Consider the following 71,523-nt stretch of genomic DNA (forward strand, 5'->3'; position numbering starts at 1 on the left):
TTCCCGCTGCAGCGGCACACTGTAAAGTGCGCGCTATCTTGACGTTGCCTTCCGGGCTCTCTATTCTGAGCGCAGTAGCGCTCGCTCTCCATCCGAATATGTGGCGTGGGCCCGCTCCCGGCGTGTGCTCCGCACCTCCTCTCGCCTAGCGCTGCCCGCCTCGCCTCGCCGCGCGTCCGCCATGGCCGCCGCCCCTACTCGAGCTCGCCGTCGCCCGCGCACGGAGGAGCAGGGGAGCAGGGACGCCGGCGCCGCTTGGATCTAGCCGGCGGCGCCTGGATCCGCGCCAGTCGTCCCCCGCCCCGCCACGACGCCACATGCCGCGGGGCGCCCCGGCCGCGCCGCCGCACACCGCAGGCCGCTGCAGCTCGGCCGCGAGCTGGCGCGGCGAGGTGGTCGCCATGGCCCCGCGAGGAAGGGAGGGAGGCGTCGTGGAGAGGAGGGACGCCGCGCGGCAGGGGAGCAGGGCCGCGAGGACAGCCGCCGCCGCAGCCCGCAGCCATGGGTCGCGCCGGGGCCGGATTTGGCCGCTGCTGCAGGGGAGGGGCCGTGGCCGACGAGGGGAAAGAAAAGAAGGGGAGAATAAAAGAGAGAAAAAAAGAAAAGGAAAAGAAAATGAAATGTTAGGTGAAGATGGTTGAATAAAATATGTGATAATTGAGATAGAGTAGAAATATAGAGAATGAACGAGCGCAGCGAAACTAAATATAAAAAGAAGAATTTCGATGACCAAACAGAAATATTTTTTTAGAGTGAATTTACACAGTGACGAGTGTGGAGGACCTAGCCCCGCCTCAACGGACCAAGGCACGGCTGCACGCCTGCACCTAGACGGCGCACCCTATCATCCGCCCTCCCCCTTCTCCATCGCGCAAAGAAAATAAATTAGAGGGGCCTTCACTTCTCTCCCATGGCCCATAGGAATATCGTTAGAGCGATGCGCAGTGGCAGCGGAATGAATTAACAGCAGGATTTCTTGGGAGATATGCGTCAGAGGTGAAGAACAGTCTGCTTCGCCTGCTCTCTCCCCAGGACGCCAGAAAGAAGTGATCTTTCCGTTCTCCCCTCTTCTTCTCCTACACCGAGGAGAGAGAGAGAGAGGACTATTTCAGGTTTGCCCACTTCTCTCCCTGGACGCGTTTGTGTTTGATGTTGTTAATCGTAGCATCTGCTGTTCTGAATCGTCTTCCTTCGGCGATGCTTGACGGTTTGGGGTGGTTCATCGCTGAATCTGTTGGTTTCATCGTTTCAGGCACTTTCCCCACCCCATCGCCGCCGGATTTCGCTGTTATGCGGTGAATCCCTTCGAGTCGATGGGCGCATCGGCTGCCGGATGAACTAAAGATTTGCATTCTGATGGGATAGGGGGCGCTCCTGGTCGCGTTTCTTGGGAACCCATCCATGGTGGCCGGTGACATGTCGAGCTTACCTTTCCCCTACTAGCTCTTGACCGGGGAGTGTTTCTTGGTAGGGGGTCCCCTTGAGTTGTTGTTCGTTTGGGGGAAACCTGTGCGGCAGCTTAAGGTTTCCTGATTCGTGGTTTCCATGGCGTCGGTGGGGGGTGTTGTCGACATCAGCTCCGATGAGGAGGACTTTCACATCGGCGATGCCCCCGCACCCCTTAACCCCCACGGATGGACAGCAGACCTTTTCGATGTGGTTGATAATGCAACCGGGGGGGATTTCGATGACCTCGTGATTATGAGTGAGATATCGGCTCCAGTAGTACAGCATCAGACAGCCAAACCTGATGACCTCGTGGTTATGAGTGAGTTATCCTCCCCCCCTGTGCTGCAGAAGAAGGGCAATGCTGATGGTGGTTGTGACGAGGATGATGATGACTGCGTGGTCCTAGATGGTGACCCTGATAAGGCGGTTACTGTTGCCGATGAGGAGGGAAGCGTGGGAGATGGATGCTCGGATGAATTGCAGATAGTTGCGGAGAAAGGCCCGGTATGTGATTCCTTCATTTTTTATCAATAGCAGTAGCACTGCATTTTATACATTCCATAAAAGACCTTTTTATATTTTAGAGCATGTGTAGATTGTTGAATCATTGAGTTGCATTCATGTATTAGTAGACTAGGTGAGTGCCCGTGCGTTGCTACAGGAAAAATTCTTTTTTCATGAATATATACACATCAACGACCGAGACAACTACAAGTGCTCAAAATTAATTCACACGCAATAAACAGATTATTGATTAGAGATTAAAATATGAGTGCTAGAACATAGTGTTATCGGGACTGTCGTCAAAACAGCTGTGTCCCGATTGTTGGTCAGATATAGACCCACAAAAGCAAAATAATAACACATGAATGTTCAAACCACATACTTTATTGAAGGAGCATCAAAGTGATTAAGCTTCACACACAAGTTATATTAAAATTCACGGCATAACCTAAGCAATGGTAATGGTTCATAGACTCCAAACGACTAAACAACCCTGTGGATACATTTTAACAGTCTTGGCATGCAAAAGACCACACCTTCACTTTACATAGGTCTAGACAATACCGTGAGCCGCAAGATGATGGCTGAATTTGGGGTTGGTGCATATGTACTCCCTCCACAAGCGCACGGTGACTCCCCCTCACCCTGAAAGGGCGATTCACAGAACGAGCATACCCTTCAGCATGGCTTATATTAGAAGCTGGCTGATGTTCCACTTGTTGATCTTCTTGCCGCTGCAAAAGAAACAACTCCAGATCGAATGGTCCAGCGGTAATGAAGGGAAGGCTTCTCCTTGTTCAGCAGGGCCATTGCTTGTTCCTTCTCCTCATCTATCTCACCCTCATTTGGATCTTCATCATCGTCGTTGTCGCTTTTCATCATGTTGTGCAGCACTTACAGCTAGCCATCGCCGGGCCATGAACAAAACCTTGAACATCCAAGAGCTTCCTTTTTGTCCTTCGGATGTTCTATTACATGCCAGCTGTTGACAAGAAAGAAACAACACATACCTGGTGCTCAAAAGGGCAGATCATAGTACACATATGTCTCACTGCAATAAATATCATGCAACTCGATCATTATCATGATCAAACAGGAAGCAAAGGCAAAGAAATTTGAACAAGCAGCTAACACAGAAACATTGCACGGTTACCCTTGTAGATTTCATTGGTGTGGTAATACTAAAAACGTGAAATTGCAAAGCTCGTGTGCCACTATTGACACTGTAGGGCACACTTCATTTGGTTGTCATATCCAGAATACTGCTTATTTCTAGATTGTGCATGTGAGGTCACAAAGACATTGTGAACCTGGACCTCTCTTCCTATAACTGTAGAACACTGCATTAGCTAATCTTAGCAACTGACATATGACAAAATAGATACAACAACAACAACAACAACAACATAGCCTTTTTTCCCAAGCAAGTTGGGGTAGGCTAGAGATGAAACCCGAAAGAAATAAGTTCAAGGTTCAGGCACATTGATAGCTAGTCTCCAAGCGCTCCTATCCAAAGCTATCTCTTTAGAGATATTCCAATCCTTAAGGTCTCTCTTAACCGACTCATCCCACGTCAGTTTAGGTCTACCTCTACCCCTCTTTACATTGTCGACCCGCTCAAGAACCCCATTACGCACCGGCGCCTCAGGAGGCCTTCGTTGGACATGTCCAAACCATCTCAGCCGATGCTGGGTAAGTTTCTCCTCAATTGGTGCCACTCCGACCCTATCCCGAATAACTTCGTTCCGGACTCTATCCCTCCTTGTGTGCCCGCAAAACCACCGCAACATCCGCATCTCTGCTACACTCAGTTGCTGGACATGTCGTCTTTTTGTAGGCCAACATTCAGCACCGTATAGCATCGCCGGACGAATTGATGTCCTATAGAATTTGCCTTTTAGCTTTTGTGGCACCCTCTTGTCACAAAGGATGCCAGAAGCTTGCCGCCATTTCAACCAGCCAGCTGAAATTCTATGCCTAACATCTTCATCAATGTCGCCATCCTTTTGTAGCACCGATCCTAAATACCGAAAAGTATCCTTCTGGATCACCACTTGTCCATCTAGACTAACGTCTCCCCCCTCATGCCTAGTCGCGCTGAAATCGCACATCATGTACTCGGTCTTGGTCCTACTAAGTCTGAAACCTTTCGACTCTAACATGCGTCTCCACAGCTCTAACTTCCTATTAACCCCTGCCCTACTCTCGTCAACTAGCACCACATCATCAGCAAAGAGCATACACCAAGGGATCTCACCTTGTATATCCCTTGTGACCTCATCCATCACTAAAGCAAATAAATAAGGGCTCAATGCTGACCCCTGGTGTAGGCCTATGTTAATAGGAAAGTCAGTGGTGTTGCCATCACATGTCCGGACAAACGTCGTCGCATCATTGTACATATCCTTAATGAGGGTAATGTACTTAGTTGGGACTTTGTGCTTCTCCAAGGCCCACCACATGACATTTCTCGGTACTTTGTCATATGCCATCTCAAGGTCAATGAAGACCATGTGCAAGTCCTTTTTCTGTTCCCTATATCTCTCCATCAATTGTCGTATTAAGAAAATCGCATCCATGGTTGACCTTTCAGGCATGAACCCAAATTGGTTTTGGGTCACACTAGTCACTCTTCTTAGGCGATGCTCGATAACCCTCTCCCAAAGCTTCATCGTATGGCTCATCAGCTTAATCCCACGGTAGTTAGTACAACTTTGAACATCACCCTTGTTTTTGAAGATAGATACTAATATACTTCTCCTCCATTCTTCCGGCATCTTGTTTGACCGAAAAATGAGATTAAAAAGCTTAGTTAACCATACTATTGCTCTATCTCCTAGGCATCTCCACACCTCAATGGGGATACCATCAGGGCCCATCGATTTACCTCCCTTCATCCTCTTCAAAGCCTCCCCGATCTCTACCTCCTGAATTCTCCTCACAAAACGTCTGTTGGTATCGTCAAAAGAGTCATCTAACTCAAGGGTAGGGCCCTCACTCTCCCCATTAAACAACTTGTCGAAGTACTCTCTCCATCTATCCATGATCTCCTCATCCTTCACTAGCAGTCGATCTGTCCCATTCTTAATGCATTTGATTTGGTTGATGTCCCTTGTCTTCCGCTCGCGGATCCTAGCCATCCTATAAATGTCATTCTCCCCTTCTTTCGTGCCTAGCCGCTGATACAGGTCATCATACGCCTTACCATTTGCTACATTCACAGCTCGCTTTGCAACCCTCTTCGCTAATTTATAGCCCTCGATGTCGGCTGCACTCTTGTCAAGGTGGAGACGCTTGAAACACTCTTTCTTCTCCTTAATAGCCCTTTGCACCTCGTCATTCCACCACCAGGTGTCTTTCCCCTTCTGTTTGCCTCCCCTACTCACGCCAAACACCTCTAAGGCCACCTTCCGGACACATGTTGCCATCTTTAGCCACATGTCATCTGCGTCTGCTCCTTCTTCCCAAGGCCCCTCACCTAGCATCCTTTCCTTAAACGCTTGTGCCGCTTCCCCTCTAAGCTTCCACCACTTTGTTCTCGCAATCTTAGCACGTTTGTCCCGGTGGACACGTACCCGAAGACGAAAGTCCGCCACCACAAGCTTGTGTTGAGGGACAACACACTCCCCAGGTATCACCTTACAATCTAAGCAATCACGTCTATCCTCCCTCCTAGCAAGGATAAAGTCGATCTGGCTCGAGTGTTGTCCACTACGAAACGATATGACAAAATAGATACTTACCACTAAATCTTCTAAGTACAGCTTAGCAGAAAATCTGCTCTGTGTAACCGTAACAGCAAAAACAACAAACTTAGTCTAAACATTCATCCCTGTACATTGTACCCAAACTGTAAAACATAGCACAAAAGAGAGCTGACCCCATATCTAATTTGTTCACAGCCCACGAAAAAATAGAGGTTGCACATTACTACATAACCAATACCTTGAATTGTGAAAAGGACCAACTTTGTTCGCGTACAGAAGGACATGATCCCCTTCCTTGTACTTATGGTCAGAGCCATCAGCTCTGGTTCCCAGTGCACAAGCCAAAACCACCAAGGCAAGAACAACAAATGCACCTCTGTCCTTGCCATCTCCCCATCTCCCTGGGCACCTGTTCAAGAGCACCGACAAAAACAAAATTAAGAGACAGTCCTCTTAAGTTGATTTGTGTGATTACTATTTCTTCAGTCAAAATAAATTTAGATTGCGGCCTACCCTCTATTCTACTGCAGGATCACATAAGACAGTCCTCTTAAGCAGTTGTGTTTATGATGATCGCTTCGTACTTGGACAGATCCAAACCAGGACTCAATATTTTAGGTTCTTATCTTTGTTTTCTACTAAATTATTGGCATCTAAAGTAATGAAGTGCAGCTCATACAAAGATCAAGGTCCAATACAGCCTATGGGAGTGTTCGGATTGATGCTGGAGCTTGCTAGAAATAAAAGCTTTCACCGTGCTTCCCCTATGTATTTGGAAACTATTTGCTAGAAGAAAGCACCATCATCACCACCTGCACCGGTGACGACCGGGGTGTGCCGAACGGCCGCGGCCGCGAAGACCGCCGGCACTGCTGGGACACGCCATTGAAGGACGACTACTGTCTAGCGGCACCTGAAAAATAGATAGGAACAAGGTGTGAGTTGATCCATCATCAGATTGGCAGTAATGTTAGGTTAACTTCAGGAGGGAGTAGAAATTGATCCTCATGGCAACATTAAGCATGGAAGCAGAAAGTACAATCCTATGTTTAAGACAACGTAGCCAGAGAACTAAAATGGCCTCAAGCCGCATATCTAGCAAATAATATAAACTGAAACAGAGTTAGACATGCAACTGAATGACTTTTTTTTTTTTTGAAAAAAATACTGAATGTATGTATTTCTTCTTACTCCTTCGACAGTTACAAATGCATGCAAAACTCCTCCTGAAATCAAGAACTTTCTGCATGAACACAAAAACACATTGAATCTGCATTTTTTGGATCAGTTTGATCCATCCGCAGTTGCAGGAAGGGGAAGACAACGAGTTTACCTATCCAAACCTGATAGGGGGAATGAGATTGGTCGATCTGCACTTGGTGGCGGGGGCAGCGGGATTCATGCGGTCGCGCGGCGGGAGAGGGCACCTGCGGCGGCTCGTCTGGCCCTTTTTGCGGCGAGCGCCAGGGGATACAGCAGATGAGGAGGCCGAAGGCGGGCGTACCTTGGAGCAGGTGGACAGGGTGAGGAGCTCGGAGAAGCTGAAGAGGGCTGGTTGCGAGGTGGCCCTGAGCACCTCGTGAATCTGCCTGCCCGTGGAGTAGCGGCGGCGCGGACGGCGTGGTGGCCAGGGATGGAGGAACGGCGGCATAGATGACGGCGGGGACAACGCGGCGGTGGGGACAGAGCGGCGGCAGGGATGGCGAGAGGGACGGAGCGGCGAGCAGGGGAGAGGGGCGAGCTCGCTCGCGAGTGCACGAGTGGGGGATAGGATGGGGTGCGATTCTGTGGCGGCCGGACCCGCGGCTGCGCGATCGACCCGCGGCGGCGCGAGCGACCCGCGACGACGCGAGGGCCGTCGTCGAGGGCTGCAATGCGGTGGCGAGGGTCGGCGAGGAGACGTGGGGAAGTAGGCGGGGGTAGGAGCGTGCGGGGGGAGGGGACGAACAAAACGAAGGCTGTGGGTGGGAGGGACGGACGGACGAACGAATCTGGGAGGAATATTCGGATGACGAACCAAAAAAAGTCACCCTTTCTTTTTAGTAGTAGATAGAAGAAGCTGTGCATAAAAGGCTAATGATTTGCTATATTTTAAGCTGTGTGTGTAGTAGCCTTCTTGTTATGTCTATGTGTGGCTGAGAAGGTGATTAGTTTCTGGCAATGTGTGGTACATTGATTTCATATTTTAATGCTGTGGGATGTATCCTGAGGTCCATATAGGCATATACTATGAAAGTGCTTGAATATGCATTGCTCTAATGTGGAATGATCTACTTAAGTGCGTATATTTCTGTCTGTATGGTTCATATTGATATTGCCGAGTGTTTGTTCATGTGAAACCTTTTTGTAGAAACTATAATCTATCTTCACTAGTATTCTTTTATCATTTGATTTTAGCAATTGTTCTACTCTTTTGTAGATAGCATGCAGGGACTTCCCTCATTCACGCCATTTATGTTCAAACTTGCCCTTCAGCACTACTTCTCACGTGAAGCATTGTGTCATGGTCAGTAACATACATTTTCACTCCCAGATATCGCTGGCACACATTTAATCAAACATGCTAGAAGACTAACCAATAAAATGTTATTGATGCGATTGTACTGTTGTTTTTCCAAATGCAGTGCCACTGTTTTGTATGTGACGCTCCAGCTCCGTGCAAATATTGGGGTAGCAGTATGACAGATAATGATCATTGTCATGCTACTGATAAGGAGCCAAAATGGAAACTAATGAGGCAAGTATTCAGGGCATGCCTGCCAGCATCTGGTCCAGAAAAACTCCAGAATGACTTGTACTCAGCAACAGTGTCGCCGAGACAGCAACCTATGCAGTGTCATGTTGCAGTCCCTCGAGCACCTCGGTCTTCAGTATTATATGTTGGTTACCCTTCTCGTGCCATCCAAAGTCCTCTTGTTAATGAAGGGAGCCATAACCAACAAAGGCATCACTCAGTAAGAGTCTCACTGAGTGTAGGGGGAACAGTCAGTTCACCAAGAGCTGGAAGAGGTAATAGCAATGCCCATATTGCTCAAAATACTCATTCACGTGCAATTTTCAAAAGAGCAGGGGCTGTTTCTCCAGACTTTACAACTCGAAATGCTACCCAATTTGGTTCTGCTGGTCCAGATAATTCCCTGATGCACCAGGTATTGCCACATGTATCTCAGCCAGTTCAAGTTGCACCTGCAACCAATGCTATCACTGAAACTGCTCAGAACAATCATTTCCAGAGATCTTTCAGCGCACCAGTAGCATATCAGGTGCAACAAGATCAGCCAGCAGCATATAATCAGGTTGCCACAAATGGGATGGATGTCATAGGGCCACAACTTTCACGGTGCACCTCGCTGATAACTGAGAGAACACAATGCCTGCCCGAACCAGTAACAGATGTTTGCGCAAAAAGTTGGGAAGACATACTTGCTACTGTGGCATCTGATCTGGGGGTGGCAGATTATGATATCAACACTGAAGAGTCTCCACATGTAATGACTGACTCTCAGCCTGAGCATTCCACAGCAAACCAGGGTTTCGGTCTTCAGCATGAGTCTGTTGCAGCAATGGAGAACTTGACGTTTTCTCATATGCATGATTTATCCGGTCACACAACAGGCGGCAATGTTCAGGCAGATCATCCTCTGGAAACAGCAGAGAATTGGGATCATCTGATTGGCGGGAATGATTTTGTGAGTGCCCCTGCTGATGTGTTATCAGTAGATGAAGCTACTCATCAGCTTGCAGTGTCTAGGCTGGAGTCTGCAGACATACAGTTTGAGCTCGACTGGAGTTAAGCCGTGCCTGGCTGCCCGTGCATTTCAAGGGCACAATGAACAATAAAATCGACATGCCTCTCTCTAGGTTTCCTTCGGAGGAAACAGAGTAGATGTTCCTTGTACAGTATGTAGAACCTGTGGTAGAAGTGTCTTGCTACCAATGCTGTTGTTGTTAGCATGTCGGCATGCCAGTCGAACTTTTGTCTTAGCCTCGTAGGGCTTACATAGTCATGCCTCTTAGGGCTTAGTCTTAGATAATAACAGCTACCCCCCCCCCTGGAAGTTGGTGTGGGGCCCCCAGAATTTCAATCCCCGTACTGCTGGTGGATATCTCAATGGTTCATATCTGTTACCAAAATGCGTGTTCGAGGTTGTACCCTCGCCCATAGGTCTACCTGCTTACAATCTGAACTTTTCAGGTACCAATGGTTGAGATGGATAATTGGATATCAATTCCTTGGCTGCTGGATGATGTATCCATGGTTCACAGTACAATGTATACAGATAGTGAGTTGGTTATGCAGGGCACAGGAGCTGGAATTAGACGTAATGCTTGGTTTTGCTGATCCGTCATCTGCAGCACTTGTTCTGTTCTTCAGTTGACAGCTTTCCACATTTGAATCAGTGTGCCAAGAGGAGAGTCTTCGACTTCCTCCTGTCAGGATGGATCGAAGGCGTAGTGCATGTCGACGGCGGAGACGATGTGCCAGGTGCACCGCGTCCCCCTGGCGACGACGACGCGGTCGCCGGCGCCGAACTGGATACCGGCGGCGAGCCCTCCACGGTGGCGCTCACCATCCCTCTCACGACGTAGCACGTCTGCCGCGCGCCGTGGCTCAGCGCGTACCTCCCCGTAGGGCCGCTGCCGCGCGCCGTGGCTCAGCGCGTACCTCCCCGTAGGGCCGCCCCACCTACAACACAATGTGTTCCCAACGGCAGCAGGTGACGTCACGTGTTTCGCTTTCGCAGAAGATGGACACGTGTACAAATGATAGCGTGCGTGCTCGTCGTCGACTCACTTGGGCCAGGACCTGACGCCGAGCTCCGACAGGCGAGCCGCCGCCGGCCTCCGCTCGACGGTGATCGCCACCGTGGCAGCGGGCGGCGGCGCGTCGACGGCGTCCGCGCCCGACGCCGCCGAGCCGGAGCTCGAAGCCATCGACAGTTCGACACTGCAGAGGAACAATCCGACGAGGCAGGAACGAAGCCGTCTGCTGCAGCCTGCAGCGCTGCGATTCGGTTCAGATTTCGGGTTGGTTTATATATATCAACACAGGACGCGAAGGGGAAGTTGCAAGCTGATTTGGAGTTGGGCTTCTCCCCCAGCCCAACGCACATGGACGGAAACCTTTGCGACTACCCGCCGCCGTGGTGCACCGCACCTCGACATGTCGGCGGCGGGGTCTCTCGTCTGCCTGCTGAGTGTGGCCGGTGGCGCCTGGTCAGACGCGTTGACTCTGCGCCCGGTCCGTGACGTGGCGACATGAGATTGGGCCTAGCAATACAACCCCAAGGGTTGACCACTTTACAAGTTCACAATTCGGAGGCTGCTAGGGTCTCCCCTTTTGCAACTACCGTCCTTGATGGTGACCACTTCTGAATTTATAAATTGCAGTTCAACTCACACATTCCACCTGCTCTGCCACCCTCCAAAGTTCAGAGGCTTTGCAATTGCCCCGGTCTATCTTATTCAGCCAACAGAATTTCTAGAAGCACAGATTCATCAAGTGGCCAAAAATCAAATTAAAAAAGAGGGAGGAACTTTCAATTCCTTGTGCCGAATGATACTCTAGCTCGCCATGTACGAATCTGTGGACTTCTGAACAACGCAGCCGTTCTTTTTATTCCGGGTCCTTTGTTTTGTAACTGAACACAAATGGCACGATCCTGACGGCACCTACCTAGCAAACTAGCAAACGAACTTGGGCGGCGTGGATGAGACAGCCAAGTAGACCAGCCAGCCAGTGCGCCGAATCTCACGGGGCACTATGCCAGCCTGAAACATGAACAGCAGGCACGGCATGACATGAACAGCAGAAACGGTAAGCTCACAAAGGGGGGAAACGGTAAGCTCACAAACGGCTTATAAGGTGATAAGGTCGTAACTGAATGTTGAATATATATGCGCAGAAATGATAAATCATGTAGGCGACACATAATCCCAATATCAATCAAACCCAGTTCCAGCAAAAGCATAACAGTTTTGGTAAATTTTAAGAGGAATTGGATAGACATTATGCAGAAAAGGTTTAAAATAGACAGGCATTCTTCAGGGAGCTATAATCGTGAAGTACTGCTCCTTGCATCCCCACAACCTGTGGTATCAACAAGCTCTGAAATCTGCGAGCGTGATCACAAAAACAATATGAGACAGAGAAGAAGGCAGAAGAATATTCAGAAATTTCAAAAACTGGATATATTGAGCCAAAAGCTCGAAATCCTTTTTCACATCTCCTTGAACACAAGAACAAATCATGCACTCTTCTAAATCCTTTTTCACAGGAAGATGTAACCATCTACGCCTATTCCCTCCTTGCCACTGAAAAAATATAATTCATCCCTTTTGTGCCACTGGATGGCATATAGGGGATTTTTTTGTGTTTATGACATGTGTGATCAATGGCATGTAAGGGGTGAGTATAATTTCCAATGGCATAGAGGGAATTGGTAATAGTGAAAGCCATCATCCAAGTCCGAAGTAAATTCAGAAATTTCACAAACTGGATATGTTGAGCCAGAAGCTCTACAAGTTCATCCTTGAACATCAGAACAAAGATGCTCAAGCTCAGCTCTTACTGTAACATGAGATATATGCACTCCCAGCTTCACTGAGCTCGGAAAGAACGGATTCCCCAAATTCATTGTCTTGGCCACCTGAAGAAACCACATAGGCTGGGTGAAATGCATACCAGTGGAAGATGACTGGGTATATTCTACCCAGTGACTGAATGATCCAGTGAAGTCTATTGGGTTGGGTGATGGAAGCAGAAGGGTTGCCTTGGATACGAGCCTCGTGTTGAAGCCGAGACGATCCGCGCTCGCCGCCGTAAATCTTTACAGGTGCTTGGCCAGCCGTTGATCGGAGCGCCACGGCAGGCCGGCCCGCGCGCCGACCGCTCGGCATTTGATGCCTGCCTGCAGCAACGCGAACACATCTCGATCAGAATCAGGATCAGCCGAGGAGTAGAATTCAAAACATCATCTTCTGCTGCATTTCCAATTTTTTCCAAACAACAAAGGAAATTTGGCTTACCACTTGGGAAGCAAAACGGGAGCAGCTTCTCGGGCGGCATCTCTGATGACAGTGCTGCGCAGGACAAGCAAGAGAGGCACGGTTACAGCATGGTTAATAGTAGAGCTAAGTGCTTAGCTACAAGTCATGTGCTAAGAGACAAGTCATATAATAGTTGCCTCATAGTTGTGTCTTATAAAATTTTATATTATTATGTGGTACTTTTCTCTATTTTACTCTTCCTCACATAGTCACATACACTTTTATTTAGGCCCACAAATACTTATACTTTCGTGCCAAGCTTGGTGCTAGAATAAGAGCCAAGCTCTCTTCTCTCCTCCACATCAGCAAAACTGCTGACTGGGTTAGTTGCAACTTACATTGCATGTAGGGTGAATAGGACGGGCGGTATCATGTCAGATTACAGGCACTGTATGAAGAACGGAGACAAATCTGGTTTTCACTCACTGCGACGGTACAAGGAGCACGAGAATTCTTGATCCGTGTAGGGGTTCGAGCTACCGTGTACCGAGTTTTCCGTGGATTTCTTAAGTGTCACCTTGCGTCATGATTTTAGGATTCGCATAGAAGATATTATAGAATGAGGTTAAATGAGAGAAACAAATGTGTAAAAAAGAGTTTTATTTACCTCCCTAAATTATGGGGCGAGTTTTCATTTTCATTTTGAACTCGAAAATCAAATATGTCCACGGAGGTAAATAGAATTTTTTTTCTAAAAAATTGTTACAGTGGAACCACTAGTGGGCTACATTATACGGCCCAACACGAACCGGACAACCATGCGGTTTTTTTATTTTTTTTATTTTTTATTTTTGTTTTTTACAAAAATATATTTTCGTTTTCGAAATTTACAGAAATATACCCCGGCCGCCCCGCTGCGGGGCGGCAGGGGCTTTTGTGCAAATTTTTTTGAGAAAATATTTGCGCGCAGGTCCCTGGGGCCGGTCGGCAGCGGGGCGGCCGGCCCTGGCCGCTCGGCTGCAGGGCGACCGACTCTTCCACCCTTATATAAGGGTTGGCTGGTCCCCACACCCCTCATTTGTATCACTAAAATTCCAGAAACCAAGAAAAAAGAGGGAGGGAGAGAGGCGAAGCCCTACCGGATTTTCGAGCTGGCGACTGCAGGTAACCAAAATTTTTCTATGCTTTACTAATAGATTATGTTGTAATTATTTTTGTTGAAACAGTAGATTAGCAATCAATTTAATATCATGATTGTGAGTCCAGATATATCGAGCAAGCTTCGTTTTCAAATTCATTATGATGACTACTATATTTCTCATGATGCGTATGGATTAGATCTATCAGCTTTTGAACGAAGAGAGTGCGGAATAGATAAACCCTTAGAGAAGAGTTTTAGTTCCATACGCAAATGGCTTTACGAGATATTCAATGTGAATTCAAAGACTCATTTCCTAACCGTTCAGACTGTGACGAATTGGGGAACTGAAGCGGATTTCTGAGAGTTGATGCTTATAGCAAACACCGAAGAATGTCGGACTTACATGCAAGCAGCTTTTAACCACGGGTGGCCTCTTGCAATGCTAATTCAGATTCACCAGAAGGCAGCCTATTTCGGTGAAGGGTCAACAAGTACATCATCTCATATGAACCAAGCAGTGGAACAAGAAAATGAAGATCAGAACATGCATGTCACAGAACCTGAGCCGTAAGATATAGCTGATCAGGTAGGAGAAAAAGAAGATCAGAACGTACATGTCATTCAACCTGAGTCGCAAGATTTAGCTGATGAGGGGGAGCAGATACCTGGAATAATGGAAGCTGTACAGAATGAAGACCAAGAGACTCGAATGATGGAAGAATGTGGGGACTCATCAGACGATGAGGACTACCCGTTGCTAGGTGAATGGCGAGACAAGGGTTTTGGAAATCTAGTGATACGGGATATTAGGAGTAATGAGTACGAATGCAGAGAGAATGAGGTTTTGCAGGGGGCAAAGTATTCTAGCATTGAAGCTGTGAAAGATGCTGTGAAGCTTTAGGCTATATCGTTGAGGAAGAAATTCAGAGTTGTGAAGTCTGGCAGCAAGGAATATGAGGTGAAGTGTGTCAATGGCGATTGTACATGGTGAGTACATGCATAAAAGGGAAAGTACAAGACACACTGGGAGTGTTCAATTGTTACACCACATACATGTAGATTAACTGCTGTTGCGCAAACTGACCGTAACACCACATCCATTTTCGTGGCCAAGAAGATGTATGTGGTGATTCTGGACAAAATTGATTATGATCCAAAATTGATAATTAGGGACATCGACGACCGTTTTCAATACAAAATCAGCTATGAAAAGGTTTGGTGGGCAAAACAAAAGGTGTTTGAGATGAGATTCGGCACATATGAGGCATCATATGATAACCTGCCTCACATGCTGTTAGCAATTGTGCAGAGAAATTCTGGAAGCGCGACTGATACCTACATTTTACCGAGTTTATATGGGGGACCTGGGTTTCTGCTTCGTGCTTTCTTCTGCCTTGGTGCATGTGTGAGGGCATTTATGTATTGTCTTCCTGTTCTATGTATTGACGGCACATTCTTTACAGAAAGATATAAGGGGACAATACTGACAGCGATTGTAGTTGATTGCAACAAGCAGGTGGTTCCCATCGCCTTTGTTTTTGTTGAGAATGAGAACACAGAGAGCTGGTACTAGTTCCTTGAATGTGTGAAGATTCACGTTGTTGCTGGAAGGTCTGATATTTGCCTCATCAGTGACAGATATGCAGGTTTTTTAGCAGCAATAAGGCAACTACATGAAGGAAGTCGAGGACAACCTACTCTATGGCCAGATGTTGTGAGTAGGTGGTGCATAAGGCATATGAGTGCTAACTTTTATGAGCGCTTCATGAATAAGGAACTTATGAATTTGTTCAAGAAGTTGTGCACTCAGAATTAGCAGCGGAAGTTTGATGCATTGTGGCAGGTGCTAGATAACATGTGCGCCGAGCTGCTAAAGGAACAGGCCTCAACCTCCAGCCGGAGATGTTCCGGCGACGGACCTTTCACACAGTGGATTAAGGATGCACCTAAGGAGAAGTGGTCAATTCTATACGACACTGGTGGTCGTCGATATGGGATCGAGACAACCAACCACGCAGAGTGTTACAATATGGTAATGCGTCATATTCGTGGATTTCCTCTTGTTGGCATAGTTGAGTTCATCATGTACGGATGCACAAGGTACTTCAGAGAGCGGTACCAGGCAGCTGCTGTCTAACTTAATGATTCAGGAGTGATTTTTTTTAATAGGGTCACTAACTACATGAAAGAAAAGATTGAAAATGCTCAATATCACAGATGCAACCTGTGTGGAGCAGATGTTAGGAGAGGGGTATGTCGACGCAGACACTTTGTATCAGTAACAGAATGGATGAGTCTGAGGCAGGAAAGAAGAAAAAACGATGCAACCTGTGTGTAGCAGATGGTCACACTTAATATTATCTTTCAATTTTTAAGATTTTCTAATACTTCTCTAACAATTTTCTAGTACTTTCTAATACTTAATCTAACACTAAATGTACTGTATCAACGCTAATCATTACAAGTAACTGCACCTAAATGTACCACTAATCACTCCTAACAATAATTAAATTGATTGCTAATATACTGTTTCAACAAAAATAATTACAACATAATCTATTAGTAAAGCATAGAAAAATTTTGGTTACCTGCTGTCGCCAGCTCGAAAATCCGGCAGGGCTTCGCCTCTCTCCCTCCCTCCCTTTTTTTCTTGGTTTCTGGAATTTTTGTGATGCAAATGAGATGTGGAGGACCAGCCAACCCTTATATAAGGGTGGGAGAGCCGGTCGCCCTGCAGCCAGGCGGCCAGGGCCGGCCGCCCCGCTGCCGGGCGACCGGGCCCCAAGGACCTGCATGCAAATATTTTCGCAAAATTTTTTACAAAAAACCCCTACCGCGACTAGGTCCCGGCCGCCGGCAGCGAGGCGGCCGGGATATATTCCTGTATATTTCGAAAATAAAAATATATTTTTATAAAAAACGAAAATAAAAAATATAAAAATAAAAAAACCGCGGACAACCATGCAACCATGCCCAGGAAGCCCACTCAAAAGAGCCCAACCCAGCACCAGAATCTCCAGCTCACCTATAAAACCGTCACCAGTCACCACCCTCAAACCCTCGCTAACCCTAGCCCCCGCCTCCCACCTGCTCCCCGCCGCCGCCGCAAGTAGTACCAGCCAGGATGCCGGCCGGCCACGGGCTGCGCTCGCGGACGCGCGACCTCTTCGCGCGTCCCTTCCGCAAGAAGGGGTACATCCCGCTCACCACCTACCTCCGCACCTTCAAGATCGGCGACTACGTCGACGTCAAGGTGAACGGCGCCGTCCACAAGGGGATGCCGCACAAGTTCTACCACGGCCGCACCGGCCGCGTGTGGAACGTCACTAAGCGCGCCATCGGCGTTGAGATCAACAAGCAGGTATAGAACGCCGATCCCCCATTTTCTCCCCCTCGCTGCCGAGATGCTGCGCGCAGCTGCTCAACTGGTTATATTGGGTGTTTGTCTTGGCGCGCTGGAGAGTCTTTGTGGGTCTTACTTTAGGAATCGGGACGGTTTGTGTGATTTAGGTTGGCGAGCAAGGTTACGGTGTTATGTTGCGGACTTGGTACATTTGTAGAATTTGTGCGGCTTATTGATTGTTTCAGTGCGAGATTAGGTTTTGTAGTTGCAGGAATGGGCAGCTGTATCCATTTCTTTCGAAGGCTGAACTCAGATCTTGTTGATCAAGTCTTGCTCTGTATTGTCTTTTAGTTGTATTATGTGGTAATGCGCTTCTTTGTGTAGGTTGGATTATGTTAACTCTGCCGGTGTAGCATGATTCTAGTTAGCATAAATTTATGTGGCTTTGGCTGGGATGTTTAATGAGTATACTAATTGTAGTTTTGTTATAGGTGTTAGGTTCTCTATTGTTGTGCTTGAAGACATTTTTTCATGTGCTACACACTGTTAGGCGCAGCAATGTTAACAATTTGCCAGTCGTTTACTCTGCATGGCTAGTTTTCTTTTGCTTCTACTTTGGAACAGATCAAAATGTTAGTGGTGTTAATCTGTGTTTCGAATTCATCTGTGCTGGTAAAATTTGTGTGAAATCTTTAATGTTTACTATCTGAAGTAGTGGTGGTTGAGACAATCAGTTCATCAGATAAAATACAATCTAGGATTAAAGGTCTTAATGGCTGCTTTGTGTCAAGCTTAGTTATGCTGCACATATGCTCTGTGAAATGGCGATGTTAGACTGTTAGTGATAAGGTTGAATCGATGTATACATTCTGATTTCTGATAAATTGATTTATTTTCAGGTTAATGGCCGCATCATCAGGAAGCGTATCCATGTCCGTGTGGAGCATGTGCAGCAGTCCCGCTGCACTGAGGAGTTCCGCCAGAGGAAGGCAAAGAATGACCAGCTGAAAGCAGATGCCAAGGCACGCGGTGAGGTCATCAGCACCAAGAGGCAGCCGTTGGGTCCCAAGCCTGGCTTCATGGTTGAAGGTGCTACCATCGAGACCGTCACCCCCATCCCATATGATGTTGTCAACGATCTCAAGGGCGGTTACTAGGTTGCTCGGTCTATCTAGCGGCACTACCAGTTCTATATCTGTATTACTCTAGTGGGTACAATTTTGCTCTGTCCGAGCAGTAGTCTGGACCTATTCTGTGTGTTTCTGTTGAAAGATTTTCCATTCTAGGTGCAAACCTGAGTTCGGCAGAACGCTCGATACTGTTATGTTTGCTTCTGTGAACGAAGATGTGCTTTTTTTTAACCTGCTATGATACCCAAAGATTTGTAAGGTGCCACCCCTGCTTCTGATCTTGGATAGATGGTCTTTTTACGGCCGTCAGCTTGTAGTTGCATCAATACGTTGCCATCTGATCTCTATTACGTTGGGGGTCAAACATCTCTTTCTGTTGTTTGCACGCATAGACTTGGCATGGTTGTTTGGACGAGCTATTTTGATTCCTTGGCCGTGTTTTTTTCGCGCACGTTTCCTGAAAAGAGAATCTCATGCATGGAGTACTAAATGAGGTCTATTTTGCAAAACCTTTTTAGGAATGAGTGTAACTTTTCGAGACTAATCTAATGACGGTAATTGATCGATGATTTGTTACAGTGATGCTATAGTAACCATCCTCTAATCAAGCGGTCAAAGATCGCATTAGATTCGTCTCACGATTTACACGGAGGGTTGTGGAGGTGATTTTGTAATTAAACTTCGTTTACTACCCCTAATTAGTGGTTAAAGGGGCAAAAAGATTCCATAAAAAATTTTACACCCCCAACCAAACACGACCCTTGTTATCTAGGACTTGCCCTATTTGTTTGTTTCTAAGATTGATTGATTGATTGATATGCTAACAGATTGTCCACATGATTGGTCTTTGTTCTATCGATGTACTCTGGCCGTGTATCTGATTATGGTTTGTGTTAGTGACTGAACCTGTCGAACTTCTCAAGCAAATTCGTGCACGCATCATGCTTGCGCACGCAAATGGTCTTCATGATGTGACATGATTGTTGTCTTCCAAGCATAAGAGGTGTTTAGCTTGCGCATGGAATCGATGTGCGATCCAAGCAGCATTTCGTGTTGGGAAAATCATATAGGTAGGTTCTGTGCAACTGTGGACAATCTCAGATAGTATTTCGTGTTAGAAACATGTTAGGCAGGTTTAGAGATGGGGTATCTGTAGAGAATAATGGTTTGTATTCTTCCAAATCCTAGAAGAGTGGGATTATAGATTTTATACATGAGCCTTTAGATGGACCTCTATACATTGGCTCACATATACACCAACACCCATCGTAGTCTGAACTACCGGCGCAGCAGTGTTCAAGACTGGACAAGAAGAGAGTACAAATAGAATACAAATGGCAAATACCCCGCAGGCACAACTAGCCACCGGCTACGTTGAGGTTGGAGTGAAACTCGGAGAAGGTCAAGGAGGGCAGTCCCTTGGTAAAGATGTCAGCAAACTGGGAGTTAGTCGGGACATGGAATATCCAAACATCGCCGATGGCGACTCTGTCGCCCATGAAGTGTATGTCGATCTCCACATGCTTCGTCCGCTGATGTTGGACGGGATTGGTGGAGAGATACACGGCGCTGACGTTGTCGCAGTAGACGAGCATGCTCTTGACGAGCTGGCTGTGGAGCTCCGCCAAGAGCTGTCGTAGTCAGGACGCCTCCGCGACGCCGTTAGCGACAGCTCGGTACTCCGCCTCAGCATTGGAGCGGGAGACAACCGGCTGCCGCTTGGACGACCAGGAGACCAGGTTGCCGCCCAGGAAGACGGCGTAGCCGGAAGTGCAGCGACGAGTGTCCGGGCAGCCAGTCTAGTCAGCGTCGGTGTAGACCACCAGCTCAGCAGAGGACGAGCGGTGAAGCACCAGGCCGAGGTCCACAGTGCCACGGATGTAGCGGAGGAGACGCTTCAGCGCAGCAAGGTGTGACTCCCGGGGATCATGCATATGGAGACAGACCTGCTGAACAGCGTAGGTGAGGTCCGGCCTGGTGAAGGTGGGGTACTGCAAAGCGACAGCCAGACTCCGGTAGGCAGTAGGGTCAGCCACCGGATCACCCAGATCAGCAGACAGCTTCGCCTGAGTGTCGACATGAGTGGAGCAGGGCTTGCAATCAGTCATTTCAGCTCGCTCCAGAATATCGAGTGCGTACTGCCGCTGGTGAAGGAGAAGACCAGTCGAGCGAGGCTCAACAGTGACGCCCAAGAAGTGGTGGAGCTGACCCAGATCCTTCATAGCAAATTCCTGCTGCAGAGAGGAGATGATACTCTGAAGCAACTGCTGACTGGAGGCTGTGAGCACAATGTCATCGACATAGAGCAGCAGATATGCAGTCTCATCCCCACGGCGGTAGATGAAGAGAGACATGTCAGACTTGACCTCGGTGAACCCCAATGTCAGCAAGAACGTGGCGAACCGAGAGTACCAAGCCCGAGGAGCCTGCTTCAGACCATAGAGAGACTTGTTGAGTCGGCAGACCATATCCGGACGACTCGAGTCCACAAATCCGGCTGAGAGGAGTAGACAATCTCTGACAAAGTGCCGTGAAGAAACATATTCTTCACGTCCAGCTGGTGCACAGGCCAGGAGCGCGAGAGCGCAAGCGAGAGGACCGTGCGCACAGTAGCAGGCTTCACCACCGGGCTGAAGGTTTCATCATAGTCCACACCAGGTCGCTGAGTGAACCCCCGGAGAACCCAGCGAGCCTTGTAGCGCTCCAGTGTGCCATCAGCCCGACGCTTATGCGTCCAGATCCATTTGCCAGTCACCACATTGCAAACAGATGGACACGACACGAGGTCCCACGTCTGGTTGGCAAGAAGAGTGGCGTACTCCTCTTCCATCGCGCGACGCTAGTGAGGATCCGCCAAGGCGTCGCGGACTGAGGAGGGTACCGGAGAGACCCTCGGCTCTCCCTCGGTGGCGGAGAGAGTCGCGGCCTGAGACGCCATCCGCCGAGTCACCATGGGATGGATATGCCGAGGATCCCGATGGATGACGGGCGGGTGGTACACCGCCGGCTTGGCTCGAGAGGGAGCCGGTGGAGGCGGCGGCGGCGACGGCGACGGCTCCGGTGGAGGCGTCGCAGGAGCCTCCGGAGCAGGAGGCGGCGTCGGTGTCGGCACCTAACGACGCCGGTACACCTGCACCGGCTCAGCGTACCGCGGCGGCGCCGGTGTCGGCGCCGAACGACGCCGGTACACCTGCACCGGCTGAGCGTACCGCGCAGGTGCAGGGGAAGGCACTGAGGCTGCGCGTGGCGCAGCAGGAGACACCGGGTCCGCGCGCGGCACGATCGGAGGTCCGGGGGCCGCGCGTGGCGCGACTGCGGGCACCGGGGCCGCGCTCGGCGCAGCAGGGATCACCGGGAACGATGCCGGTGTATCGGGAAAACCTGTAGGGAAAGGACAGACAGAAAAAGGTGGCTGAACCACCGGGTCATTCGGAAACAGAGACTCCAGCTCAGGGTCAGGAGAAGGTGTGGAGGAGGTGGAGTAGGGGAAATCCGACTCGTCAAAGACGACGTGTCAGGAGATCAGGATGCGGCGAGAGGTGAAGTCAAAGCATCGGTACCCCAGGCCGAACTGAGTGGACACTCAGGCAAAGAAGTGGAGGAGGGTGGGGAAGGTCTCAGACTTGGCGCGCAAAGGAAACGTCCAAGAGTAGTGCGAAAAATCATCGACCACCACCAGATAGTTCTTATAGCCAGAAAGGCTAAGAACAGGAGAGGTCCACAGGTCATAGTGAACAAGATCAAATGCATGCGTCGCATGCGAAGAAGAAGGAGAAAAAAGGAGCCAAACATGACGATCGAGCTGGCACGCATGGCAGAGGGGCTCAGCAGGAGCCCCAGTACCAGGAACATCGGTACTACGACTGAGCTGAGCCAGAACGTCGCGGCCAGGGTGACCAAGACGGCAGTGCCAGGTGGTAGAAGACGGCGTCGCGGCAAATGCAGCAGACCAAGACGGCGCGGCGGCGAGGGAGGCGGCAAAGGGTCCCTAGGCGCGACGGCCTGCACGGCGGCGAGGGAGGCGGCAGCCCACGCGGCCTGCGCGGCGGGCGCGACGGCCTGAGGAGGGATGGCCGCGCCAGTCGCGCCCTCGTGGGCGGCAGTGGCTCTCGCAGCGGCGGCGGCGGCCTGGAAGGGCCACGCGCGCGCAGAGGCTGTGGCCAGAGGAGGGAGGACCGCGCCAGCCGCACTCGCGGGGGCAGCAGCGGTAGTGGCGCTAGGCATGCCCGCGCTCGCGCCCAGGGGAGCGGTGGTAGGGGCGGCGGCGTGTAGGGGTGGCCACACATGTGCGCGTGGGTTGCCCGCGAACAGGGGAGGGCCGCCCGCGGCGGCGACCAGCGTGGCGGCGGCGGTGGGGGGCGGCGGCGGCCTGAAGCTCCGCGCGCTGCGCCCGTGGAGCAAAGGCGTCGGAGAAGCGGGGCGCCCCTTGAACAGAGGACCCTGTGCCCGCTCGAGCAACAACGGGGTCGCGCACAGGCGGCAGCAGCAGCAGGCCGTCCAGGACGGGCTGCAGGTGGGCGCCCGCGGCGACAGGCATGGCGGCCGGAGCGCGCCAGACCGCGGGGCGGGCGGCAAGGCGGCGGCAGCACCTCCCGCCGTGGGCCCCTGCTGCTGCGCCTGCGGGACGGGCGGCAGGGCGGCGGCTCCACCTCCCGCGCCCGCGGCCTCGAGGGGGCAGCACGACCAAGACCGCGGCGGCGGGATCCGGCGCCGGCTTGGTCCAGGCAGGGGCGATGGGATCCGGCGGCTGCCTGCTCCAGGCAGTAGCGGCAGCCGGAACAGGGGAGGTGAGGGAAGGAAGGGGATGGATGGAGGAATGGGAGAGAAGGGGCGGTGTCGGCGGCCGGCGGCCAACCATGGCTGCCGGCGGCGGCTGGGGTAGGGAGGAGAGGGAAGAGAGAAAAATCTAGGCTGATACCATGTAGGAGAGAATAATGGTTTGTATTCCTCCAAACCCTATAAGAGTGAGATATATAGATCCTATACATGGGTCTCTAGATGAGCCTCTATACATGAGCTCACATATACACCAACGGTATCCAGCGATTAATGCAAGTGATATAATTTACTTCAAAGTAGATTCAGACTTTAATAAAATTAAAAGGCAATTACATAGGGGTATTTTCCCGAAATAACCATCGCGTTCACTGATACTTGCAATTTTATCTCATGCATCATGTAGGCAGCGAAACACCATCTTTTCTCACCTACAACAGATGAGTAGTGAGCTTGGCACACATTGGAAGCGAAAATGGAGCTTGATCCCTGATGCAAGAAGTGCGCAAACTTGATCCCTGTTCGGCTTGTTTTCTTTCAGCTTATTTTAGTTTATTCTGGTTTATTTTTTCTCACATAACACTGTTGGATCTGGTAAAATCAGCCGGTGTTAAGAGTACCAAAATTGCGAAGTGAGCCAATGTTGCCACAGCTACTCTTCCTTCCGCATCTACAATCAAAGGTTCAGCTCTTGCACTTATAACACGGCCTAAATAGATTAACTCTCTCGACGAACATATAGCTTAATTTAACTTTCTCGATGACATTTCGGTCCTTGTGCGAAAGGGTGCCTAGCCGGATTGGTTAGGTGGCCTCGGTAGCACTTAGGTCCTGGGTTCGACTCTCGGTGGAAGCGAATTTCAGGTTGAAGTTAAAAAAATTCCCTCACCTGCCTACACGACAAAGCACACATGGGTTACGACGCCCCTGTGTAAGGGTGGAGTAGGAGTTCGAGAATTTTCTCGACCTGTGTGAGAAGTCTTCTTTTTCTTACAATAATGCCTAGGGGCAGCTTGCCCCCTCGCAAGTTGAGTTTTTCTCTTTTTTTTTGACATTTCGGTCTTTGTTTTTTAAGCCAATCCTTCTTTCTTTTGAGAGTTCTTCTTACATTAAGGTGGGGGAGGGGGGCTCGCAGGTCGAGTTTTTTTTGACATTTCGGTCCTTTGTTTTTATTTTTCTACAAGAAGAAGAAGAGCCAAGCCTTCTTTTTTTTTTAGGCTTTTCGTGGATGCCGCGGTTGGATCTTCCCTTTCGAAACTTCTCCAATGAAACTGGTTGCCATTGCTGTATGAAGAAACATATCATCATCGCATCCTCAGGCCTTGTATCTTCATGGACAATTCTACTAGTATGCACAGAACTATTGGAGACTCCATTGGAATGAATGCAATTTCCCTTTTCTATTGAAGTAGTGATTTACAGACATCCAAAAGAAAGTTGCGGCCGGCTCAAACACAGGCCGTCGACCCCCTAGCAGCCTATCGTCCGGCCAAGCAACAGCGCGCAGCAGAGCAGAGCAGATGAGAGGAGAGACGAGACTGTTTGAAGCAGCACCGAATCAGCCAGTTTCGTGCAAGAACACAGCGGTTTCTACGGATTTCTGCAGGCGATGGTCAAATTCCCCCAACAAGCTCCGGCCATCGTCGGAGCCTGTAACGTGACAAAAAAAAACATCTTTTTTGTCATCCCCTCCCGGCCTCGTCACAATCTCGTCGTCTACGCGTAACCTGCTCTCGAGATCGCCCGCTCTCGAGATCCGAGCGCGTTTTCCCTCCCAAGGAAAGCCAAAACGAAAAATCCCGAGCTCCCTCCCAACCCCAACCCCTAGACAACGCGGCGGCGATCGGATCATTCGGTCGCGGTCAGCTCCGCAGCGCGACGGCGGCCTCGCGCACCAGCGAGCCGGTGGCCTGCGCAACGCCGCGCGCCTCCCGGCACGACCCGGCGCCGCTCATGCGGCGCACGAAGGCGGCGAACCGGTGCCAGTTGTCCGGGTGGAAGAGGTCGGCGCCCATGCGCAGGTAGGTGAAGGCCACCATCCGGTCCCCGGCGGCGCGCTCGGCGGCCGAGGCCACCACCTGGTCGTGCGCCGCGGCGTCGTACCGGGGCAGCGCGTTCTCGCCGGCCAGCCCCACGCCGGCGGCGCGCGCCGCGGCGGCCACCTGCCGCACCAGCGCCTCGGGCATGCACTGCGCCTCCCGCGGCTGCTCTTGGTCCCGCATCTCCACGCAGGTGAAGTTGAGCACGGCGCCGTGGCGCGCCAGGAGGCGCGCGATCGGGAGGTACCCGTCGCGGCGCCGCGTGTTGTAGTACCCCGCCGTGAGCTCCGGCGCGTGCGACCGGGTGCCGTAGTGCCAGTGGATGCCGGCCACCTTCACGGAGATGGCGACGGGCGAGGCGGAGAACACGGACGCCGCGCCGGCGAGGACGCGGTCGCCGTGCTCCAGGAGCATCCGTGAGTACCACGACAGGAAAAAGTCGCCGTACTCGGTGCTCCACCCGCCGTTCTCGCGGCGGAAGAAGATGGTGTCCTCCGGCCAGCTGTTGTAGCTGCCGGCGTCGGTCGGCCCGCCGTGGCCCCACTCCGGCTTGCCGGCCGCGGCCGCCGCCTCCTTCAGGCTGCTAAGCATGTACTGCATGCAGATCATTCCAAACAATCATGCTTGTCAGAAGTTTCTTCATTTTTTTGGCCGAATCTATCCGATGGCCGATCGATGGGTCATTTATCTCAACCGTCAATCCTCTCAAACCATACCCTGTCGTTGCATTGGAAGGCACCGATGCCGGGGAACCTCCAGGTACCGTTGCTCTCCGGGTAGGACGGGTAGCGCAGCTCGCCGGCGGGGCCCATGCCGACTTGGATTTCCTGCAAATATTTTCACGAAGATCCGGTAAGCACTAAGCAGAGTAATCGTTTGAACTCAAGAGCCAGCAGGGCAGCAGGTAATGGCGAGTTAGTAGAACACGACGTACGACGATGGTGTTGCCGAGGTAGTCGGCGAAGTGGTCGCGGAAGGCGCGCATGAAGTCGGTGTAGCACTCGACGGGGGTGCGGCCCTTGAGGACGGGCATGGCGTCGCAGCCGAGGGAGACGTACTCGTAGTTTCGGCGGCCCCACTGGTCGGTGTAGCAGAGGTCCCGGTCCTTCTCCATCTCCTCCAGGGCCCAGCGCGGCAGCGGGATGGTGACGGAGTCGCCGACGTTGCCGCCGCACTGGTGGAAGGACATGACGGCCTGGACCTTGAGCCCCGTCTTGCGCGCCATCTCCATGAGCTCCGTGTACCCGGCGAAGTTGTACCTCCCGGGGCCGTCGCTCTCGGCGATGCCCCACCACACGTCCACCATGACGCCCTCGACGCCCGCGCTCTTGAGCGCCGCCAGGCTCGCCTGCACGGCCCTCCGGCGGTTCAGCGCGGTGCCGCACTTCTTGACGGTGTCCAGCGGCATCATGACGAACACCGGCACCCCCGCGCTCCTCGTCGAGGCGCGCTCGGCCGCCGCACTCCCCGCCGCCGCCGCCGCTGCGGCCCGGCACGCCACCGGACGCGCCGGCTCCACCGGCGGCTGCCGCTGCAGCCTGAGGCAGCCCGACGGCGCGCCGCCGGCCTTCCTCACGGTCACGGAGACGGACGCGGGCGCTAGTGCCGGCGCCGGCGCGTGCCGAGGGGTGCCGGGCGCGACGGACGCCGCGGCGGCGGCGCTCTGAGCCACGCTGAAGGCCATCGTGTCCTTCCGGTCTGGGTGATTGGCCAACGGCGATCGAACTGAACTGGGATGGTGTTGGGTTCTTTCTCTGTTCTTGTGGGATCGGATTGGGATCGAACTGAACTGGGTTTCTGTTTTGGTTTGGCGGGAGTGATCGACCAGATTGTTGTTGGGACGAGGAGGAGGGGAATTGGGGGAGTATATCCCAACAGGAATCTTTATTGCTAAAATAAAATCCAATGGGTGGAGGTCGATGAAGGGCGGCGTCGCCGGGGGTGCGCTGTTTAAATAGGCGGCGGCGGTGGCGCCGCGGCGGGGAAGGAGGAGAGGGAGCTGGTCACGAGCGCGGCGCGTGAGCGAGGGGCCGCGCGACACGTGGGTGGTGGAGGGGGGATGTGTGGTCGGGACGGGGTCACAGGACGGACGGCCGCGATCGTCGGGGACGCGTGGTAAACTCTTGGGGCGTGTGGGCCCGGGTCGTCGGGCAATCCAGCGGGCCACGTGGATTCGGAGGAACGGGATGGGAGGGAGAAAGGGTTGATGATGAGGAGGTAAAGCCAGCTAGTTCTATCGGATAATAATAGGATATACCATGTCCCGTTACGGGAGTGCTTAATTTGGGCAAATGAACTAACGTGCTCGTGCTTGGTTAAAAAAAAAGGAGTTTTATCTGAATGACACTAAAAGAGTGTGTTTTTTCTATGACAATCGTATGTACCATGTGCAATGGGATGACCGGATGATAGGATAAGAGCGCTTAATTTAGACAAAGAAATAAAAGTTATCCTGCATGTTAGAAAAAAGATAAAAAGTATTTGTTTTTTTAGATTTACACAGTATAACTTAGACGTATACTCACACCCATATGAACACACGTACGCAAACCATGTCCCTATGGGCATCTTCGAAGACTGAGCCGGCAAATCTTCGAGATTGACGAAGTCACCATAGGTGGCTCGCTGTCGACGGGAATTTCGCCTACTACTTAATGCATAACGCCATTAAATCCCAAAATATTCGCTCCCACGAGGAGTCGAACCAGAGTGAATTTTTCCGTACACATTGTATAGATATTGAATCATTTGGACATCTTACAGCGTCCGTACGTAGAGTTTGGACAAACCTAAATGTAATGATATTTCAGAGCTGATTGGTTACCTTCCTGCCAAAATCAAGCATGCTTATAAAATTTAGCCATCACTTAGTTCGTATTTCAACGTTTGCATTTTAATATTTGTGACTAAAACGGTAAGTTGCTAGAAATTTTTAAACCTTACGAGAAAGGAAACTACAGTAAGTTACTAAAATGAAATGGAATACCAAACACTTTTTACCCACACTTTGGCATGCTCTAGTTTTGATAAATTAAACCTTGGACCTGCTCGTTGCAGCTGCAACTGCGGCTGGCGTAGCAGCCACTCGGCTCCCGTACCTGCCAGCAACTGCTCAAGTGCAGTTGTGCGGTTTAGCGCAGTCTCAGTGGGAATTTCATAGACACAGATATCTAGACTGTGAACTAGGTAATCTTACCAAATAAGTTTTATGGTGATGAAACTCTTCTCATATCTCATGAAACTCCATCCTTCACTCTCCTTGTCACGTCAGCAAAATTGATGATATTTAATGTCATAAAACTCTCTATGAAACCTCCACTAAGACTAGCCTTAGGTCTCCCTCAATTGTTGCATAGGAGTATGAGCCAATTTTCTCATATTTTAATGAAAAAGAGAAGAGCTATCTTTTAATCAAGAGATAGTCTCATACATACATTTCAAAATTAAGTGGGGATAGCGTGCGTGATCATTCATATTATGAGCTATGTGCGTTCTAAAAATCTGATTTGGAAGGGTTGTCTCGTCACATGCTTACTGGCTCGTATCATTGGAGGAGGGCAGGAGGCCTTGCAGTTTACACGTCACTACGTCAGACGCGACCACGCACGCTACTGCCAATCCTCCGTTTCATTCTATACTAACCTCCTTAATTATCAGATTCGAGCCGTGTCCACGGTAGGTGGCGCCTTGGTTCGAGAAGCATCAAAGGAACGCCGACAGGAGAAAGGCAGGATGCTCTGTGGGCGGCCGAGCAGTGGCCCGGGCAGGCAGGACCACTGGAGCTCCGAGGAGGAAGAAGACGACGACGGGATCTCGTCTCGGATCTCGGCTCCCCATCCGATCGAAAGCGACAGACCCAAACATAGGGCGAGCCGGATGATTGCGATCAGCTTAATTTCCCGCTTACACGTTGCAGGCCTCGGAGCCATGGGATCGATTCCCTTGCGGGCTGCAGGCCTCGGAGTAGGTTGGAAGCTTGTCAGCCGTGGCGGCCGGCGAGAGGGCGGCCGCGCCACGCGCGCGGCGAGTGCAGACGGTTCTGGAAGCCGGGGATCCTGTGCGCTGCGCAATCTTTCGCTGTGACCAGCCGAGCGAGGCCGCGGCGTGCAGGGCTGCAAGCAGGCAGACCAGAGGTTTCTTTGCGTGACGGGGTGGTGCGGAGGCGTAACTGGCCTGGCGGCGGCCGCTTGATCATTGCTGCACGGCTGCCCGAGCAGGAGGGTGATCGAGTTCCCCGGAACCGGCCGACTGCCCGAGCGAGGCCGCGTCTTCCAGGCAGAGTTTTCTTTGCGTGGCGGTATGGTGTGGGGTGCGTGACTAGTCTTGCCGCCGCCGGCCCTCCTGATGATCATTGCTGCACGATTCTGCCCAGCAGCAGCCGGGCGAAGCCGACGGCTCCGGGAGCGATGCCCCGTGCCCGAGTCAGAGAAGCAAGCAAGTGCGTGCCTGCGTGGCGTGCCGTCCGTGCGGTGCGTCGCCGGGCCCGGTGCGTGGCAAACTGGCAATGCCTTCGTTCTTCTCGGCGTCCCGGGGATGATCGTCCCTGGCCTCAATACGCGCCACAATTCATGCCAATTTACTGAATATCCTTTTGTCTCTTTACTCTCTTAAACCAGTCTCAGTGGAGGGTTTCATCGCACAGTTACCAAAACTGCCATATCAGCTTGACATTCGAATGAAACCACCACTATCAGTGTACAGTTTCATGGCACAATTTCGTAGACAGATAACAACATTAAATTGTGCAATGGTAGTATGATCAAATGTGCCATGGGAACTATGTAGCCATTTGTAAACAACATATACTCGGATAACATATACTAGAATATAGTTCATTTAACTTCAATATTCATACAATATTAAATACTAATATATATATATATATGAAAATGATTACATATAATATATTCAAACTATAGAAATATTTCGACGAAGCTCGTTCTTGTTCCAAATATGCTCCACCAAGTCCCTTTTAAGCTTTACATGAGCCGATCGATCTTGAATTTCATCATCTTTCTCAAGAACTCTCTGAAACGGAACATTTTGAGGACGATCTGTGCCAACATCTTCATCATGTCACGAAACAAACAATTATCGAGCCAAGATCAGAAATACAGCATGAAGGTGCAGGCGTACCTTAACAACCTATTCATGCAGATGTTCCAGAGAGAGAGAGAGAGAGAGATAACAGGAGGCATATATAGAGTACTGAGGAGATAGAGAGACGAAAAGGCATTGCAGCATACAGCATTCACGCAGATGCAACATGTATCAGTTTCACATTGCTAGTATGGCTCAGTTTCACATTACAAGCCACGAGCATTCACACAGATGCAACATGGATCAGTTTCACAGTGCTAGTGTGGCTCAGTTTCACATTATAAGCCACCAGCATTAACACATACATGGATCAGTTTCACATTGCCCTACAAGCAAACATAGATAAATGATCAAGGCAGCAATATTTAATTCATAAGTCAAAATAGTATCAATTTCACATGCCAAGGCATCAACGTTAACACTTAAATGATCAAACCAACAAAACATGGATCGGTTTCTCCACCCTGATAAAGGCAGCAAAGCCAACATCTTCCTCTCTCCAGCCACATTCCCTGACAAAACATATCATCAATTATTGATGTTCACAAGAAAACAGCACGCACAGAATTATTATGCCAATGCTAACCTCATGTTTAATCATCTGTACCAAATAGCTTCTTCTCCATCTTCTGCAATGTCTTCTCATGGCTAGTCTTTGCTTCTTCAGACATATGGCTTGTGTCTCAAACCAGCAAATTATTGTAGGCTTCGATCAACTTTGCTTCCTTTTGTGTCTGTGCAGCCTGCAGGTTAAGTCTTGAGACCTCAAGCTGCGCCTCTGTTACCTTTTCACGCTCCTTCTTACGCTCTTCCGTAACTTCAACAATTTTGTTGATGTTATCTCCAAGGAGGACAATGCCATCCATAACTTGTTCCGCCTTCCGCTTCCCTTTGCACTCTGTCTTTGACGATTCTCTCCCGGTAGGACGTTCTTCCTTGTCATCAACAGAATCAACATGTATGTTCTTGTTTTTCTCTTTTTCAGACTGACCAACATGTGCACGCCATTTTGGTTCATTTTTTAGTATCTTCCACCAATGAACCAATGTGAAAGGCTTTCCATTCTTTTTTTCAAACCGCTGTTGTGCTTCATCCATTAGTTGGTCATCAGAGTATCCACTCTTATTCATATTAGACACTGTGGTCCAAAAGCCGTTGAATTCATTTATTGTTTTGCTAAGGCGTGACCAGTGTATCTTCAGTTGGTTGGTATCCCTAATACGATCTGGTAGGCACTTCTTGTTAAATTCTTCTGTGACTTGACCCCAAAATGAATCACCTTTCTTGTCATTACCATGTATAGGGTCCTTAGAAGTGTTTAGCCAAGCACTTGCCTGCAAAAGAGAATTTATGAAATAAACATCTGCTTGCAAAATCATATGGAAACTATGGCAGTCGTGTCTTTACCAATATCTTTTCTTGACAGGCCTACTTGCTGCAACACCACCACCATCATCATTAATTTCAATGCTGTTCTTCTCTGTCTGAATCCCTGTTTCATTTGGTGGAGGTGCTGGAGCAGGTGGGTGCATGCTGGCGCGGGAACCGGGAAGCAGCGGAGGCGAGCGCGAGCGCGAGCGCGACGCAAGCGCGGGGAGGAGGACGGCCGCGGGGAGCGGGAGGTCTGGAGGGGAGCAGCGGATCCTCCCATGAAACGAATCGGCCTCAATGGGAGTTTCATCTCGTGTCGTCAGACTAGGTATCCGTGCTGGTACTGTGTCGTGGTGATGAAACGCTTCTTCCTCTCTCCTCTTTAATTACACTACCATATCACCAAATTTGTTGATGTGTCACAGATTTAATGTCCTTGAAACTCGGATGAAATCCTTATTGAGCCTGGCCTTACACCCACCTAAAAACTTTTGGCCAAAAACATCACATCAAATGTTTAGGTACATGCATAGAGTATTAAATATGGACAAAAACAAAAACCAATTGCACAGTTTCCGTGTAGATTGCGAGACAAATCTTTTGAACTTAATTGCGTCATGATTTGATAATATGGTGCTACAGTAAATATTTGCTAATGATAGATTAACTAGACTTAATAAATTTATCTCATAATTTACCCTTAATCTCCTAGGACTTTACGTCCTAAACTCTTCCTTAATAATCTAACTCATTTTGCAAACATTATATTTTGAAGTCAAATTTTAAGGGTTTCTAGTTTAGAAAACTTTATCACATTCTCTGGTAAGATGCTTCATTCGGCTTTGATGCCAGCTATGGCAGAATCACCCGAAAAACACTAACTTGGGTGCGCTAATCACTGTTGCAAAGCAATGCTGATCCAACTCGCAAAGCCTTGGTAGTTCCTCGAGTAAAGTCTTGATCAAAGCCACGAAAAATCGGGATCGAATAAGCTATAACTCACATGAATGCGAGCCCAGAGAGTACAACAACAGGCATTCCATACATCACAGTGTCTTGTAGTGGAATTTAAATTATTACAAACTAGTTCTGAAATTAAGACAGTACTACAAAAGTTCCAACTACAACAGTTCATTAAAGTTCATTATTCAGTGGAAGGTAAAAACACGACTGCTAATAATAACATAACATCTCGATAAAGTCCGTACGAGATATCACTCGGGAGTAGTGTCAGCACCAGCTGAGGATACATCACACTCAACAGACCAACCTGGAGGTAAGGAACGCGGCAAGTCAAAGCAGCAATCATTTAGACCAACCCATAAACAAGGAACCCGTAAGCATTATGATTCAGTTAGAACCTATTATCTCGCGAATAGCCGAAAACTACTCGACTTATACCGGTCCTAATTAGTAGAGCATCCAGTCGAGTCAAACTAGTGGTAAATAGTAGATGAGTACCTAGGATCATGTATCTAAGGTTACAACCAACTCCTGAAAACGTAAATGCACAGATAAATAAATTAGAACATAGATATCATGAATTTGAAAAATAATAGACATTCAAATGCACCGGGGCTTGCCTTCTTGGGCACTGTTAGCCTTGGACTCTTCCGGACGTTGGTCCGGATCTTGGATCAGTTAAAGAGAGTTCACTTCGCACTGGCGAATTCGTTCTCGAGCATTGGCACCAACTCGTATGTACCGTCAACAAGATAGGATGCTTCTATATGAATGCAAATACGTTTGTGTTACAACATGATACAATTTACATTTCTTTTCTTCACTATAAAATTGTAATCCAACAAAACAAGTTACTTTGTAGACGTGATCTTGGTTAACTTTATTTACTGGGCAATCATTAATCGAGTAGTTCTTAACTCCACTTGACTTCATAAAGTGAATGGGTGGCGATTTTAATTTTCAAGTTAGAATGCATGAAGACATTTGTCAATTTCATTCCACGAGTTCAGAACAGTTTCTGGTACTACAAATTTAACATAGTGCACCACACCTAATCAGGAACTTGTAGTAAAAATTTCAGCTAAAGACAGGAAAGCATGTGGGCATGAAAAATACTGAAAACAGAGCATTCTAATATCAAAATGATTTTCTATAGAACAAACTACAACAGTGATGAAGCTCAAATATTTACAGAGTGTTCTAAACATGACTCTTAACCTACTGTAAATTTATCAGAATTTTTCTAAGCATGTATCAGGAACAATAAATTCGACAAGCTTAATTCACATATAACAAGACTAAAATCTACATAGAGTTCTAGAGTATTTCTGTGTCTCACAATTTTACCAGAGTCTACTCTAAGCAAGCGCATGCTTCAGTCAAAATATCAGCATTTATGTCCTGGTATATCTCCAGTTTGGAATTTAATCATCTAAACACATGCAAATTCATTCGAGCTATATTCTGTTAATTAATAAATCCTAAACTTTTTGTGCAGCATCTACACATCTAGAAAGTGATTATGTGCAACTTTCATATACAAACATGCAGTATAATGATCAGGAGAAAATAAACAAACTAGCAATAGTAACAACTTGAGTTAAATGTATTTCTGGTTCTACACAGTAGGATTCCCTTGGTGCTCTAGCTCTGTAGCCCAGGGGATGTTTGCTTTCTACAGTAATGTTATAAATCCCATCACATCGCATATTTAAACACCAATTAGAAGTACTAAATTTAGACTTATTACAAAACTAATTCCATAAGTCGTTATCGTATTACGAGACGACTATTAAGCCTAATTAATACATAATTTGATCACTAATTGTTACAGCAAACATTCACTAATTGTTAATTAATTATACCTAATAGATTCGTCTAAAAAACTAATTGCAACTTATGCAATTAGTTTTTATATAAATTGACATCCAAACATTCGATTTGATAACCGAACGTTCGATGTGACAGTTACTTGTGGAAACCAAACATCCCCTCACATGCATGGCAGTCCTCTGACTTGCAATCACTACAACAGCTGCCCTTTTGCTCAGCTTTGCGTAGTAAGTTCACTTCACCATATATCACTTTTGTTTTAGCTCCTGGAACAGTACTTATACAAAATCAAAAGATTTCAATCCTCCAAAATGGCTAATTGACACAACAACCAGGACTCAGAAATTTTTCTAAGTATCCAAGATTTGACTTGTTTCATTGCTTGAACCATCAATTCAAATGGCTTTTGCTTCAAACTTGTCCATGAGTTCTTCCATTAGTTCAAACACATCCAAATCTCAAACTTTCAAATTTGGCCAAAATCTATCATATTCAAATTTCAAACTTGAATTTGCTTCTATTTTGACCAATTCAAACGCAGGGGCATTACACATACAAAGTTTTATGGTATTAAATTTAATGTTGCATCAGCAAATTAGTTGACTTGGCAATGCAATTAAGATGGAATTTCATGAGACGAGAGAGGAGTTCTGTTCCCATGATGAAATTCACCTAGTATAATTATCTAATTTTCAATCTTAACAACTTTTGGTTGAAACTGTACACTAAAACTGGCCTAATAACGCTCTGTACAATTGTGATACTGCCCCAAAATCTGCCGTAGCAACATCCCATTCCCGGAGCTGTAACGATTGAATCCCGCATCTCCTCATGGCCTCGTACGTTTCTCCTCCCCGACTGACAATCGCCGCCGTCGCAGCCGCCCATCTGCCTTCAGTTCCAAATCGCGATCCCTGCGTGCCGACCAAACTGGCCCCGTCGAGGCGTCGACTCGTTGTCCTGAAAGCGGCGCCGCCATAGGGGCCACCTGCTCCGACTTCCACCGTCGTCCAAGATGATACGTGAAAGTGACCGGTGCTCTAACTTAATAGGGGGATGGGTGAATTAGTCACTAATAAAAACTTAGACCTATGGCTCCAACTAGTTTGCACAAAACTTAAACTAAAATATGCTATCTAGATGTGCAACTAGGTTGTTCTAGTGTGAAACCACTATCCCAAAAGAGTTTAGCCACCTATAGCCTTTCCTATCAAGAAACTATTCTAGGAAAGTAAATGTCACACAAATTGCTAGTATGAAATGCGGAAGCTTAAAGAGCGGGATAGGGGATAGCAAACTCTTGACGCGGGTGTTTATCCCGTGGTTCGGTTAGCCACAAAGGTACACCTACATCCACGTTGTTGTAGCACTCACTAAGAGTATTGCTACTCGGCCACCAAATCTTTTCCGTGAACACAATCACGGTCACCTTGGCACCGAGTTCCACTAAGGAGCTTCTCCACAAAGGATGGGGTCTCCACGTCCCCCGCACAAAGTATCGTCGCCGCTCCACACCAAGTCGGAGGGTCGATGACGTTGCCGGCGAGCTTCACGCTCCAAGGTGCCGGCGCACCAAGCTCTTGTTTTGGTTCACTAGAGAACCACAGCACAAAGGTTCAAGGCCTTGCAATCACACTCACTAAGAGTTAATCTAGCACTCACAATTTACAAAGCTAGTGCTATAAACTAAGGATACGATCAATGAGCTCTTGTATTGCTTGGAGATGTTCTTGGATGTGTATGAGGTGCCTTGGGACTCCAGCAATCTTCAAATGGCCGGGGTGAGGCGTATATATAGGCCACCAAGTCTTGTAGCCGTTGCTCCAATGGTCAGCAAAATTCTGCGTACCACCGGATGAACCGATGCCTCTGGCAGGGGTAGCGTCGGTTCATCCGGTCACTCATAAACCGAAGTAGCCGTTGAACCCCTGACAGCTGACACAGTGATCATCGGTTGAACCGATGCTATTTCCGATGCATCACCGGTTCATCCGGTGCTTAAGGATCTTCTCCTGACAGCTGACGTCATTACACCGATGGTATGCACCGATGCTTCACCGGTTCAACCGGTGATGAAGAATCTTCTCCTGAGCTCTTGACATCGTCTCTGGAACATAGGACGCCCAATGCACCGATGCCCCTTTTTGACCCGTCGGTTCATCCGGTGCCCATAAGCTGACTTGGCTTTGATTCCCTTCCGCCATGGCGTCGGTTATTTCGACAACCATCGGATGCACCGATGCTTTATGCGTCGGTTCTTCCGGTGCTTCCGACCGAAGAACCCCCGTAGGGGCGGGCCTTCGGGCCTTGCTACGCCTATCTTTTCTTTCTCTTTGTCATCGCTTGAACCTAAAAACCTGAGAATGGTTATCTTAACAATCATATTAGTCCAAGTGTTGTGTTGTCATTTAATCACCAAAATCACTCAAAATGACATAAATGATGCCATGTTTCTTGCAATATGACCGGCGGCGGAATGTACAGCGAGGGCAAGCCAGCGGCACGCAGTGGCCTATTCCATTTCCATCCAGTGATCTTTCCTTTCGGGAGAACAACATGTGCTGCCCTTGGCGGTGCACGAACGTGTACGGGAGCTATGACCTTTAATTTGCTCGCTCTCCATCTGTCCTGTCGTAAATAAAAGCGTAGGCGTGCCAGGTGGTGCACTCGTGAGCGACGGATGTTAGAAGATCGTGCCCGTTTACGCCCTCGGTGGTGGGCGGCAACGCGCGAGCGGTTCCTCGTGATCGACTAGCGAAGCCAACGGCCGTCCGGTCCATCAGCAGTTTGGCTCTGGTGCCTGTTTGGTTTTACATTTGGGGCTGACTCGGATTACCTTCGCGTTGATAGGCATGTCATCCTCCTTCGGCCGTTCCGTTGCATGACAAATAGTGTAGTAAAAATTGTTTTTTAAAAAAATCTAAGCATGCTATTATTACATACCTAGGTGATGATAAATCAAGTACATAAGAACAATCGTGACTTCACACAGGTGCATGCCTCAATCCCCATCAAATTGAACAAAAACATAAAGGTAGCAGGAACCAAACATTAACTCAAAACAAAAAAGGCAGACAACTAACATTGCATCTAGGGGTGGTAAAGGGCCCAAAATTTTGAACTAGAAAATATAAGGCCCGGGTCCTAAAAGGGCCGGGCTGTAATTTTATATAATTTTGAGCTAAAAAATTTAAGAGCCTTGTTGGGTTGTGAAGAGGCCCCTAGGGTCATGACCCATTACTTGCATCTCTAAAATTCAGTAGTTGGAATATGAGTATCAGTTTATTTTATTGTGAGCTCTAAAAGACTCAGTGCAGATGCTCAATTTAGAAGGTCACCAGAGAGTTACTTCAACTACCATTTCTGTCAGGGGCACTACCATGACGACTATTGACTAACATGTAGATCTTAAAGCTCGAGCAAAGTCGCCGTCAAGCACCCACTACTAGAAAAAGTGACATAGGCACCGGTTGAGATTGCACTTTGGTACCGGGTAAAATAACCGGTACTTAAGGCCTCCAAAATGAAACAAAATATTCTTTCGCTGGGATTTGAACCCACGGCCTCTAGCCTCGTACGCTGCCCCTTTACCATCTCAACTACACAACAGTTCTGATTGAGAATGAGATATTTTCCTTTTAAAATAACTCATGGATGAGCCTTAGGTACCGGTTGGTAACACCAACCGGTACCTAAGGCTCTTAAGGTACCGGTTGGTGTTACCAACCGGTACCTAAGGCTCATTCATAGGCACCGGTTGGTGGTAACACCCGGTACTAATGTAAAAGTTATCACCCGGTACCTATGGAGAGCCTTGGATACCGGTTGATGTTACCAACCGGTACCTAAGGCTCATCCATAGGTCACATCCACCCCAAAAGTACCGGTACCAATACTTGGTACCAGTTCATCTTTATTCTAGTACTTTTGGGGTGGACCTTTGGCGTGTTTTCTACTAGTGACCAAAGAAATCAAGTCTTGCAGACCATAGATCAGGAACTACAAAAACAAAGAGAAACGTCTGTTAGGAAAAGAAAAACAATACATTCATACACATTGTTAAGAAACTAAACAAGGACTTGCTAAAAGCACTACAAAAGTTTCATCAATGAGGGAAGGGCCAAATGAAATCAGTGTTGTACCAGCACCTGCCAAAAGGATGATGGAAACAGGTTGCCTCACTGAAAACAAGGATTCCACTCGACCACTAAAAGACAACTATGCTTTAACTTGCAAAATCATCACTTAACCTCTAAAATATAGACTAGTTATGTTCGAGCGGGAGCAATAGAATGGGAAAACAGCTATCTTGAACCCATTTTCTACAAAATTGGCAAAGCTGAATACATACAGTACCTGCTGAGAACTTCAGGGCGTCTCTATACTGTTCCAGTATTTCCTCGAGTCTGCAGAAAAAAAAATACATACACGTAATCAATGCAGCTCTCAGGCTCATCATATGCAGCCTCACCATGCCCGGTACGGAAATTATCCATATTATATGTTATAAGCTTTCTAAGACAGCTGGCAGCACAATCTCAAAGACTTATGCATTAAGCAAGTCTATCTCAGACAGTTGTTGCAACTGCTGCCTGCCCATGTCGTCCTTGAAATGAAAATATTTTTTTATTAAAATTCTATATAACAGCAGTTAATTAAGATGCAAATAACAGAAGCTAATCTTATGTTACACTATAGCAAATTAGGCCACCAGCTACTGTTTAACACTTAACATGGAGCCTTCTGCACCATGGTGACGAACATGGCGCAAAAATATCAACCCCCCTTATGTAGTGCCAGACAAGGGTTGCTTTTTTGAGTCAGTGGATGTCTGCTCATCACCTCCTTCAATGATTTCAGTTGTTTCAACATTGCCATCAACATTTACTATTTTGGATCCATTTCCATCCCTTTCCGTCCTTTTGTTTTTGTTTTTCCTTGTGCTGCTTATTATAAACAACCTTATGAATTGGAGCTGCACGAGATTTAGATTCCTCCTCATCATCTTGCTCATCGAATGCCAGTCTCCAGTCACTAACTAGTGGCACTGAATTCAATATCCACTGAAGCAGTCTCTTCACAATCCTTGTCAGCGACTGATGAGCAGAATAGATGTCATCAATCACAGCTAATCTAGTAAGGGATGGCTTCACAGGATGTGCTTCAATAAACTTATGAAACTTCTGCAACATATCTGCACCATAACTTAAATGGTCGATATAGCTTCTTAGGGACTGCTCCAGACTCCTAAAATATCCAGGCATCTTGCCATCAACCCTATACTCTGGGAGTAAATCATTAGCAAGTCTAACAAAATCAAGTTGCTCTGATGTACGTCCCGGATTTTCACAAAATTGTGCAGCAATGTCAACATCCAGCTTATCATTAACCAATATTTGATCCAATGTATACTGACCATTGAAACTCCTGCCTTGGCTATGATTCCTTGAAAGTTTTATAAGAGCTTTTGTGAGAATGATTCTGCCTACTTGGGTAGTGCGCGCTATTGTCATGGAAGATTCCCCACAGTGAATAGTATGGGCCTTAGCTGGTTCATTACCATAGTATGGACCGTAATAGTATGGGCCTTAGCTGCATAACATTTATCATTAACTATATAAAAAAAGAAGACGACCAATCTATTACGGTCAATCAAGTTTAATTGGACTCAAGCCCTACCGCTCTGGTTGAGGCATCTCAAGTATGCGAACAACTGGATTTTCACAATGAAAATCCGGTATGTTTAAGCCCTGAATGAATGTTCGGGCTTCATAGTTCAGGTTATTACGAATCCTGCAGCAAACATAGGAATTAATACATAGTCACTAACAAATATGGAGGTGCTACAACTACAAAGGAAGGGATTTGAACAGTGTCATAAATTGAATTATGAGCCATATTTCAAAACTCATAGGGGTTGAGGCAGGGTGATCTGCTCTCGCCTTTGCTTTTTAACATGGCAGCAGATGCACTTGCCAACATCTCGGACACAGCAAATAAAATAGGCTACATTGAAGGGTTGAGCCGTATCTATTTCCAAAGGGGTTAATATTTTCACTATCCGGATGATACTGTTGTTAAGATAACATGTGATGACAAAACCATAACTCGTAATATGAAATTCCTGCTGTTCTGGTGATAGAAATGTTGAGGGTGAAAGCCTTTGAGGGCATCTGGGGGAAGATGAGAAACAGGCTGTAACCGTGGAAAGGAAATAACTTAGCTACAAACTGGAGCTGTGCTAAAGAAGAAAAATGGAAAGGAGATCACTTTGTTTGTGTTGACACAGAATCGCGCCATCACACTCGAATGTGCTAGAACGCGCAGAAGATCGTCAAAACGATCTGAACCAGTGATGCCCTGGCGGACCGGTCTGACCGGTTCCGCAGACCGGTCTGACCGGTGTGGAGCAGAGAACCGCGAAGACCTAGAAACGCGAGCTCGGGAAGGACCCCGTCGGAGCTTGCGCGGCTAAGGTTGCTCTGAGGTCGGCAGACCACTCAGAACGTCTTCAAACGTCGTCGAGACGAAAGAAAAAAGCAATCTAGGGTTGGAAAAGATTAGGATTTGAGAGATAAAAAGTAATGCGATATTTTGATTGATTCGATTGGGAATACCTCAATCGGCCTTAGCCTTTATATTTATAGGCCGGGGAAGTCGTACCCCTTTCCAAATCGGTTTATACAAGAATTTCCAAAATAAAATGAAGCCTACTCGGATTACAACTGGACAGACCGGTCTGACCGGTCGGCCTCTGAACTGCCAGAATTGACTGTCAACATATGCCCCCCTGCTTTTTGGTGAGTTTCACAAGTCAAAACACAAGAACTATCCTGATGTACATGTTCTATACAGAGCATAGAAGTCTAAAAAATAAAACTAAAGGCGATATCCAATACCGGCCATCTTCGTCCTCATGCACTTTACCATTCACTAGGATAGAACTTCTTCAAGTACCTCCCATTGATAGCCCTTGGTAGATGCTCACCTTGCACCGTCTCCACCATATACAAATTACCAGAGATAACTTTGATAATCTTGTATGGACCCTCCCAACTTGGCAACCATTTGCCAAACTTGTTGCTTTTCATCCCAAGAGGCAAAATTGTCTTCCAAACCAGATCCCCAACCTGAAAAGATTTAAGTTTTAACTTTTTGTTGTAAGCTCTAGCCACCCGAAGCTTATCTTTCTCAATCTCCTTCAAAGCCTTCAAATGCTTGTCGGTCACCTCATCAATATTATCCATCATCAAATCATGGTAATCAACAGCGGAGAGGTCATTTTGCTTTGCCAATCTATATGCATCCAGATTTACCTCAACGGGTAAAACAGCCTCTTGACCATACACAAGCTTAAAAGGAGTAATCTTAGTAGCACCATGTCTAGATATACGATGAGCCCACAATGCTTCGGATAACACTTCATGCCACCTCTTAGGATTTTCTTCTATCTTCTTCTTGACAAGTTTGATCAAAATCTTATTACTAGACTCGGCCTGCCCATTGGCCTGAGCATAGTATGGAGATGAATTGAGCAACTTAATCTTGTAAGATTCGGCAAAGGCACGCACCTCTTTTGATATAAATGAAGAACTTTGATCCGTTGTCAAAGTTTGTGGAATGCCGAATCTATGATTAATATGCTCAGTAATAAACTCAATTATCTCCTTATGTGTCATATTCTTCAAAGGAACCGCTTCGGTCCATTTAGTGAAATAATCCATACCAACCAACACGAAGCGATGCCCCTTTGAAGATGGAGGATTAATTTGTCCAATGAAATCCAACCCCCAATCTCGGAACGGCCATGGTTTAATAATAGGATGCATCAGCGCAGCAGGCACCAATTGCAAATCACCAAACAACTGACATTCTTCACATCCTTTATAGTACTTGAAACAATCGGATAGCATAGTGGGCCAATAGAAACCGGCTCTTCTAAGTAACCACTTCATCTTGGGAGCCGATTGATGAGTACCACAAATACCTTCATGAACCTCACCCATAGCAACGCGGGTCTGATCCGAGTCTAAACACTTGAGAAGCAAATCTTCGGCAGTTCGATGATAAAGTTCATCGTCAATTAAAACGTACTTGAAAGCCAAACACCGAATATTTCTCTCTGCACCATGACCAGGATCTCTCAAATACGATATAAGAGGAACCCTCCAATCTTGGACTTCGGCCGAGACAATTGAATCATCTTTTTTGGCCGAATCAGAACCAGCAGCTGCATCACCGGTCAGACCGGTCTGGGCGGTCAGACCGGTTTCGCTGACCGGTCGGACCGGTGCGTCCAGAACCAGACACTCGGCTTTCGTTTGCATCGGCTTGCGAATGTTCAAATATTTTTTCGTAACATTATAGCCAGATGGTTGCTGAGCCAGAGTATTTGCCTTTCCATTCTCTTCCCTCGGAATATATTTGATAATAAATTCATCGAAAGAAGAAATAACATCGAGGCATTTATCAAGATATGCATTTAGAGAACCATTATAGCACTGGCATACCTTAGATACTTGCTGCACCACCAGAAGAGAATCTCCAAAGGCTTCAACATGCTTCACGCCCATGGATTGCAAGAATTCCAAGCCAAATAGAAGAGCCTCATATTCAACTTGGTTATTTGTGCACCCTTCCTCCAATCGGTTTGAAAATTCAAAAACAGCACCATTCGAAGAAATAAGAACAGCACCAACCCCTTGACCATCATCACAAACCGATCCATCAAAGTACAACTTCCATGGTGTGCAAGTAATATAGCCAACTTCTTGATCATGCTTGTCATTAATCCAATGCTCAACAATAAAATCCGCTACAATTTGGCCTCATAGATTTTAAAGGTTCACAAGCCAAATCATATTCAACCAAAGCATAAGCCCACTTGCCGATTCTACCACTCAAAATCGGTTTTTGTAACATATGTTTGATCACATCGGTTTGACATACTACTATGCAAGTACTAGATAGTAGATAATGCCTTAATTTGATACAAGCATAATAAAGAGACAAACACAACTTCTCAATAAATGTATACCTCGTCTCCGCATCAATAAGTCGTCGGCTTAAATATGTAATGTTATACTCCTTCCCTTCGGTTTCTTGAGTCAAAGCAGCCCCAATAACCTTGTCTTCAGCAGCCACATAAAGTCTGAAAGGTACTCCTCTCCTAGGTGCTTTGAGTACGGGTGGCGAAGACAAATAAATCTTGATCTTCTTAAACGCTTCTTGCTGTTTTGCCTCCCAAGTAAATTCGGTTTCATCTTTTAACCAAAGAATAGGAGTAAAAGCATCGATCTTCTTGGACAAGTTAGATATAAACCTTCTCAAGAAATTTACCTTGCCCAATAACTTCTGTAAATCTTTCTTGCATGTAGGGGCTTCAACCTTCCTCATGGCTTCAATTTTTATAGGATCAACCTCTATTCCCTTCTCATGAATAATGAAGCCAAGAAACTTTCCAGCCGATACACCAAAAGCACATTTGAGTGGATTCATCTTCAAACCATACCGGCGCATCCTCTTAAGAGCAAGTCTCAAATCGGCTAAATGATGATCCAAACCGGCCGATTTATTGACAATATCATCAATGTACACCTCCAAGATGACACCAAGCAAATCATGGAAGATTAAATTCATAGCTCTTTGATAAGTAGCACCCGCATTTTTCAAACCAAAAGTCATAACAACCCACTCAAATAAATCGACAAATCCTGGACATCTAAAGGCCGTTTTAGATATATCTTCTTCGACCATGTATATTTGATTGTAACCGGCGTTACCATCAAGAAAACTAATGACACGATGTTCGGAAGCCTCATTGATCAACATATCGGCTATAGGTATAGGATATTCATCCTTGAGAGTAGCTTTATTAAGATCTCTAAAATCAATGCACACTCTAATTTTCCCCGAATCCTTTTTCTCAACGGGCACAATATTAGAGATCCAATCAGCATAACGACAAGACCGAATAAATCCAGCATCAAGTAAACGATTAATTTTAGTCTTAATTCGGTCATAAATAATTGGATTGAGATGCCTAACCGGTTGTTTATAAGGTCTAAAACCGACTTTAATCGGTAAACGATGCTCAACAAGATCACGACTTAAACCGGGCATTTCATGATACTCCCAAGCAAAGCAATGAACATATTCCTTCAATAAATTAACCAAATCGGCTTTATATTCAGCCGATAAATTTTTGTTTACAAAGGTCGGCCTAGGGATAGTTCTATCACCAATGTCTACCTTTTCTAAAGGATCGGCCGATGCAAACCCTTGGCCCAGCTTGTCTAGATCATCAGAATCTTCAATGGCTTCACACGTATCGTTCGTACGTGCCCGATACTGATCTATCCTCTGCTGTAACCACTCTGAGTTGGACCGGTCTGACCAGTCGGGGTGTCTGGTCTGACCGGTCGGCTCTGTGCACCGAACGGGACTGGATTGGTCTGACCGGTCGGCACAAGCGGTCTGACCGGTCGCTTCTGGAGCTTCTGTTGTACTCATCTGATTTACATTAAATGATTTAGCTGATTATCCATCGGCTTTAGTACAGAAAAAACAAAACCATCCTTAGTGCAACTAATCAAATCATAATCGGACAGATCCATGCCCGATAAACACTTGACGTTGTCGTGTGCACTAATAGAATCCGAATCGGCTAAAGCAACAAAGGATGAAGTGTCCCCATGGACAATCTCAACCTCATCGCCGATCCACTGAACAAGAAACTAATGCAAGGTAGTAGGAACGCACTGATTTGCATGAATCCAATCCCTCTCAAGAATCAAATTGTAGTTACCTTGCACCTCCGAGACGAAGAAAGCCGTAGCAAGCGTCTTGCTCCCAATGGTGAGCTCCATGGAAGCAACTCCCTTGGCGCTAAGGGGCTCGCTCCCTCCAACACCACTGACCATCATGTTTGTCTTGATCAAGTCCTCGTCTTGGCCACCGAGCTTCTTGTACAGCGAGCAGGGCATAAGATTTACAATGGCCCCACCATCCACTAGCATGCGAGTCACCGGCTTCCCGTTGATGTGTCCCCTCACGTAAAGAGCCTTCAGATGGTTGTCCTTCTCGCTTGGCTTCTGGAACACAGCTTCACGGGGCCCAAACTGAAGATGAGCCAAATCCTCTTCCGGAACCACGAAGTAATCTGAAGACAAGTGCACCACATTAATCTCCAAGTTGGTGCGCTCCGGAGACGCTTCATAATCCACCAATTCCTCATCTTCTGCTATTAGAGGAACTGTTGGGGCTTCGTCTATAGAAGTAACCGAAATGGGCGGTGCCGATTCGCTGCTGGCTCTACAGTAGGCTCTACCCGTCTGACCGGTTGGTCAAAGCGGTCTGACCGGTCGGCTACGGCGATCCGACCGGTCTGGCTAGCTGATCAGCTGTCTTGACCTTCCAAACCTTGCTCTGAGGGAACATGGGCCTGTATCTGTTGAAGTCCTCATCCCTCATCTTCTCTTTCTCCTGCTCCTTCTTTTCTTTGTTGCGAAGGCGCTACATTTTCCTCTTCTGTGTATGAGTTAAACCTGAAGGGCACCACCTAGGCTGATGGTACTTGTCCGCTTTGCTCTTGCTGCTACCGGCCTCATGATCATTGGCCATGACCGGCTTTTGTGAAGGAACCTCAACCGATTTCTCTATGTCCATTGACTTTTTGCCCGTATCCTTTATGGGCACCTTGACTTCACCGATTTGAACAACATCGGTTTTAGGCTTCTCTAGATCAGCAACAAGCTTCTGCTCCTCTTTTTCTTCCTTGATGCGATACTTGAATCTTGGAGCAGGAACCTGGCTCGGCCTCTGGTGAGACCGGTCTGACCGGTGTAGCCTACTGCACTGGACCAGATTGGCGTGGTCCCAATCGGCCGTGCACGGGCACCCTGGAGCTTTCCCCTTGATAATGTGGAGGATAAGGCATCGGGAAACACTGCATCCATATCCCTTCATGCTCCCATGCCGGATTTGTTGCACTTGACGCCGGTGGCACCCATGGCATGGTAGCATACATCTTCTGGGGAGGATACAATGTGACAACATCACCTCTGCGCCTGCTGGATTCCCTCCTTGGAGACACTGGACGATCTTGGCACGATGGCGATCGCGGTCTCTTTTTTAGCAGCCGATCTTTTTGAACGGCCTTTGTGTACTTGTTCAACAACTGGTCGAAGGTGGGCTTCTGATTAGCAGCCCTTCCCTGCACCTTCACCTCGTTGGTCTTCCAAGTACCCACTTCCTGACGCTTTGGCTTGAAAGTCTGGGGACGGTCACCAGAGCGGTCTGACCGACTGGAGGAACCGGTCGGACTGGTCTGACCGGTCGTGCTTGATCAGCAGACCGATTTTCTGGTGGAGAGCTTCCTTGCCCCCGAGTCTGGTATTTCTGACTATGATCTTTAGAGTATCCTTGCCATCATCAGTCTTCTCCTTGATGACTTCCCGGGCAAGGATTTTGTCACTTGTATCCATCGGTCTTGGATCACCGATGACAATATTCTTCCCCTTAGCTCTTTCGGCTTGTTCCGGCCGAATGAGCACCTTTGGATTGTTCAATTCCAGCATATGAACAGGGAAATGAGCTTTGTCAATTTGCATCTCAGAAAGTACCAATCGTTCTTCATTAATGGCCGATTGTACCTGTCGACGGAAAATATTACAATCATTAGTAGCATGAGATGTAGAGTTATGCCACTTACAATATGCATGTCGTTTGAGCTCATCGGGAGATGGAATAGCATGTGACAATCGGATGTTACTGTTTTAAGTAATTCATCAAAAATCCGATCACACTTAGAAACATCAAAAGAAAATTTCAGCTCCTCTTGCCGATTCTTTTGAATCGGCTTGAGAGACGGAACTGAACCGAGTTTGGCCTTTGATGGCCAAACAAACTCAGCAGCATATATGTTGACGCTCCTTAGAGCCCTCAATTACGTACCGCAAGCGCACGGATCGTGTGTAGATTTTCCCTTAGAGTATTCCATCCAAGGTTTATCAATCCACGGATCGGCAATGAACGACCTAGGGTTTTCCATCTAATCTAACGGATCTATCCTAACATGAAGCATGAATTGCATATAAAGAGTAAACCTATATAAGATGTGAGTGATGTGTATAGGTTGATCTCATCCATGAACAAAGACACAACCAGAGCATAACCAAAGGGGTGACTAAGCCTATTATCTTCTAGTTGCAACTCCGGCCAAAGCGATAACCTAATCTATCTCGTACCATGATAAAGAGTCATCCTACTCAACATTACACGTTCATCCGGCCTTTTGCCTCCCGCATGCTGTCACCACACGAGGATAATACGACCGGCTTCTCATGCACCACAATGATGAATCTGCAAGACAAAGACTAATCACCACGATTAGATCTATTCCTACTAAGAACATATGCTAGCTATCATATGAACGAGAAAGCATGCATCGAAGTGGATCAGAGTAGAGACAAGATTAGATTAACATCACCATTCAATGTACATATGCCTTGATGGCATGGCTCCGGAACTCCGCCTTGGCACAACCACGCAGGGAGGCCATGGCGGCTAGGGGCAGCCTAAGCCATCTCCTAGGCAACGTCGAGGACTTGCGGCAGCCGTCGTCTCCCTCCGGTCTTTGCCCTAGGTTTTCGTCGGGTTCTCGGTGGATGGATGCTTCGAGTTGAATAAGGTGCGAGCTATTTATAAGCCGAGGAAGCCACCGGTCGAAGGGGAGGCCGAACCGACCTAAAAAAGGTCTGGGCCGGCCGGCCCAATGGGCCTAGGCCGGCCGGCCTAGCTCATTCCTTCGCCATCTCGTGTCCTCCTTTCTCATGCAGACTCCTCGCATCTTCTAGAGTTTATGTCCTTCACGATTGCACCCCTTTGGACGTCGTTATCTTGGAGATATCTTCGAGGAAAGGATAGGATAGGGAATCCTTCCTTAAAACTTCATTTGTTTTGCTTAATCCCGAAGTATCTTGATCTCATCTTCGTGGGCTTGGTCCTCTGGGCTCTTTTGGAGGATGGATGTGCATGAATGGGCTTCGAATCAACATGGGCTTTGGTCCTCCCTTTGGGCTTTGGCCTTCATCTTTCTCCATGTTAGCGCTCGATCACGGGCCTCGTCAATTCATGCTCCAAAATAGGCCAAAAACCTGCAAAAACGAAGTTCCTCCAAAATATATGTGCAAGTGTGAAAATGACCAATAATTAGGCCGGGGTTAGGACGGTTAGTGATTTTGATATTAAATTCATGCCATTATCAAGGATAAATAAGGGATAAAATGGGTACTTAAGGAGCGCCAACAATATACTTCCTTGCTATCATCGTCAGAACTATCCGAATCATGATCAAGAATATGTGTGTTGGACCGATGAGGCTTGAAAGTATCTTTGGCATTTTTAAGTTTAAACTCTAAACCCATGACTTTGACTTGTAAGAAATTCACAGTATGATATTCAAAGCCATTGAGTTTCTCTTTTAAATAAGAACGTAAACCATTAAATGCCAAATCCGCCAAATCCTTTTCGGAAATTGTCAAACTAAAACACCAATTTTTAATTTCTTTAAATCTTTTGAAATAATCCAAAGAAGATTCATCACGTTCTTGCTTAATCGATGTTAAGTCCAATAATTTTGCTTCGGTTTCCCCACTAAAGAAGTGATCATGAAACTTATGCTCCAACTGAGCCCAATTGCGAATAGAATTAGGAGCAAGCAAGGAAAACCAAGAGAAAGTCATTCCAGTCAAAGATAAAAAAAATAAATGCACACGCAAAGCATCATTGAAACCGGCTTCTCCTAATTGAAAGACATATTGACTAACGTGTTCCCAAGTTGTACGAGAATCATCACCATTAAATTTAGTAAACTCAGAAATACGCCAATGTTGGCGCTCCTTAAGTACCCATTTTACTATATGATTAGGAGTCCTTTTGGTAAATTCTTCGGGATGATTCATGTACTAACTCGCCACTTGGCACCCAAACTTTACCATTTTCGATTTTGTCCTGGATTTTGGAGCATGTTGTATTTTGACAGGAAATTGAACATTTTCGGAGATGTTTTGACGCATGGTTACAACTGGGCTAAGATGAGGAATAAAAGGAAGATTCAACACGCAAAAGATGGGACCGAAAGGGGCCAGAAAAGGCCCAGGCCGGCCGGCCTAGCCCTTTTCGGAGCCCAATCGGTCTCGGTTTTCTTCAGCACGAAGTATGCATCAACCCTAATTTATGTTTTACCAAAACCACCGACCATATATGCCTATAAATACCCCGAAGCCGCCGTCAAAGAGGGAGGACCGCAGAGGGAGATCGCAGAGATCGCAGAGAAAGAGCATCCAGAGATACATTCGAGTTAGACACAAGAGAAAGGCGACACCGGAGGCCTCATCGCCCCTTGGCGCCGCTGCAAGTTGGAGGACAGCAAGGGATCCATCCCTTGCTAGAGATTTCATCACCATGATCGACTACGCTTCGCTTAGCTTCATGGGGTAAAGTCCTCGTTTGTTCATGGGGTGGTAAGGAGATCTTGAGTTGTAATTGCTGAATCCTTTATGAGATTGATCTATCATGATTCTTGTTGATGGTGCTTTGATGCCTAATAGTTCGCGACTTGGCTTTGGGTTTGCTTTGCTCTTGCATGGTTTACTTAGATTACATCAACTATCGTGTTCTTGTTGATTCGTTACCGATTATCCTCGTGTAGTGACAGTATGCGGGAGGGAAAGGTTTTGATCTTGGAACACACCTTTGGTAGATTAGATCTGTTCTTCGTTGCTTGGCGATTACATCTCTAGTGATCCTAGACCCTATGGACAAATGCTCTTCATATCTTGTGCACACATCTATCATTGCTCACTAGTCTAGATTAGATTAGATTTGTTAGATTAGATCTATTTCATACTCAATCACCCAATATAGATCTTTTACCAATATCATTAGTGCTTAGTTAAGCATAGTAATACACTTGTTCCGTGGATTGATAAACCTTGGGGGAATACTCGAAGGGAAAAGCTACACGATCCGTGCGCTTGCGGTACGTAAATTGGCGCTTTAAGAAGCGTCAACAAGCTTTTCTGGCGCCGTTGCCGGGGAACAAGCGATTTTGCTACGTTTAACTTTGTATTAATTTTGTTGGTTACTAACACCTAACCTTTACCCTAGAAAATTTTTGTTTTTGTTTTTGTTTTGATTGTCTAGATGGGCCATCTCATTCAACACGTGGAAGAAGGAGAAAAATCTCTAAGGGATTATGCAAGCCCGCGATCGGAGGACTTCGACATGCAAAAATCAGATTCGGTGTTGCGAGCCACCAAGTACGAGATCAAGCCTCAAATCATCAAGATGGCGGCGGCAAACCCCTTTAGAGGAGATGAGACACGGTATGCAACACGGTACAACAAGACGGAGTTCCGCTAGCTTGGTTTAGATGGAATCTTTTCCCATACTCACTTGCGGAAGAAGCGAGAAGATGGTTTGCACTTGCATCCTTCGAGGTAAAAGGAAATTGGGATGACTTGATGAAGAAATTTTGCGAGCTGTTCTTTCCGTTAAGCAAGGTTCAACATATTCAGAAGCAAGTGATCAACTTTACGCAAGGAGAAGAAGAAGGGATAGATCAAGCATGGGATAGATTCAATGGATTGATTGAACAAGGACCGAAGCTCGGATTTTCCGGTGAAGTACTCTTGCATACCTTTTACTTTTCCCTAACCCCCGAGTGCATGCAATTTGTTCAAATGTGTGCAGGAGGAGATCTCATGGAGAAAACACTCACGGAAGCCGCCCAACTCCTACAAAAAATCAGCAAGGGTGCGGCTATGCGAAGAGATTGGGAAAAACGATGTTTGGCAAGCTCCGAGGAAGAATCTCAAGTGCGGGTGCTTGCTGGAATTTTCAGAAAAGAGGCATCGGAAGTGAAGGAAGAACAACCGAAGCATGGGAAAGTCATAGAGACAAACCACGATGAAGAAGCATCAATCCGGAGTACAACGAAAGACGACCTGGAAAAGAAAGGAAGAACCATGGGCACCGCCGAATCGCTAAGGGAATTCGAGCAAATGGACTGGATACCAATTGACTTCGGAAGATTGTTCGACAAAGCAAGACCGCATCCAAATCAGCGAGGAATGGCGAAGGTGATAGCTGAAGACTTCCCGCCGGATAATCACACGGGATATACATTTGGCAAGGAATCAGCCGGTGATATTATTCGGAAACTTTTTGAAGAAAAAGAGGAAGAGATTGACTTGGACGAAGTGCTGGAAATCAAAAGGACCCTAGGAGTGAACCCGGAATCGTCACCCTACGCGCACATAGCTCAAGTATATGCGATTGGAAGCAATCAAGGCGAAGGTAATCCATCACCCACACCTCGTGTTGATTGCATGATAGAAGGAACAAAATGTTGCAATGTTTTATGTGACGTTGGCGCCCATGTTAGTGTGATGAGTTCCAAAGTTTATGTTGACCTTTTTAACGAAACATCGAACCTAGATGCCACAATCATTAAATTGATCATGGGAGATGGTAGATTAATCAAACCGCTAGGAGTGCTTAGAAATCTTAATGTTGCCATAGCGGGTAAGAAAATTCCTACCGATTTTTTTGTGATTAATGCTAGTGATGATGAGCATGAAGGCATAATCCTTGGAAAACCCTTTCTCAAATTAGTAAATGCTGTTCTAGATGTTGGAAAAGGGATTGTCACTTTTGATCTAGATAGAGAGAAGCGCTCATTTGAATTTCATTCAAAACCGTCTTTTGCTTCACCTCTATCTCTTGATAACGAAAAGGTAGAGAGCATTCGTTCCATTGATTCTTTCAGGGATCCTCTCCAGCGCGCTTTGGAGAATGGAGACGCTCAAGATGATCGATACGGAGAATTAGTGGAAACAATGGAAGAGTTGAAGCCGCAACACAGGAATTCGGAGGAAGAAAAATTTGAAGATATTGGAGAGTTAGATCAAGAATAGGATGGTGCGCCCGATGTTGAGATGAAGCCACTCCCCAAGGGATTGAAATATGAATTTTTGGGAGATGGCAAGACTTTTCCGGTGATTATTAGCGACGAATTGAGCCCGGAAGAGACGGAGAAGTTGCTGAATTTATTGAAGAAGCACAAAAAGGTGATCGGCTACTCGATTAACGACTTGAAAGGTATTAGCCCCGCTTTTTGCACACATCGTATACAACTCGAGGAGCAATACAAGCCGGTCATAGAGCATCAAAGAAGGTTGAGCCATGCTATGCGTGATGTGGTGAAGAAGGAGGTTATCAAATTGTTGAATGCTGGAATAATATACCCCGTGCCACATAGTGAATGGGTAAGCCCCGTGCATTGCGTTCCGAAGAAAGGAGGACTCACGGTTGTGAAAAATGAGAAGGAGCAATTGATACCACAAAGAACCATCACGGGATGGAGGATGTGCATCGATTATAGAAAATTGAATAAGGCAACGAGGAAGGATCATTTTCCACTACCATTCATTGACGAGATGCTAGAAAGGTTGGCAAAGCATTCACACTTTTGTTACCTTGTCGGATACTCGGGATTCTTCCAAATACCTATTCATCCGGATGATCAACATAAGACCACATTTACTTGCCCGTATGGAACTTTTGCATATCGGAGGATGCCTTTTGGGTTGTACAATGCGCCCGCTTCTTTTCAAAGGTGCATGATGGCTATATTTTCAGATTTCATAGAAGAGATTATGGAGGTATTCATGGATGATTTCTCGGTGCATGGCACTAGCTTTGATAATTGCTTGGCAAATTTGGAGAAAGTTCTTAAAAGATGTGGAGAGGTTGATCTTGTGCTTAATTGGGAGAAGTGTCATTTCATGGTGAAAGAAGGAATTGTCCTCGGTCATGTTATCTCCGAGAGAGGGATAGAGGTGGATAGAGCAAAAATTGAAACCGTGGAGAAATTGACACCACCTACGGACATCAAATCTTTGAGGAGCTTCCTCGGTCATGCCGGATTCTATAGGAGGTTCATAAAGGATTTTTCAAAAATCACCAAGCCATTGACACAGCTTCTCCAAAAAGATGTGGAATACATCTTCGATAGTGATTGCCTTCACGCATTTCGAACACTTAAGCAATCTCTCATAAGTGCTCCTATCATGCAACCTCCGGATTGGAATCTACCTTTTGAAATCATGTGTGATGCAAGCGACTACGCCGTAGGAGCCGTTCTTGGACAAAGGAAGGAGGGGAAGGTAAATGCTATCTACTACGCAAGCAAGACTCTCAATGAAGCCCAAGTTAATTATGCAACAACGGAGAAAGAATTGCTTGCCGTGGTATTCGCCTTCGAAAAATTCAGATCATACATAGTAAACTCTAAGGTGATAGTTTATACCGACCATGCGGCAATCAAGTATCTCTTGTCCAAGAAAGATGCTAAACCACGCTTGATTCGATGGATCCTATTGCTACAAGAATTCGATGTAGAGATAAAGGACAAGAAAGGGGCAGAAAATGTTGTAGCCGACCACCTATCAAGGATGAACCATGGAGACGATGGAAAAGAACCTATCGAGGATCAAATGAGAGATGATCACCTATATAGAATTCTCGACAAAGATAGTTGGATGAATGAAATAATAAGGGCAATAAAAGGGATGCCCTTGGATCACTTGGACAAGAATGCAAAGAGAAGAGTGATCACGGAAAGAAGAAAATACTATTGGGATCCACCATACTTATATAAATATGGAGAAGATGGAGTTCTAAGAAGATGCATACCGAGAGAGGAACGTGAAGAAGTTCTAAGAAAGTGTCACTCGTCGGGATATGGAGGACATTATGGGCATTTTAGAACTCAAGCTAAGGTATGGGCTAGTGGATTCTATTGGCCCGAGATGCATGAAGACGCGAAAATATTCGTTTCGACTTGTCCGGAATGCCAAAGGACGGGGAATATCTCGCAAAGGAATGCCATGCCATTGAACTACAATTTACAAATAGATCTATTTGATGTCTGGGGAATCGATTTCATGGGACCATTTGTGAACTCACATGGATTTGAGCATATATTGGTGATGGTGGACTATGTTTCGAAATGGGTTGAAGCTATGCCATGTCGGAAGGCATCAACGGAGGAGTCCATACACATGATTAAATCGGTAATCTTCCCTCGATATGGCGTACCGAGAATCTTGATAAGCGATGGAGGAACACACTTCACGGGCAAAGACTTTGGTAAATGCTTGAAGAAATTGGGAATTGAACATAGAGTGTCCACGGCTTATCACCCCCAAACAAACGGACAAGCGGAAACTTCGAACAAGCAATTGAAGGACATTTTAAAGAAGACCGTGGTAAAAGGAGGAAAAGATTGGTCGAAGAGACTAGATGATGCACTATGGGCATATCGTACGGCACACAAAACCCCGATTGGTATGACTCCTTATCAATTTGTTTATGGAAAAACATGCCACTTGCCGGTTGAGCTAGAACATAAGGCGTATTGGGCGATGAAGGAAATGAACTTTGATGCGGAAGCCGCTGGAATTAAAAGGAGAATCCAAATAAGCGAATTGGAGGAGTTAAGATTGAAAGCGTACAATAGTGCATCAATTTACAAAGAAAGGATGAAGAGATGGTACGACAAACGATTACAAAACAAGGAATTCAAAGAAGGAGACAAGGTCCTACTCTACAATTCAAGATTCAAACTCTTTGGCAAAGGAAAATTACAAAGCAAATGGGATGGACCATACGTCGTACACTCGGTTTCACCCACGGGAGCGGTGACAATCATGGATGCGAAAGGCGACCAGTATGTGGTGAACGGACAGCGACTAAAGGTAGTCTTGGAGCCCGACGTCGTGCCCCTTCATTACATTGACATATACACCATGGAGGAGGAACCGGAACGTCAAGCCTAACGACGTTAAGCAAGGTAAGTTTGTAAATATTCTCTTTTAGATTTTATTTTCTTAGTTTTATTTCTATTCTGGACGAACTTTGAGTAAAACATAGGCTTCTAATTTATTGCTGTGTGCCTCTAAAAAAGTTGGAGTCCAGGGGGCTGAAAAACCCCCTGGGCCGGCCGGCCCAACACCCCTAGGCCGGCCGGCCTAAGCCTCCTCGTATGCGAATCAGTCTCAATTTTTGGTAGGTGCGAGATAAGGAAATTTCAATCCTGTGCCTTATAGATTTCGCATGCCAAAACCGAAGAGATTTTGGACTTCTCGTCCAAGTGTTTTCGGGACATAAATAGAGGGGCAGGGTAGATCTATTCTCTCATACTTTTCAATCTACACCACCACCACGAGAGAGACGTGGACAATGGCCGGTCCAGCGAGCGCAAGAGCCATGATTGCAGCAATGGAGATCGAGGAGAGGGGTTGGACGCCTGACACCCCCACGCCAAAGACGCCTAGCCCCATCTCGGCAACCGGTGAGCAGCCCCTCCTTGTTGAAGTGAAGCGATGTGAAGTGAAAGCCCCTTCGAAGAAAATCAATACTCAAGCAAGGATGAGCGTCGGAGGGAAGGGCCTTCAATGGTACAACGAGAAGCTAGCTCAAGCCCAAAGGGTGGTCGTCGTCATCAGCAGCGACGAAGATGAAGGCAAGAAGCGACAAGACAAAAAGCCACCCACACCTAGGCGTTCCTTGCGCCTCCTCGGAGTCAAAAGAAAGAACTACATCGAGCACACCCCGGAGCCGAAGGATTATGCGGGGGACAGCGATTGGGAGAGCATCATGAGCCCCGGTTCATGGGGGTGCCACCGGTCGTGACTACGATGATGATTGGCCAGGGTGGGCCGAAGAGGAGAAAAGGGAGGAAGACGACCCCTCCGAAGGTTACAGCGGCAACAAGAAGAAGAAGGACGACAAAAAGCCCGAGGATGACAGCCCCAACCGCAGCGGGCATCACTGCGGGTGCTGTTTCAAGTGCCACAATGAAATCGCGGATCTCCGCGCCACCATCGATAGGTGTCACGATGGAATCGTGGCAATGAATCGAAGGATGGACGACATCGAGAGCTTGGCCGAAAGAGATTACAACTTCCTTGTTCGCAACATAAGGAAGTTATTCGGGATGGTCGGAGATCTACTCAAGCAAGGAGGAGGGCGTCCAAGATGCAATTGCCCGAGGTGCCGTTGAGAACGCCGACGAGTGTCACACCCGTCTTTTATATCATTGCGACGAGGACGCCGCATAATCTAAGCATGGGGGGAAGGTGTGACGACTCGTAGATTCAATTTTGTTGATCTTTGTTTACTAGAAAGTTCGTCGTGTGAGTGTGCTTTATTTTTCGCTTGTGTGAGAGTCATAGTTTAGTGTTGTGAGTCATAGTTTAGTGTTGTGTGCTTTATTTTTCGCATGTGTGAGAGTGAGTCTTAAATTAGTGTTGAGTCATGAAAACAAAATAAAAAGAGTCTTTGTTTTTGTTGGATCGTGCAATTTTATTTATGCATTCAATTTTACTTTATTTTCTTTAAAGCAATTGTTCACGAGCGTTGTCATGAAAATTATTTCGTATTTGTGGAGCTTAGTAGATTATTTGTCCATGTTAATACCCACACTTGAGCTTTGATCTAGCGCTTGGTTTTGATTACGCTTGCGAGTAAGGCATGATTTGGAGGACTTTAATTTCATAAAAATAATAAAACCCCTACAAGTATAAAGTTGATCAAGTTCTTGACAAGTTGAGAGTAAAAATCCTATCATCCAAAAGCTTTATTCGTCCCACCATAAGTATTGGACGTACATTGAGTTGAGTTAGGATTTCTTTCTCTTGGGAGTTTTAATTTCGAGCAATGATCATGTCCGTATTTTTCATCTCTGAATTGCTAGCCACGTCAATATTCGGTGATGAGAATTCCTCATTGGAACAACTCATGAAATCTACCGGATTCCAAAACCCGAACCCGAGATTATCTTGTTTATTATCATCTTCCTTGACCACAACCCAATTGTGAGGATACGTTCTGTTTCTGCGCATAATTTGTATGAAACATAACTTTGGGATGAAGAAAAGAAGGAGTATTCAAAAGATGGACCGAATCCGACCTGGGAAAGCCCCAGGTCGGCCGGCCTACACCTCTTGAGCCGGCCGGCCTAGGCCTCTCTGGTCTCGGTTCGGGCTCTAAAAATTTAGGGAGACACTTTGGAGATTTGCCTATCTATGTTTTATGGAAAGTGTCTTATGAAAAGGTTCGGAAAAGAGAGAGAAAATTCGGGAGAGAAAAAAAAGAAAAAAAAGAAGAAAGAGAAAAGAAAAAAAAATGAGAAGAGAAGAAAAATAAAATAAAAGAGGGATTCTATGATTGGAGAAGTGCAAAGAGATATCACCTTGTTGTTTGAAAACAATATCCTCAATTTCCAACCATGTGCAATCCGATAACGAGGACGATGCTTGTGCCTTGAAGTTAATCTTTTTGTATACCTTTGCACATGTCCACCATTCTAAATCTTCTTACCCTTGAACCCTTTACATTATGGAGAAACTCTCATGATCATTGGCTCGGAAGGTAAGCAATCATTAGAAGGTTTTCTTAATTTGACAATATATGTATATACTTTGCTAAGCCTCACCTATAGCCCCACTTTATACTTGAGAGACTTTTGGGAGATGAGAGTTTGCAAATAAAATAGGATAGCCACTTATATTGAGAGACATGAAAGGACTTGTGCAAGAATTTTTGGTCTAACCTTTGTTGCAGGGTATTTTGTTTCTTAAATAAAAAAGGAGAGAAAAACCTCCAAGGATGGCAAGAAAAGCAAGTGTTGTCGATATTCGAGTTGCCGGCTAAAGGTAAGAGTTGTGGAGTAATATTGGATGAGTTTTTAAACGCCCATGATATGATTATCCTCGCTGCTCCTCTGACCTTTGTTTGAAGAAATATTGTTAGATTTGTTTGCATAAGTAAATTTTGCAGTTCGAGGACTCTTGAGCAACCCATGGAAGGATTAGATGATTTGATTTGCTCGAGGACGAGCAAAAGCTAAGCATGGGGGGAATGTTGGCGCTCCTTAAGTACCCATTTTACTATATGATTAGGAGTCATTTTGGTAAATTCTTCGGGATGATTCATGTACTAACCCGCCACTTGGCAGCCGAACTTGACCATTTTCGATTTTGTCCTGGATTTTGGAGCATGTTGTATTTTGACAGGAAATTGGACATTTTCGGAGATGTTTTGACGCATGGTTACAACTGGGCTAAGATGAGGAATAAAAGGAAGATTCAACACGCAAAAGATGGGACCGAAAGGGGCCAGAAAAGGCCCAGGCCGGCCGGCCTAGCCCTTTTCGGAGCCCAATCGGTCTCGGTTTTCTTCAGCACGAAGTATGCGTCAACCCTAATTTATGTTTTACCAAAACCACCGACCATATATGCCTATAAATACCCCGAAGCCGCCGTCAAAGAGGGAGGACCGCAGAGGGAGATCGCAGAGATCGCAGAGAAAGAGCATCCAGAGATACATTCGAGTTAGACACAAGAGAAAGGCGACACCGGAGGCCTCATCGCCCCTCGGCGCCGCTGCAAGTTGGAGGACAGCAAGGGATCCATCCCTTGCCGGAGATTTCATCACCATGATCGACTACACTTCGCTTAGCTTCATGGGGTAAAGTCCTCGTTTGTTCATGGGGTGGTAAGGAGATCTTGAGTTGTAATTGCCGAATCCTTTATGAGATTGATCTATCATGATTCTTGTTGATGGTGCTTTGATGCCTAATAGTTCGCGACTTGGCTTTGGGTTTGCTTTGCTCTTGCATGGTTTACTTAGATTACATCAACTATCGTGTTCTTGTTGATTCGTTACCGATTATCCTCATGTAGTGACAGTATGCGGGAGGGAAAGGTTTTGATCTTGGAACACACCTTTGGTAGATTAGATCTGATCTTCGTTGCTTGGCGATTATATCTCTAGTGATCCTAGACCCTATGGACAAATGCTCTTCATATCTTGTGCACACATCTATCATTGCTCACTAGTCTAGATTAGATTAGATTGGTTAGATTAGATCTATTTCATACTCAATCACCCAATATAGATCTTTTACCAATATCATTAGTGCTTAGTTAAGCATAGTAATACACTTGTTCCGTGGATTGATAAACCTTGGGGGAATACTCTAAGGGAAAAGCTACACGATCCGTGCGCTTGCGGTACGTAAATTGGCGCTTTAAGAAGCGTCAACAGCCAACCAGCAGGAAAAGGAGTAAAATCAAACTCAGCGGGATAAGGTTTTTGATATAAACATGTAGTACCCATATCCACCCCAAGCTTACTTTTAATCACATTTGCCAGATCCTCTTTGAACTTAAGGATATCGGCCTGATAGTGCTGGCTGGTATAAAACTCAAAAAAACGATGTGCATAAGAATTTCCATGCGCCATCGTCTATGAAGAAGTCGGGATCGGTCCTTGGTTAGGTCCAGATCCTCGTGGCCCTCCCGCTACAGTAGTAGTGCGAGGTGGTGTATATAGTGACAATTCATTAGTTTGGCTAGGGACAGCCGAAACTGGAATTGTCTCGAGAGGCGTCGGTGACGGTACTGAGTAACCGGTCTGACCGGTCTGACCGGTCTGTGGGACTGGTCCGGCTGGTGCTGTGTGCACGGTCGACGGTGGCGGGGTTTGCCCTGAGAACGAGTTCTGTGGCATACCATAGAGTGGTTCAGATGTGAACTCAGGGGTAGCTGAACTCGGATCTAATGAGATAGGATCTGACATGGGTTGTTTACCTTTAAGCGCATCAACATCACTACTCAATTTAATCAAAATGTCACCCGCAACAGCTTGTGCAGCAACAATCTTTTGATCCATTATGGATGACATTCTATCAAACATATCAGAGGGAGAGAGGCTTACATTGGGGATCTCTTCAATCTTCTCCTTGCTAAGCTTGAGAGACGGCAGTACGAACTCCTCCACCCTCTTGACGAGGCCACCACGATCCTTCTTGAATCCTTTCAAGAATTGTGCCTTGACGTGCTCTTCAACAAGAAGGTAGGCCTTGTGTTCCTCTTCGGTGAGCTCCTCTACTGTAGCCGTGATGATGTTTTCCTTGTCGATCTCTGAAGAGCCCATATTCTTTGAGAACTAGATTAGATCGGTTTAAAAACCAGATTAATCTGTTCTCAGCGGAGTCGCCAAAAAGTGTGTTGACACAGAATCGCGCCAACACACTCGAATGCGCTAGAACGCGCAGGAGATCGTCAAAACGATCTGAACCAGCGATGCCCTGACGGACCGGTCTGACCGGTTCCGCAGACCGGTCTGACCGGTGTGGAGCAGAGAACCGCGAAGACCTAGAAATGCGAGCTCGGGAGGGACCCCGTCAGAGCTTGCGTGGCTAGGGTTGCTCTGAGGTCGGCAGGCCACTCAGAACGTCTTCAAACGTCGTCGAGACGAAAGAAGAAAGTAATCTAGGGTTGGAAAAGACTAGGGTTTGAGAGATAAAAAGTAATGCGATATTTTGATTGATTCGATTGGGAATACCTCAATCGGTCTTAGCTTTATATTTATAGGCCGGGGAAGTCGTACCTCTTTCCAAGCCGGTTTATACAAGAATTTCCAAAATAAAACGAAGCCTACTCGGATTACAACTAGACAGACCGGTCAGACCGGTCGGCCTCTGAACTGCTAGAATTGGCTGTCAACAGTTTGCTCTTAGATTTGAAAATCCTTGGGTGGGAAAAATTCCATTAGTATGCTTTAAAGAAGCCTTGGGGGTCAGATTGCTACAATCTAAAACTTCTTGTGTGTAGTGATCACTTGGTCCGCAAGGACAAGAAGGAACACGATGTGATTGAACATCAGCAGATGGAGACACTGTAGTCTTAGATGAAGGAATATGCGAAGGTGAAGCTACCTAAGGAATAGTCACAGGAAGGCTTTATGCTATGGAGACACTGTAGTCTTAGATGAAGGAATATGCGAAGGTGAAGCTACCTAAGGAATAGTCACAGGAAGGCTTTATGCTATAGTTGTTGGCGACTGATGTTGTTCTTTCTGTAGTCACTAAACTCTCTTGTTTCTTTTCGCTCATAGCCTTGGGCTTGTATATACCATGCTGTAAAAGCTGGAATCCCCAGCAATCTCATGCACTAAATATATCATTTCTAAAGCAAGGTGTATCTAAAAAAACTGGCTAAATAACATATGAAGCCAACAAGGTTCTAAATAGCCGGCTACAGCCGCTGCAATAGCCTGCTATTGCTTTTGGGAGAGGAGATTGCTAGAATATTCATCTCTTAGCTTTAAAAGGCTAAATCCGCTAATAGCCGGCTATATCCCACTATAGCCGATAAATTAAGGTTTATTTAGCTAGCTAAACCATACAGTTAATCTATATTTATTGTTAGTTTAGTATTGAACTTCGTTATTTATAAATTTTAGTATTTCGTTAATGATGTAACAAGGAATGAATCCCAAGATGTACTTCAGTATATGAATTTTTCTTGATTTCATGTTTATATACAAAATTACTCATAGATTTATATATTGTGTTATTTTAGAAATGCATAATTGTGAGAAACTTCTAGAAAATTAGAGAGTACAAATGAACCATGATTACCATGTGTGACATCCCGAAAAATCAACCAAATTAAAACATGCGATAAAACTAATTATTTGCAAAACTTTTCATCGTTGAGCTCAAAACCGTCATAAACCCCGAACCCTATCTCTCTCTCTCTGTTCCAAGTGTCCGATTTCCAACCCCCGACCCCTTCCCTGTGGCCTCGTATGCGCGCGCACGCGACGTTGCGCGTGGCCGACCGGCGCCGCGATCGCGGCGCGAATCCCTCCATCTCTTTCCTTTTTCCTCTCTCTCCCCTCCTTTTCTTTTTTCTTTTTCCCATTTTCTTTTTTTTCTTTTCTCCTTTTCTTTTCCTCTCTCCTTCCTCCCCTGTCGCGCACGCCCGGCCCAGCCCCTCCTCTGCCGCGCGCCACTAAGCGCTGCTCTGCCGCCTGCCCCGCACGCCCTCGCTCCCTGCTTCCGCACTCGTCCGCGCACCCCTGCCCAGCTCGCGCACCGCCGCAGCCCGCACCGCGCGAACCGCCACGATGCTGCATGCGTACACACGCACGCACGCTCGAGCTCGCCATGCCGCGACAATGGCCCTGCGCGCCACCACTGCTGTGCGCGCTCCCCGCTCCGCCCACGCGCACACGCACGCAGAGCACCGAGCCGGGACGCACGCGCCACGCCGCGGCCGCCTGACGAGCGCCGGCCCCGCTCCCCGCCATCACCGCCGCGCCGCTCGTCGCTCCGCGAGCAGAGCCCCGCCGCACGCCCCGCCTGCCTGCGCATCGCCCATGTGCACGCACTCCACGCGCCCAAGACCCGCCGCTGCCACCTCCCTGTGGCCGTCTTCGCCGCCGGCCATGCGCGCGTGTGCACTGCTCGCCCGCCTAACCGCTCGCGCCAAGCATAGCGCCCGGCCTCCCCCTCCACGTGCCACAGTGAGTGGCCTCGCTGTCCTCGCCGCCGCACGCCGCTCCGCGACAAGCCAACGCGTCCAAACACCATTAACTCCGCCCGCACCGCTCGCCGGCCAACCTCACCGCCACAGCCCTCCCCCACCGACCTAAATCACCTATAAAAGGGCTCCCAGCGCGGCTCACCCTCCCCACAACCCCACCCGCCAGCCCTAGCTCCCCTTCCTAGCCCGTAGTGCCGCCGCCGCAGTCAACTCCACCCGCCACCGACTGCCCGCGTGAACCCGCCGCCTCGCTCCACCCTAGCTCGAGCTAGGTAGGGGGATTGGATCTCCTTCTTCTCCTCTCCCTTTCCCCTCTCCTCCCGGCCACCGCCGCCGCCTCCGGCCACCTCCCCTGTTTTGGTCGCGAGAGGGGGGGGAGAAGGGAAAATATGCCCAGAACCCCCTGCCCTTTGCGATATTTCTTAAGAGAACCCCCACTCTCTAGACTACTTGCAAAATAAACCCTCATCTCTATTCTATTTAATTAAGAATCCTTCCACCCTTGGGCCTTTTGCAAATAAAGCCCTATCCTTTATTATATTTCCAAACAAATCCACCACTATATAAACCTATTTACAAATAGAACCCTACCCTTTTCCCGAATAACCCAAACCTTCCCCGAAATTCTAATCAAGACCTTTCCTTAATTATAAACAAGTCCATGGACCCCTGTTTAGACCCTAATCACCCCGTTAACCTATCATTTCATGCGCCAAATAATCTCAGATCGACCTGAAACTTTACCACGCCTCTCATGTCATAGTTTTGGCCATGCCATTAGGAAATCGCTCTACAATATTACTCCTATCTCCATATCTTAATTGTTTCCGATTTGAGCTCAATGATAAAACCTTTAATTCTTTTTCTTGATTGCGTGTTTGTTTGTATGCGTCGTAGACTACAGTGTGAATGAAGGAGAGCCCGTCGATGAGCAGTACTGCGAGCATGTGAACGAGGACCAGTTCCGCGACTCCGAGCCCGAAGGACAGGACCTCCCTGAAGGCTTCGAAGACGGCAAGTTCAATCCCATCCTTTGATGCATGTTTTGTCCCAGTTTTTTATAAACACAACCTATTGGCGTGTTTTATAAAAATTGCATATGTTTTTGCCTGCTGAAAACACGGTTGGATAGCCACCCCTTGATTTGTTATAATCATTCCTTGACCACCTAGATTAATGTCTGAATGTGTTGTTTGGACGTTAATCACTGCTAGAACGCTTAGGACCTCATACACAATACAACTTGTTTTATAAAGAAAATGTGTGTGTGTGTGTGGGAAGGGAGAAATGTGGAATTTCAAAAGGTGAGTCTAGACGGGATGGATGGCATTTCTGTGTGATTTGCCGATTGGTGTGCTCGTGCCTGTGTGGCAGAGCAAGGAAGGGAGATATCCATCTTGTCACCACTAAGGACCGCGAGTTGGTGTGTCATCTCACCTAACTCCACTATAGTGCAAACCACTCGACCGTTGAATGGGCAACGACTTAGCATAAACCCCACTAGTTAGTCTGATAGCCATCAGGAGGGCTGAGAGCAACGGGTGATCAAGGAGAAGGGATTAGCTCTGTGTGACTTATGCCCCGGTTACAACCTCTGTGATAGGTCAATGACCCCTTGGTGCATCCCGTGATGGCTAGTCAGGTCTAGCTAAGGTGGGTAATTGCTTTGTTGGGATCTGCACCGACACTAAGGTGATCGAGTTGCGGTACCCCGCTTGTGGGTAAAGTTGCACACCTCTGCAGAGTTAAGAACCTATTCGAATAGCCGTGCCCACGGTACTGGGCGAGTTACGGTGTGGTCACATAACTAGTGTTTATTTTGGGATGGGTTGGCGTGAGTTGTTTTGGAAATGTGTCCGGCAGTTGTGCCGTGTGCAACGGCGGATGAGGAGTCCGGTAGTAACTTAAAACTTGGATCCTGTGTGGATCAAACCCTCGTGTTACTCGGAACAAGAAAACTAGTTTTAGAAAATGCTTTCTTTCAAATGAACCCCTGCATAAAATATTGCTTTCCGCAAAACAAACCCTAGCCTTATCCTTGATTTACCCTGTGCATTATATTCTGTTTATACCCCCTCCGTGGGTGTCATTGGACTTGCTGAGTACGTTTGTACTCACCCCATCCTTAATTTTTTACAGAGGAAGACCCCGACTTCGTTCTAGAGGACGTTGAGTAGGGTACCGTCCTGCACCCAGCCTTGCCTGTGGATTAGGGTCACCCGCAGGAGATACCGCATGGCGCAAGACTCTGATGACTCCCTTTTATATTTAATATCGTTGTGTGGGTGTGGGTTGTAATCCTCGCGATAGTGGCGCTTCTCTGCTCACTACCGCATAGAGTTGTACGGTGATGAACCATCTGATGTAATAAATGTGTCATCAGCTTCCTGGGACTGATGTTTGTATCACATTTAAGTCTTCTCTCATGAGGGGACGCTTCACCATGCTTCATGGTGAAATATATAATACTCTAGAAATTAGATATTTGTATGGTTAGATAAGTATGAGTAACATTCTAAAGTTAGATATTTTTAAAAGTGTATAGAAAATGAACACATGACAAAACTATATGAGCCATGGAGTCCTATAAATAGGGAGTGCTTTTCTCCCCTCTCGCCATACCATGGCATAGGAGGTCTCAAATAGGAAATGGCAAGGTCGCCATATAGTGTAGTAGTGTCATGGTATGGTAGCTACATAAAAAGTGCAAAGGCTCTGTATTGTATTAAGTTATAATGAATAAAGAGTTTGAGTTTCCATATAAAGTTGGTGAGAGTCACCAATTTCTCCACACATGGTATGTATAAAACCGCTAAATGGTTTAGCTATGTTATAACCCGCTATAGTCTTTCTTAGCCTCTACAAATACCAACCGCTAAATGTCTTAGCCCACTATTTTAAACACTGAAGCCAAACTATCTAGTCAGACTTGGCTAGAAAAAAGGAAAATACCTCTCATAGCACAAGCATACTGAACCTGCAAATAGAGGATCAAAGCTACAAATGTGTTCATAGAACACCTGCATATCTGAAGGCTCTTGAGGATGATGAGCTTGACGCATTGTTGGAACTACTTTCATGTTGTAATGCCTTCTTGGAATGCCCTGTAGCAGAACCGCCCAAATTAAACCGGTTTAAGTGCGCTAACTATCATCTTAATGGTTAATCAAGTTACCACACACTTAAAACGATGTAATCCGGTCGTCTGTCGGGTTAAGGATCGAAAAACACTGGGAGTCTCGGACGAAGACGAGCACAGATGATTACAAGCAGACAAAAATTCTCAAATTTAATTTACAAAGTAGAGCTTTACAAAATGAATTTTAAACAAATTATCAGAGTTCAACATGAAGCAGAATTTAAATAGAAAATTTAGATTAAAAACAACAATAACTACGAAGACATGAGGACGTCACATCGAGCCCACCGATGTGAATCTTGGTTAGCTCCAACCAGCAGTAGCTACCTGAAAACAAGATAACAACAAACCCTGAGTATACTACTACTCAGCAAGACTTACCTGACATGGGTATACTTAGCCCACTATCTAGACATGCAAAGCTTTTTGGCTCTGGAGTTTATTTTGCTGAAAGGCGACTAATAGTGAATCCTTACTTTGAATATTTTAGCTCAAGTCTAATGTACAAATATCAACTAGGTTTGCATAAACATCTAGAGCAATCATGGTATATCACATTATATTTTCCAAGAGTACACTAAACATATCTCATCACATTGTCATTGTCGTTCCACTTGTTTACTACGATGTGACAGAGAGATCAAGGCTCTCATAACCGTGAGTCACGGCGAATCGATCCGATTTAACCTTGCAAGGTGGACCTAACTCACACGACACATGCAAACCATGCCGGGCCACACACATCAACTGTTCTCGTCATTACCACGACACCTGAACCACGCCTGCCAAAACCCGGGTGAAGGGCCCCTCACGACGAACTCCCAGAGAACCCGGAGGTGACATACGATCCAACAAACACCATCATCCCACTCCCAGAGTAGCAGGTCGCAATTCAAGCTATCGTTGTAAATCAGGTCTACAGCTTACCGGTTTCGACTACCTCCTACTTCGGTATGTGGTTTGTACTGTTCAATCCTTGATCAATAGTGCCAACAATGGTATGGTCCTCAATCGACACAGGCGGAGTCTTACTTTTCATCCATTTCATATCTATAACCAATTTCATCTCCGCCTGGTCTCCATTTCTCTTTCCTCATTGATTCATTCTCAAGTACTTTGCCAGAAGCAATAAGGACCTATATCTCGCGAGTGACAGGAATCACTCGACTTGTACCGAATCCTGATTAAGCATGGTAGTACTAACGACCTGCACACTAGTAGAGTAACTGAGAAAACCTAGGGATCATGCATCTACGGTTCCAATCAACTCTTAGACACGTAAATGCACAATAATTATATAATAAACATTGAATACTGAAATTAAGGTTATGCTCCGGGGCTTGCCTGGGAGTAATACTAAGTCAGTGTTGGTTAGATGATACTCGTTTGGCGAGCAGCTTCCTTTGGTCATGCACATCGGGATCCATCCGTCCATCTTCTAGATGCGTCCACTAGTACACCATCTTCTGGCTCGGCTCCATCTTTATCCTTTAGTTCCACGCGTCGCGCATCTAGCCTACCTAGATGAGATGCAACGATGCAAGTGCATGAACTTAAGAAAAACACCACATGATGCATTTAAATAAAAGGCATACAAAGCAAGCATAAGGCCACAATTGCATGGGGCTGATGATGCAATGCAATGCAATGCGACTAAAAAGAAAGACATGACTGGGCAATCATTTATCGAGTAAGCACCACATACACACTCAAAAGGCAAACTAGGTTAGTGCTACAACACGAGAGTTCATTCAATTTGTTTTAGCCTGAAGTGCTTCCTTCCAAAAACCATTAGTAAACTCATTTAGGAAAGTCAAGTTATAAATCAAGACGGATTAACTATAGATTTTATTTAACTTAACAAGCAAACATAAGCAAGGTGAATAAACACAAACCATACTCTGGTCCTAAAAGGGTTAACATGATTTACACAGGAACATGAATTAGCTACTGAAATTAGCATGTAGGAAAGCACCTCTTAGCAGCACACAAAATGAAAACTATATCTAGGAACCAAACAAAAAGTAAAAACTTAACTTGCAATCATAAACTGGTAACCAAATTTTACCAGCATCATAAACTACTGAGAAGGAGTGTAAAACAATTAACCAACATTTATTGATAACATAAAGTATTTATTTTATCCTCAACAAGACAAACTGAACAAAAATAGATTTACACACATGTGCATAGATTGTAGACATGAAATTTTTATAGTGGACTAGACATGCAAAGAGTAAGCTACTACATAAATTTCCTAATTTTTCAACTTCCAGAACTGCAGATATTAATTAAACAAGCTAAAACAAGCATTACTCATGATTAAACCAATACATCATAGAAATATTAAACAAACAGTAGGTAAAATATTTTTCCTAAGTTCTACATGTCAAAACAAACTAACCCAACTGGTTTTACATTTTTACCATTTTTCTACTATTTACTATGCATTTTCAAAGCTTGCAACCACTTAAAATAACATTTAAAGTAGAGCAAAAACTATTTAGAAACTGAAGATCAACCTGTAAGGAAAGTTGTATATATTAGAACAAGGAATCCAACAAATTTTATTTTGCATTTTTCTAATTTTTCTATGATTTATTATCGATTTTACAAGTTCACTATTTTTGAGAGAAAAAGAAAAAGAAAAGGAAACTTTGCAGTTGGGCCCTTTCACTTGTTTCTATTGTTGTCTGGGGTCCCCCATGTGAACTGAAACAGAGGAGGCGCTCGGGAGCTCGATTCCGGTGATGGGGTGCTTCCCGGCGGCGAGGAAAGAGCAGGGGTGCACGAGGGAGGCGAGGGCTACTTGAGGGTGGTCTTGGTTCGGGCTAGGACTGCCGGAGGCAACGGCTCCACGGGAGCAGGCGGCCGACGGTGGTGGCGCACGGTGGTGGAAGCGCTCCGGTGGTGGATTCGAGGCGGGCTCGGGCCTGGGAGCTTCCTAGGAGTGAGGGGAAGGTGGCAAGGTGGTCGGTTTGGAAGGAGGGCGGCCCGGGGTAGGGGCTCCACGGTGAGCTCGAAGGGAGGCGGCCATGGCGCTGGCGACTCCCGCTCTGGGCAGAGGAGGAGAGGAGCTCGGCCCTTGGCACTTGCGCGAGGAGGGGAAGAGGAGAAACTCGAATTGACTTGGGAGAGGATGAGGACGGCTTGAGCAGCAACGAGGCAACAGCGCGGCGGCTGAGCACGGCGACGGCGTGCGGCGGCGAGGCGAGCACGGGCGCGTGGCAGACGCGCGGGGTGCCAGGGGGCGGTTTTGGGCGAAAACCGGGGGCACGAAGATAGGTTTGGATGGGGGCGCGGTGCGTGGCTGGCCAGAGGACGGGACGCCGTCCCCGACGTTCGCCGGCGTGCAGACGCTGTCATGGCGAGAAACAGAGAGGAGAGAGGAGAGATGGTGGTGATGGCAGTTTTGTAAATAACTCAAAGTTTCAAAGTCCACTTTGTAAACTCAGCTTTTCTCCATCTTCATGGCCTTAAATGAAAAACTTTTGAATACCAAACTTGCTTAAATTTCGAGATCTACAACTTTCGTTTTAGGCACATTTCCATTTGAACAATGGTTTGAAAGATAAAAATTTAAAACTTGAGTGCATTTGAAAAAGTCCTATACACTTTGGAATTCAACTTTTTCTCCCCTTTTTGTGTGCCAACTCGAAAAAATTTTGAACACGAAAGTTGTTCATCATTCGAAAACCTATAACATTGATTCTAGAAAAAAATCCATTTAAGCAAAGGTTTGAAATTTATTTTTAAACCTGTTTGTCACAATTTGAAATATAGATTTAAACGTTTAAAAACTGTAATTTGAAGAACTCGTCTTTTCATGTGTTAAAGTACTAACAAACTTTATCGAAATTCTTTACATGATTAACATTAGTACTAATCGTCAAGTTAAACATATGATTAACCCTAAGTACAGGGGATTAACACCTGGGTGTTACATGCCCTTTGCTAGAATTTGACTCAAATGGAGCGCTAAAACAAAAACAAGAGAAAAAAAAATAGAAGCCATTATGTTGCATCAAGTCAACCAGAAGGCCTTATAAAATTATAGCATTGTAAATGTCAAAACGTTAACCTTAAGAACAACATGAGAATAGAACACACAAAAACATACATGGTGTTATGGTTGCTTGTCATATTGAGGATGTTTCATATGACTATGCTTAGCAGTTTTAGGACCATAATCAGCCATTGATGCATTTCAACGTGATAGCAAATATGGCACGGGAAATTGGTGATTGATTAACGAGAGTACATGGGGTACATTATATAGGCAAGGATCGGTATCTAGGGTTTATAGAACACACCCAATCAACGGAGATCCTTGCCTAATCGAGATCAATTACCATAACCCATCTAAAACCCTAGCCGCCTAGGCTAGGCGCCAAGGCCCAAAGGCCGGCCCACTATAAGCCTTGCTAACAGCCTCGCTAACACGCCCCCGCAGCCTGATCGTCAGCCACCGCGCACGTTCAGACCGGACCTGAACTCCATGAACACAGAAGAAGGAAGTCCCTTGGTGAAGATATTGGCATACTGTGAGGAAGTCGGCACATGAAGAACTCGAATATCACCAACGGAAACCCGCTCCCGAACGAAGTGGAGATCAATCTCAATATGCTTGATTCGCTGATGCTGAACCGGGTTGGAGGACATGTAGACGGCGCTGATGTTGTCACAATACACCAGCGTAGCTCGGTGAAGAGGGGCATGAAGCTCCTGAAGCAGCTGGCGCAGCCAAGTAGCCTCGACGACACCATTGGCCACGGCGCGATACTCAGCCTCGGCTTTGGATCTGGAGACAGTATTCTGACGCTTGGAGGACCACGAGATGAGATTGTCCCCGAGAAACACAGCATAGCTCGAGGTGGATTTGCGTGTATCCGGACAACCAGCCCAGTCAGCATCAGTATATACCACAAGATCAGTCGAGGAAGACGGTCGTAGCAGAAGGCCGAGGTCGAGAGTGCCACAAACATAGCGAAGGATGCGCTTCAGAGCCGCCAAGTGAGGTGCCCGAGGATCATGCATGTGGAGGCAGACCTGCTGAACAACATAGGCAATGTCCGGCCTTGTGAAGGTCAAATACTGTAAAGCTCCAGCTAGACTGCGAAAATCAGAGGCATCGTCCACAGGAGCACCATCAGCTGCGGCCACCTTGGGGTTTGTATCAACTGGAGTTGAGCACGGTTTGCAATCAGCCATGCCAGCCCTGTCCAGAATATCCAACATATACTGCCGCTGAGAGAGAAGTAAGCCATCACCGCATCGCTGAACATGCATACCAAGGAAGTGATGCAGTTCACCAAGATCCTTCATGGAGAACTCATGCTGAAGTTCTGCAATAATCTGCTGAAGCAGAGCCTGAGAGGAAGCAGTGAGGACGATATCATCAACGTATAGTAACAAGTAGACAAGATCTGAACCCCTCTGGTAGACAAAGAGCGACGTGTCTGTCTTGGCTTCAACAAAACCCAGAGACAAGAGGAATATGGCAAACCAACTGTACCAAGCACGGGGAGCCTGCTTCAATCCATACAGGGACTTGTTGAGGCGGCAAACA

The 71,523-nt window shown here is 46.8% G+C and overlaps 3 protein-coding genes, 1 long non-coding RNA gene and 2 pseudogenes across 4 annotated transcripts; 2 read left to right on the top strand and 4 right to left on the bottom strand.

Moving 5' to 3' along the window:
- The first annotated feature begins 842 nt into the window (after nt 1-842).
- LOC120650837 lies at nt 843-9,908 on the top strand. Its single transcript, XM_039928126.1, has 4 exons — nt 843-1,112; nt 1,253-1,953; nt 8,080-8,166; nt 8,285-9,908. Exons 2-4 carry the CDS (start codon nt 1,546-1,548, stop codon nt 9,452-9,454), a joined length of 1,665 nt encoding a protein of 554 aa, XP_039784060.1. The 5' UTR covers nt 843-1,112; nt 1,253-1,545; the 3' UTR covers nt 9,455-9,908.
- LOC120650840 lies at nt 2,322-7,297 on the bottom strand. The gene is made up of 2 exons (XR_005665819.1): nt 5,899-7,297; nt 2,322-3,004 (listed from the first exon to the last, which is right to left on the bottom strand). It is a non-coding gene; the product is annotated as an uncharacterized LOC120650840 (long non-coding RNA).
- Nucleotides 9,866-10,644, bottom strand: LOC120650838 (annotated as a pseudogene).
- Nucleotides 10,645-16,809: 6,165 nt separating this feature from the next.
- Nucleotides 16,810-18,563, top strand: LOC120650841 (60S ribosomal protein L21-2). The gene is made up of 2 exons (XM_039928127.1): nt 16,810-17,152; nt 18,034-18,563. Exons 1-2 carry the CDS (start codon nt 16,916-16,918, stop codon nt 18,289-18,291), a joined length of 495 nt encoding a protein of 164 aa, XP_039784061.1. The 5' UTR covers nt 16,810-16,915; the 3' UTR covers nt 18,292-18,563.
- Nucleotides 18,564-24,415: 5,852 nt separating this feature from the next.
- LOC120650842 (beta-amylase 1, chloroplastic-like) lies at nt 24,416-27,013 on the bottom strand. The gene is made up of 3 exons (XM_039928128.1): nt 26,014-27,013; nt 25,796-25,906; nt 24,416-25,673 (listed from the first exon to the last, which is right to left on the bottom strand). Exons 1-3 carry the CDS (start codon nt 26,761-26,763, stop codon nt 24,903-24,905), a joined length of 1,632 nt encoding a protein of 543 aa, XP_039784062.1. The 5' UTR covers nt 26,764-27,013; the 3' UTR covers nt 24,416-24,902.
- Nucleotides 27,014-38,850: 11,837 nt separating this feature from the next.
- Nucleotides 38,851-39,859, bottom strand: LOC120647840 (annotated as a pseudogene).
- Nucleotides 39,860-71,523: the final 31,664 nt, after the last annotated feature.

The sequence above is a fragment of the Panicum virgatum genome, chromosome 9K (genome assembly GCF_016808335.1).
Source record: "Panicum virgatum strain AP13 chromosome 9K, P.virgatum_v5, whole genome shotgun sequence".
Classification (NCBI taxonomy): domain Eukaryota; kingdom Viridiplantae; phylum Streptophyta; class Magnoliopsida; order Poales; family Poaceae; genus Panicum; species Panicum virgatum.

What these genes read in the sequence shown, in the direction of transcription:
- LOC120650837 (XM_039928126.1), top strand. Translation starts at nt 1,546, where the DNA reads ATGGCGTCGGTGGGGGGTGTTGTCGACATCAGCTCCGATGAGGAGGAC. An exon ending in TAGTTGCGGAGAAAGGCCCG is followed by an intron (nt 1,954 to 8,079) that starts GTATGTGATTCC and finishes ACTCTTTTGTAG; the next exon opens with ATAGCATGCAGGGACTTCCC. An exon ending in ACGTGAAGCATTGTGTCATG is followed by an intron (nt 8,167 to 8,284) that starts GTCAGTAACATA and finishes TTCCAAATGCAG; the next exon opens with TGCCACTGTTTTGTATGTGA.
- LOC120650841 (XM_039928127.1), top strand. Translation starts at nt 16,916, where the DNA reads ATGCCGGCCGGCCACGGGCTGCGCTCGCGGACGCGCGACCTCTTCGCG. An exon ending in GCGTTGAGATCAACAAGCAG is followed by an intron (nt 17,153 to 18,033) that starts GTATAGAACGCC and finishes ATTTATTTTCAG; the next exon opens with GTTAATGGCCGCATCATCAG.
- LOC120650842 (XM_039928128.1), bottom strand. Translation starts at nt 26,763, where the DNA reads ATGGCCTTCAGCGTGGCTCAGAGCGCCGCCGCCGCGGCGTCCGTCGCG. An exon ending in ACCTCGGCAACACCATCGTC is followed by an intron (nt 25,907 to 26,013) that starts GTACGTCGTGTT and finishes AAATATTTGCAG; the next exon opens with GAAATCCAAGTCGGCATGGG. An exon ending in CCTTCCAATGCAACGACAGG is followed by an intron (nt 25,674 to 25,795) that starts GTATGGTTTGAG and finishes ATCTGCATGCAG; the next exon opens with TACATGCTTAGCAGCCTGAA.